Raw genomic sequence first — 72089 nt, 5'->3', positions numbered from 1 at the left:
CTACAACATTACCAGAGAGCACTGTCTGGCTGCTGGATCCCAGTGTTGTCCTTATCCTGACCGCTTTCATGAACAAATGGCAGACAGATGTAGGACACACTTGGCTACAATCTCAACACTGGTGTTTTCACATGCGAGTGGATATAACTGTCTCAAAGAGCTGCTGCTGTTAAGAGGGAAAAACATGTATTAGCATATTAAAACGTTCCTTCCGGCACAAGAATAATAATAAAAAAAAAGGCTAGTGAGTCACAGTGGGATCTGCATCACGATTATTTGAGTGTAATTTGTCATGAAATCATCTTTGGAAGTTCGCTAGTCTGAGTGTAACGCTGTTTAATTCAGATAAGTTGAAGCAGGTGGAGTAGAGGGTTTTTGTCTGACTGAGCAAGGTGATAACAGCCTGTGTTTTTGGTACTTTATAAAATTTAAAGCTACTTTACTTTAATGTCCTCAGCACTGTCAAACTCAGACAGACTTTTATGAAGAATATGTCACGATTCATTCCCTGCTTTTTAACTAACATTAACTATGACAGGTGTTATGATTTCTCTTTCTCTTTTAAGAGGCAATGAGATGCAGTGTTTTCACTTTTTACTTGTTCGGATTTGCTTTCAGGAAAATGTGCATTACAAAGCTCTTTTACAGTTTCGGAGATGGCACTGCTGTCAGGGCCTGTTTCATATTTAATATGTTTGCTTTACTCCTCATGTCTTTATGAAATATTTCAAGAGTAAGATAAAGCGATAATATGACTGCAGGTAACTTTAAAGAGGAGGTTAGAGTTGGTGGGAGTGAATGTGCTTCATACGTATGTGTTGCAACTAATTAGTAAATTAATAATTAGGGCTTCCATAAATAAAACACAAAAATAATAATATAAATAAATAAACCCTATTTAACCTTGTTTAATTAGATATCACCACAAAAGTTGCCCTGCATGTGAATCATTTCTGGGTGTCACACTTCCGCAAAAACTAAACTTCCTAAACTTTAATGTTTTTTTCAAGTTAATCTTTCCATATTATGGAAGAAGTGAAAATTCTCAGAGGAACCATTAGCTAAATTTAGCATTAGGAGAGTGATAAGCCCGCTCCCTCATGGTGCTTCACTTGCATATCGTTAATATAATTTAGCTAATATTATGGATGGGAAACCACACACATCTCTCTGCTCTCTCATTGTCTCATACACAAACAGGTCAAACTGTAAATTATACTTTGTGTTAATGTATTTAATGAGTAAAATGTAAAATGTAAATGTTTCCCAATTATCTGGTATTTGAACACTATGTTTAAAGGAGCTATTTCCTATACCTAACCAGTGTTAGCAGTTTATTTACCAGTCCATAGGAAATATTGTGAGTTCAGCCCTTTAAAAACAACACAAATTTTACTGTAACTCTTGTGGTTTCTTCTACTAAGTTAGCAAGCTGACCAGGTAGCCCATCTCATCACTTTCCAATAGCGAGACATTGTAGCTCTGATCTGAGCATGTAGAGCTGTACAGGGGGAATAATAACCATTGTCCTGTAGTGGTCGAAATTACCTGATAGTATTATAACGGTACCGTGCAAATTTACCGCACACTACTGTCATGCATGCACGCTCGTCTGTGTGTGTGTGTGTGTGTGAACGACAACAACGGAGAAAGAGCGCTATGCAGAGATGAATGAACAGAACGGTATTGTGTTGGTCGAGCCAAAAGCAGAAAAATGTATCCGTGGCGGACATAATTTGTTCATAAATGAAATAAATGAAAGTATGGGAAACACTGCTTACAATACAATATTATTGCTATACCTTTTTTTTGCAACTGCAAATTAAGTCCTGAGAGGAAAACCCTGTCAGCAGCTGTTGTATCTAATAAGATGAAGCTCTCTGGTCTGTTTATCTCACTGAAATCTTTTTTAGTCTTGCAAAGTGGGATTGTCAAGGAGACAGGCCAACTATCACAGTCATAAAAAGAACTCTAGTATTCAAGTACTAAAAACATAAATTCATATTCACAATTTTGCACACAAAAGATTAATAGTGTCTGTGAATCAAGACAATATTACACATATAATATAATGACACTGTTACAAACAGTCACAAAGTTTATCCAACAAAACTGGTTCGGTCAAGGTCGAGGGAAAGATCATGGGGGAGGAGATGGGATTTGAACCAGAGTCTCCCGTGTCAATATCAACCTCCTCTCTGAGACATTTTTGACAATATAATGATGATGTGCTTCTCCCACCCATGCTGCTTAAAAGAAGACAGTCATTACCCTCATGACTTTAAAAGGAAAGTGTGAAAACAACCGACGCTGTCATTTCTCTGTTGACAAAGAGTAGCAGTATATCTACAACCACAGGCTCAAGTGTTTCTTTTTTTTTTCTTTCTTTCTATATAGCTGGGAGGATCATTTAACAATTGTAAACTAAGGGGGAAAAAATGGCAGCAATCCACATTTCACATTAGAGACATCACCTCTCATCACGCCCTGCAACGGTAAACAAAAGCTGTCAAATCTGTGGGTTTATTCATCCATGAGCAAATAAAAAACGGTTGCACCGAGTATATCACCAACAGCAGGCGCTACAAAAAAAAACAGACCACACAAACCTTATCAAAGCTTTGCAAAGAAAACTGCAGCCTGTGTCCAAATCAAGACCAGCATCAGAGTTAAGACGAGTCTTTTTCACCACTACAGACTTTAAAGGGATAGTAGCATTTTTTTTAAAGTGGGGTTGTATGATCTAAAAATAGCCCCTAAGTACTTTAATTGCAGTAGAAGACTCTCTGCACTCCTCCCATTAGCAATGCCAGCCCATAGCCCTGCCCAGAGATTTACAACATGCATTGTTGTGAATGGACCCAAAGAAATCGCCTATTTTCACGGCCTAAAAGAGGTTTTACGTGAAAAAAAATACACAGTTCCATTGTTCACTATAATATAATTTTTTCCAGCCCTTCAAAGTGCAGGAAAAACGCAGTTTTTATTTGGAGCTAACCAACTCATGTATCCCTCTGGCCCAGGGTTAGCGCCCGCCGATCAGCAGTTGGTTAGGTCCAAATAAAAACAGTGTTTTTCCTGCACTTTGAGGGGCTGGAAAAAATTATATTATAGCGAACAATGGAACTGTGGGCAGGGCTATGGGCTGGCGTTGCTAACGGGAGGAGTGTAGAGAGTCTGCTACTGCAATTAAAGTACTTAGGGGCTATTTGTAGATCATACAACCTCACTTTAAAAAAAATGCTACTATCCCTTTAACTGATGCAGCCGAGCCCACTGAACTGTTGCATTCATAACCCAATTAACTGATTATCTGTGAAACGTTTCATTAACAGGGAAGAACAGTTTGCATTAGGCTGAAACATGATCGTGAATCAAAATCACCTAATTTCTTTAAGGGCTCAAGACTGTGAACCAGTGGCTCCATATAATAAATATTCAACAAGACATTTCTGTCTGAATTGGAATGCATGATTAGAGTCTGTACTGTATGATGCGCAGCAATGATTTAGACTGAATCAACATCCTGTTGGCTTTCATCCATGTCAACATTTGAACATGAGATTAAGATTAGGAGAGACCGCCACAGAACCTGAAGTTTGTTGTGCTGCTGATTTCCTGCCTCTTACAGGATCTATACGGTTATTTTTACAGAATGTGCTGTGACATGAGTAAGGATTGTCAGGTGGTGCGGTTATGTAACGTTGACTGTGTATGTGTTTTGGTAAAACGATCTGTTCGTGCTTTAAAGAAGAAAAAAAAAAGGAACTCTTGTTTGCCGATGTGAATCATTTCAGTTGCCTAAGAAGTGAGGCACGAAAGGAAGCGATGAAAAGATAATGCTGTCTTAGTTGTGGATGTGCACATTTGCAGTAATATGTAGTTCTATTTACAGAAAGGTTGTACATAGTAGTAACCTGTTCTCGGAGCGAGCGTCTGCACGCTACGCTTCGTCTTCATCTCCCTCTACCTTTTAATATGATATCATAATCCGTCCCATGCTTCTTAATAATCCATTATGCATATTTGTGTAACCTCCTGAGAGAGTGAAGCTAATACTCCCACTTTGCCTTTATTAGTTTGAAGCTTCAGAGACGCAGTTATTTAATTTAAAGATCTGCCTTTTTCTCTCGTCATGTCAGGGAAACATGGGGGGTTAGCTCTAACCAGTTTGTGTACCAACACTCAACGTGAACACATTCAAATGAACAGGATCGCGTTTAAGACAATGCTTCATAAAGCAATTCCAAGGAAAAACATCATTTCTTGTCACAGATTTAATCAGCTTTTTTTTTTTGCAAAAAAAAAAATTTGCTTCCATGTTTTAGATATTTATTCCTTTGCTGTGTTTTTTTTATTTCTATTTATTTATGTTTTTGCTGATCCTGCTCCTATCGATTGGCTGCACTCTGTTGCAGCTGAGAGGGATGGGTAGGTGGTGCGTGGGCGTTTTATGATCCGTCCTCATCCTCTTTCCATCCTGTAAAGTGCTTAACGACAATCAATCTTAACTCCCCTCCTTAGGAGATAACGTCGACCATGAGGTTGGTATTGATTTGTGAAGAGGCCTCCAGGTGGTCTTTAGTCATTCCACAAACCTCACCTTCCCCGCCGACGGAGTAAAACACTGATTTAGAAGGAATCGAGCATCGGTGATGAATCGAGCATGGTAGCATTGGTAGTAGCATAACATCAGCAGTAAGGAGTGTGTATCTGATAACCCAGGAGACGTAACCTCTATTAATTAAATTAGTTGGCTGGTGAATGGGGCAGTTAGATTAGTTGGTTACATAATGAATTGTGCTGCTTGTCTTATTGTCACATAGATTTATGCCCCAGTCGCCATTTGCAGGTGAGTATATCCTTCTTCTGACATCTGAATTGGGCTCCTGTGCGGCTGCTCAGTCTGGATTATGGCACAAAAAGACTGTAACATCAGATCCTGTGTATTGATTAATACAAGTACCTGATCATACCTGTCATCCATTTTATAGGATTTCGGAGGAGAGAAAATGGTCTTGTTAAGGTGACAGTTTTATCGCCAGGACAACTTAAGAGCGCTCACTTGTCCCAGTTTTTTTTTTTTTTTTCTTTTCCCCTCGGCATTGATTTTAAATATAGATGTGTCAGGCATTCATGACAGGTTTTTGCTGAAAAGATAAGATTCAAAATTCAGCACATGAGGACACAGAGAGACCAGTGTTGGCTTGGCTTGGCTTGGCTTGGAGGAGGCAATCCTACAAATGGAAGGTCTCTGCTTCGGTCCTTTATGACACCCACCGTCCATTCTGATTAAGAGGGACATTGAGCCGCCACTGCGAGAGCATCAGCAGTGTCTTAACCCGCTGCTTGATTTTCAAAGTGATGGATGCACATGCTCAGTGTGCATCCGTCTCCCTGTGATGTACTGTTGACCATGTTCTCTTCACATCTGGGCGATTCTAAACCTTTCATTAAGAGGATCTTATATAAATATCTTAAAATCTCATATATATATCGAAATGGTATCAAAGAAATTAATTTATAACTCGGCTGATATTCTTTTTCATTCCTGATAAATTTAACTCTTGAGAGAACTTCTCGGTGCAAAGATGTTTTATGCATAGGACTCGGGACCTTACAGATCACATATGACAGCGCGCATGTGATGAAGCTGATTTTGCCTGTTCTTGGTGCCGCATACATGCACATACATCACCAAGTGTCATAACTCAGCGCGTTCTGCTTGGCTTTATTATGACATGCTACAGCATTTACGACAAAATAACAGGACATGCCAAATTCCCCTTAACCGCTGTCCCTGTGCACACATCGGTGCCTAAAGCATTTGCATTAATCACCATCCTCATGCATTTAGTCTGTCTGAGCTGCACTGTAGGTTCACGGGCGGCGGTAAAACCATCGAGAAAGTTACAGATAAGAGATATTTAAAAATCCCTTCTCTGTCTGCATGTTTATGCTAATATGCCTCATTATCATGCTTTATAGAAATCCAGGAAGTCACATGACCAGGACTTGGTACAGTCTTTTGGAGGTCATTCAAATCCAATGGGGACCTTGTGTAATTAATCAAAATAATGTATTCTGGAGAAACAAGGTCTGTTGGACAGCAGTGTTCGACAAAGATAGGAACACCGCGCGTATTTGACCACGCGCCAACACATCCATATTGGCATGGCACAGACGTCTGCAGCTTTGCATAACTCTCCATTGTTTCCTCCTAAAATGATCTTGGCCTAGAACCTATGAAAAGAGCTCAAATATGTTTTAATACTCACACATTTTTTTTCTTTCTTTTATGCACTTTCTTCTGCAAATCGGTCACAAAAATCTGAGGAGTTTTTGCATAATTGGCTTCTAAAGTCCCCACCAGTCTCACTGTTGCTTTAGATATTGCTACAGTTATCAGACACATTACCAACTAAATGGTGAAGAATGTGCTCCTGAATTACACCTGACGGACAACATCAATAATGTAAAGCACATATGTGCTTTAAAAGAACTAGCAAGCCGACTGAAGCAGTTCATTCTTAATGGACATATTTCTCTCTGGTCTCTACTTCAAATCAGTTCAGACAATGAAACGGATCATCAGCTGTTTGCTTTCCCTCCACATCAGTAACAAAAGGCCTGTGAGAAATTAGGCTTTCGTGACCAAGCAAAGCAACAGCTTAACACCAGATCATGTTGGTGCCTTATTATAAGCCACATCAAAAAACATATAGTCAGTATTGTAGAGGTGGGGGTGACACCAAACATTAATCTTTGATTGCAAATTCGACTTTAAGTATTTTGTAATTTTTATGACTGTGTAGGTCAATCTGTCCGCTTGACAATCCCATTTTGCAAGAATAAAAATGATTTAAGTGAGAAGAACCAACTAAGAGCTTATTCTGATTAGATAAAACAAATGTGGACCATTTTCCTTCCAGGACATAATTTGCAGTTGCAGAGAAGATAATAAATATCAGGTGATATATGTTATTGCCAATTCTCAGGATACTGCAAAATGTTTAAAATCAAAGTGATACTGCATCATGACTTAAGTATGGTGATAATATTGTATCATGCGGCCTCTGGTGGTTACCTAATATGTTTTAAGACTTTCAAAGCACTGTAGGAGTATAGATACAGTCACTGACTGACAATGTACTAATGCCCTGGTGAGAAAACCAAAGAATTTCTAAGACTTTAAAACAAGTGATCGTGTTGCTGCAAGAAGTCAATGTGAAACTGGTTCCTTTCCATACACATCAGTGTGGAAACATGAAGCTTTGACAGCCACTTTTTTTCTTTAATCCACAAAGGGGCTTTAGTATAATATGCATACACAGAAATGCCACTTCAATTATCTGGAACTGCTATAATGAGAGGAAACATGGTCCATTAAGGTTCATCCTCCCACGCTGCTCACTGTGATCACTGAATACGAAAAAAGAAAATAATAATAATAATGAATAATATAAATGAAATAATAATGAAATAAATAAATAGAATGAAATAATATAAATTCAAATGTGTTTGGGGGGCTCTGTGTGGAGAGTTTCTATTGACTCACATGCTCAAAGTCATCACTTATGTTCACTACATTTATGTAGATAAGAGAGAAAATTAAATGAAAACCCTGAATAAAATGATTGAAGAAATACAGGCATTCCATGCAGGGCACCAGGGTCAGTGAGGCTTTTGATGGCTATGAAAATGAATATGAATCATAGTCACAGATGTGTGCCCAGATGGACACCTATGGGAGATTTTGGACTGCACCCCCCCCCACCATCCACCACCATCCAAGCACCAAAATGTATTTCAGAAGAACAGGGTCTCCCGCAGAGCTGTTGAATCTCTGCCATGGAGAACTGAAGATATTCTGGAGGCTTGTGGTGTGGGTGTGGGGGGAAAAAACACTATTAAATTGCTTAATGTTGTTTTGTTCTGTTGAAAGGAAAAAGTTGAAAGGATCTCATACTCATATTCAACTGGCGAAGCCTTTTGTCCAAAGCAACCTATTTTGCTCCAAACACGGATGAGTGTCTTCCTCAAGGCTACTCAGACGTACAGTGAGGAGGAGGCAGGGATCAAATCACTTGACCCGTCCTACTAGTTTAATATAACCAAGTACACTTCCTCTTCAGTGCAACTTAAGGGGACTACGAGGACTTTCGGAAAGCCAAGTGTTTTCACATACATTTCCCATGAGCCTCTGCATGCACGGTGAAATTCTTGGAACGGCACAAGACGGACGAAAGCGAAAACATTTGCCAAGAATGTTTTCATTCATCAAGAATGAAAGTCGGAGGTTCGAAGACGATCAGATAACATCGTAGTTCCGACCATAAACGATGCCAACTAGCGATCCGGCGGCGTTATTCCCATGACCCGACAGGCAGCGTCTGGGAAACCGAAACTAGGAAATGCTGGGTGGGTCGACCACTAACTATAAAGACAAAACGATATATTTATCGAAAATGGACCCATTAACAAGTGTGTAATGTAGATTCATCCGCATTAATATGAGACTCTTTTATAACCAAAAGCAAACTCCTCGGGGTCTCTTTAAAAATTACTTTATTTTACGTGTGTATTTTTCAAGTTTGTTTATCTATATGTTTTTACCTTCATGTTGTTGGTGACTGGCCGCTAGCATATAAAATGTTCATTCATTAGGGTGAGGGTGAGGTACATCCTGGACCAGTCACCAGTCTATCAGGCCGAGGCTGCCCAGCAGATTTAAAACCAAGCAGCAACCTGTAGTTTTGAGGTGGGCTCTGAAAATTAGTCAATCCCTTGAGATGAAACAACTTTAAATCAGAAATAAACAAGTCTACTGCCTGGTACAAACCCTTTTTGTCTCTACAGCTAATTTCCCCCTTCTTGACTTTATATTTGTTTCCTGTTTAAATATCATTAAGACTTAGACAAACAAACTCACTGCAGCACTCAATCAGTTGGGTGCTGTGGTAAATTTTTGGGATTTTTTTTTTTTTGATTAGCCATGAGTCAAGCACTGCTAAGATGGCAACGATGGAGCAGCTCCTAAAGGCGCCGTCACATTTTTAATTACAGTGTATATAACAAACCCTCTTGCTGTGAGGCCACAGTGCTAACCACTGCTCCACATGCTGCAAAATACACAGTAACACAGTAGTACTACGAAAGCAGTCACACCGTATTGTAGTGTAATAACAGAGAGTACTTTTACCTTGGTTGCTTTGTACAATAAAAGACCTGAGTGCCTGTGCCATTTCTGCCCTAAACTATCCACATCCTCATTCCACCTCCTGATAGGATTTCTTTAGTCAGTATGAGCAAAACAAAACCAAACAAAAGTTGCCTGAATCCAAGCAATTTATATAAGGCAGGTCTGTCAGTCATATCCCGATACAGCCTGTGATGAGGACTGTGAGCTCTCACAGGGTTCACCATCATGTCACAAAATCTCATCAGACTCTTGTGACCGGGCCCGAGGCCCCCAGAAGAGAGGATCAGGACCTCTGTTACCGTGTCACTGTGCACTCCGGAGAGGAAGTGGCATCTCCTGTCTGTTGGGATACAGGTAGTACATGCTCTGCTTGATGCTAATAATGCAGTCCCTCAGCCTGTCTTTCATGGAATTTAGGCCAAACATGACAGGAATACTTTCCCTCTTCAAAGTCATGCAGTCAGCCGCACAGATATGTCTCTCGTTCATCGACTGCTGCGGTGGGGATGCAGGGAGTCAAGCGCACTCAGCCTTTGCTCTCTGCGTGGGCTTCATCATCTGGATATCTGTCTCTTTGGGGGCAGCCATTTTAATATTCAAACCAAGTAGAGAGAACAAGTGCAGAGGGACAGCGGCCATTTGAATAATTGAAGAGGCTCCGTAGTGCTAGAGGATCCTCTCTCTCTCTCCTTCTCTCTTTCCCCACCATATTTTCCCCTTCCATCTTTTTTTTTTTTCCAGGCTTTTTTACCCAGCTTCTTGAAGTTTGTCCCAGAAAGCAGTCTGGGACATGTGCAACCACAGCAGCCGATTCCAACAATCCCAATAGGCCGATGGAAGAAGATAGAAAAAGATGGAAGATGGAAAAGAAAACGTCTCACAGAGAGAAAGAAATATAGAGGCCAAATCTCTTTTGACAGGAAAGTGGCAACTGACCAAAACGAGGGATGAAAAAGAATCAGCCGAAGCCATCTCTGCCTATAATTTGTTAAACACTTTTACATAGCGCCCCCCCTAGCCCACCCCCCACCCCCGCTGCCGCCCCCCATCTGTGTCCTTCAATTTGTTTGACAGACTTTAAAGCCAAAAAATGTCTAAATAAGTCAGTGGAAGGAACCATCTCCCTCCCCGAAGACTGAGTGAAGCATGAGGCTGCTTTTAAAAAATTTCACTATTCTTTTCTCATTTTTATCACATCCCAAGCCGTTATATGAAATCCCTTCGATGCTCAGTGAAGTTGTGTGAGTGTGTGTGTGTGTGTTTCTTTCCCCCCCTCTGCTCACGTGAGGGAGTCTTCATAAGGAAGTTCACCCTCCATCTGGCTGTGTTCTTGCATTTAGAAGAGCAAAAGGAAGCCTCATTTGTCTGTCTGTCTTCAAAAACTGAGATTAATCTTGACAAAAAAAAAAAAGAAAAAGAAAAAAAAAATGCTATTAATATGCACCGCGTCTCAGTTAATCACACAGCATTCGAGCTTGATGGACTACTTAAAAAAAAAAAGAGGAACAGGAACACGAGCGCCATTCAAACTATTTTGAAGTCAAAAACGTTAAGTTATGGAGGTAGTTGAGCTGTCAGACAGGTTTCAAACTCTGCTGATTTACCACGCAGAAGTCATCTGTGGACTGGAAATCCCTTGGCACTGATACTATGTTTTTCTGTTATAGGCAGGGGCGTAGCACCAAATTCTGGGCCCTGTACACTCTTAATGTCAGTGGGCCCCTATCCATGCCAGTGTATGAAGCGCAGAGTTGTTTTCAAGGTAAATTTAAAGCCACCAATGCGCTTCCCGTCAGGATATTTTTTTCGGCAAGCAGTCTCTGCATTTGCCTCAAAACAACTCTGTCTCGTAACATTCTGTTATTATTTCATAGTGTGGTGAATGTGCAGGTCACAACTTGTCCACTAGAGCGTTTTGGAGTTGTTGGATTGTGTATTTGATGAGTTTGATGAGGGAAACCAAGAAATCCCATGAGCCTCCGTAGCGTAGCTCTCAGTAGTTCGGTCTCTGCTCTGCCGTTCTAAAAATAGCTTGCACCGACAATTAACGAACCTACTCCTAAATTATAGGGATTATGGAAATCGGCCAATTTGCCAAAATGTTGAAATATTCCTTTAACAGCTGCTTCCCCTAATTCTGCCTTCTTTCTTTTTCTTTTCCTTTTCGCTCTTTCTTTTTCGGATACCCCGATTTATGTTTTTTGGACAGCATGAGGAAACAGCGGGGTCATTCCTTTGTTCCCACAGCCCTATGTTCCCACATTTCTAACTTTTGTTGTCACTGAAAATTAGGCCCTATGTTCCCACAGCCCTTTGGTCCCACCATTGGTTGGGTTTAGGCAATGAAGAAAGGAGTTGGTTAAGTTTAGTAAAAAGACCAGGTAGAGGCTAGACAGGCCAGATAGATACAGTAGAGTCCAGATAGGTAGAGAGAGTCCAGTGGGAACATAGGGCTGAGGGCATATAGGGCTGTGGGAACATAGGCACGCTCCCAGGACAGCTAGCCTTCAGGTCATTTAATCTGGGCACACTGACGTTACACTTGTCGCCGACCGCTGTCTATGGGTGGACTAAACCATTTTGCAAGACGGGGCCCCCAGATTGCCCAATATGTTGGGAGGACTGTGACACAGAATTCATTCTCTCAGTTGATGTCATCTGAAATAAATTATGGCACCAATTCATTCGAAATAAAAACATCACAAAAAAGAAATAATAATAATTTCAGTATTTTCATGGGCCCTCTCCCTACTCGGGCCGTAGGTAGTCAGGCCCCCCCCCCCCCACACTACCATGCCCATGGTTATAGGCATTGAAATAGGGCTAAATAAGACAAACAGTGTGTTTATATTGTCCTTGTATGAAGAAGGCCTTAATAAGGGAGTGCACAGCTAAAGCAGCGTGTAGTTGACATTGATTTGACTGTGCAGATGTGCTGAGGCTTTTCATTTACAGCAGCACAGTGTGTGTTTGTGTGTGTGTGTGTGTGTGTGTACACGCCTCCCCTTGTTCCATGCACTTTTATTTAACCCCCCCCCCCAGCTCAGGAGATCTGGATGAATTAAAATTCATATTTTATCAAAGCGTGAATAAAATGCTGATGACAGAAAATATATCAAGTGTATCTAGTGTTTGTAGTGGAGACGGTGAAAGTCTCTGACAGTTGTGTAACTCTCACCACATTAATATTAGCGCCAACATATAAAAGATGACATTGAAACAAAAGTCCAATTACGTATGGGTATGACTAATGAGACAACCACAAAGGTCCAGCTGTGTGCACCTGGATGTGACTTTATCTGAGGCAATGAAAATCCTCTCAGATGAGATGATGCCACTGATTCAGCTTCCTAGATCAGGGCAGACTATATTTAATCTATGTGAAATTGGCTTGTGTTTTGACAAGCTCCTCTTTTTAATTATGCATAAAATGGAGGAAAGTTCTGACTTTCACAGATGTAGGAAAAAGAACTGAAAGGAGAGTTTGGGAACTGTTTTCAGTGTGAGATACTCAAGTTAGATGAATATATAACTCTCAAAAGGAAGTGAAGAATTTACATCTTGAACCACTGTCACATTTTGTATTCTCCACCAGATGAAAACCTTTGTTACTCATTTTGCCATGTCATGGTAAGTGCTGCCTTTTACTGTGCCCTGACCTCTGCTGTGATAGAAAGAATATAGAGCTTTAACAATGACATGTAGAAACACAAGGACAGCGTTTTGCTTTAGTCCTTATACTGAGTCTCTTTGACTCTCTCTCTCTTTTTTTATGATGCTCACACTTTTTTTCATCTTGGCTTTCTATAAAATGCTGTCAATCTCAAAGATCTTCATTATACAGTGAATAAATACGACTGCTGCCAGCGTTAAAAAATATTCTTATTCAGCGAGATAACAATTAGCTTTCATAATAGATAACTGTCGCGGCCTATCTACCACAACTGTCAAAGATATATAGATCCACAGATGACAAATTAGAGGAAAATCCAACATAAAGTGCTATAGTAATGTGTTGAGCCACAGCAGCTTAGATATGCTTTCAAAAGACAAGAAGAGTTCAATTACTTAGTTGATTGATAAGGAAGTTGATCGATAGACAATTCATCTTCGACTAAGTCTTTTTTTTTTTTTCACACCGCTTTGAAGCTCATGAGACGTCGACGTCTGGTGATGTCGGTCGGCCGTTCCACCACATTAAAAGATCTTAACTGCTGCAGGATGGATGGTGGTGAAATTCAGTGCAGACAGTTATGATGACTCCTACTGACTTTGGTGTTCCCCCCGACTTCTCATCTAGCACCATCATCAGGTCAAAATTTCAATTTATCCAACACCTCGCTTCAACTACCAGAGTGATTCTCTTTTACAGCTTCACAGAGACATTACAGTGAAGCAGGAGTGCAAAAAAAAAAATCACCTGTTGATGTTTGAAAAATGAAATTCAGTCATTATTGACTCACCCTCATGCCGGAGTAGTTTTTTATTCCTCAAAGTGCATCTGGAGACCCTGGAGGCTGGTTCGTAGTCCAACGAAAACTTTATATGAGAGTCAATCGCGTCCGACACAAAAAGTCCATAAAACTACATAAAAACCTTGTAATATTCCTCCATACTGCTTGTCCGCGGCAATGTAAATGACGTTCACGCGCGTGAATGTGAGAGCGATTCAATACAGGACTGTAAATGGACTTACTTTTCTAGTCACTCGGACCACTCAAAGCACTTTACAGTGTAGTGGTCGCATTCACACATTCATACAGCTCTGTTCACAGACAGGCTTTTTTTGGGAGCTAATTATTCCCACACATTCACACAGGGCAGGTGTGGGTTCAGTGTCTTCGACTTCAACATGCATCGACATGCATCCTTCCGGTTAGTGAACGACCCGCTCTACCACCTGAGCCACAGCCGCCCGTACTGTACTCCGGAGTATTCATCAGGTGAGTCAATAATGACATTTTTTTGTGAACTATTCCTTTAAGTCTTTGGATTGTGTCACACAAAACATAAAAACACTTTCAAGTGAACAATTTTGATTCTGTTCTTCTTACCATCTCCTGACAGTTTACAGATGAAATGGCCAATCAAGGAAACAATGGCCTTATTATATTATTGGATCATGAGTCTAATTGTTATTGTTGGATCTGCACTCTTCTTATCTGTTGCTTTGATGATGGTGGTGGTTTCTATGTTTAAAATCCAACACGGGTGTTGATCTGGTGACTCATACCCAAATAATTGAGTCACCCCCTTCCATTCACTATCTTCTTGCATTTCTCTTACAATTAACCCCCCCACCACCACCACTGGTGTGTAGATAAAGTAATTACTTACTTTCAGTACTTCTTCCCATCCTTTTGTGATCAAAACAACATGTGACACATTTCCATTATGACTGATTCATATTCATTATTGTTCGCCCTCTCTTTATCTCCCTCGGTGTCATTCAGCAGCAGCTCGGCCCCGGCGGTGGCCAGGAGCCACTCTGTCACGTAGCTGACTTGAGGCTCATTATGTCATCTAATGAGACAGGCTGTTCATCTCAGATCCAATGAATGCACCCTCACATGTCCCAACTGCAGGTTCCACAAGTCACCAAGCCTCCTCACCCCCACAGCACCAAGCTGCCTGCCACGCTGGGCTTTGCAGAGGATGAAGTTTTGCCCTTTAAATGACCATGCAGACGTTGCCTAGGTTACTTTAGTCTGCCTCAACAGTGTTAGTTAAAGGAATAACTTGGCTTTAGGCAAATAGGTTCTCTGGAAAATAAGAAGTGGAAAAATAATGAAATATTCCAGTAAGTCCAAATTGCATCAGTATTTCTCTAGTAGCTGTTTTTAAACATGGTGGACTCATCTACTGTGGAGGAGAGCTGATAAGACCTCTACGTGTTGAATGTGTTGGATGTGGATTTATTTGTGGATGCAGACTGTGGAAACGGTCCGTTTTGGATGACTGGACAGAGACTAACGCCTGTAGGTGGCAACCATACCTCATCAACAACTGAATCACACGTGGACGCGCACCCACGCACACACTGAACACACTGAAAAGACATCAGATCTGGGAGCTTTATGCATTAATGCCATTGATCCCTGATAATTAACGACCGCTGAGTGATTTAAATGGGCAGATGGACAGGCGGGCAAAGTGGTCAAAGTTAAAGTGGTCCCATGGGCGATACAGCAACACACTCACGCCTACACAAGCGAGCACCTACACTTGGACGCACACACACACACACACACACACACACACACACACATACACACACAAGCACACACACACGTGACTCGCACACGCGCGCGTGGCAGATCTGTGCCTTGAGACCGTGATTTCAACGTGCTCGCTATTCAAGTCATGGACTGCAGCGAGCGGGGGAACCATTAGGAGCCGGTGGCAGAAACCCGCTTTATTTGCAACACACGGATGCTGCTGCTGCTGCTGCTGCCTCTATACCACACCACCCGGATCGGACGCAGTCTCCTTGATAGGGAATTATTCCTAATAACTGCGCTTATGTAATCAATACACCGGATTGGGGGGAGGAATATAGCATCTGGTGGATTCTTCCCATTCTTCTTGGTAGAAGAAGGCTCTACCTAAACCTTACGCTCTGCGATTTTTTTTTCTCCTCTTTTTTTTTTTTTAGAGCAGTCTATGGCAACCCGTTTGTCCTGATGCGACGCGTGTGATGGTTGCAGTGGGACGGATATCCTTAATTTTATCCAATAGGCGTTCTCAGGTTTTTTCTTTTTTTAGGACGCTCCTGCACCCCCTTTCTGATCTGACCTTACCAACAATGCTGTAAATAGGTAATTGTTAATTGTCACGCCTGTCTACTGATCTTTGTGCATTTGTTTCAAAGGAAATGATCCGAAAAACCAGCCAGACTGTCAAATCCTCAAGAAGGAGCCCACTTTGATTTTCTTTTCTTTTTTGGAGGGAGGGGGGTCGATTTTGATTTGGTGATTTTTTTTTTTTTCTTTTTTTCTTTTTTGGAGAGAGAGGAACCCACCGGTGGAAGTCAGCCTGTGGACTGTGACTGGTTTGGGGGGGAAAGAGCTTATACACTGACTTGATCCCCCCCATCATAAACTCTGCAGGATTTCCTCCTTGTCAGTCCAGAGGAATATCTTCAGGTCCAGGAGGCTGCTGCTGCTGCTGCTGCTGCTGCTCTGAGGGCTCCCTACAAATCCCGGGGAACGGTGGCCGCACCGCAGATCCACGCAACTCTTTCTGAATGTTTGGCATTTTTCGCCAGCGAGCATCTTGACTTGTGATCGAAAGAGAGAGAGAGAAGAGAAGAGAGAAGAGAGAGGGAGGGAGAGAGGGAAAGAGAGAGAGGGAGAGAGGGGAACGCGGACTGCAGCAGCCTCCGATCTCTTTCACATGGAGATTTGTGCCTCGGTCGCACTGCAAATCTTGAAAACGGGGACCGGGGCCCTGCTGATTTTTCCTGCACCGCTCTCATCCTCGATTTCATTTATTCGAGAAAATGCGTAAGTATTTTTTCCCCCCCCACATTGAATTCAGTCCTGATGAGGCTGTTCGGCGTGGTGTGCTGTTGTATATTCCCATTACTCATCGCCATTTAACCCGTAATCTGTGGCAGCCTCACACACTTCCATCTGACCAAAGATAGTTTTTTTTTTTTTAATGATTATAATTATTATTACTACTATTTTTTTTTTTTTTTTATCAGGCTTTGTCCTTCTTTCATCTCCATAGGTGGGTTATTTTAGCAGTCTCTTTCGTGTGTGAGCGGTTGTGTGTGTTGGTGAATGTGTCTGTGAGAGAGAGAGAGATAGAGAGATGTAGATAGAGATAAAGATAGATAGGAGCAGAAGGAAGGGGGGCTGAGGTGGTGTGTGTGTGTGTGTATGGAGAGAGAGAGAGAGAGGGGGGGGGGGGGGGTAGCTGGTGCAACAAATTGTGTGTTTGAGCGCTTGGTAGAGACTGTATGAGTCTGGCTGTGGCAGTCCCTGTTGCCAGTAGGACATTACTGCTAGAAAAAGGCCTACGTCATATGGTAATTCAAATTCAGTTCAGGTATTCTCAGCATACACGTTTGCAGCAAAAAGAGCGCCGGATTGGCCAGGTGGGCAGGCTGGCCCCCACAGGAAGGGCGCTTTGAGTTGGAATGTGGCAAAGCAAAAAGCTTCAGGTCAGGCTTTATATGACAGAATCTGCTCATGCTCAACCTCATGCATCTCCCCCCTCCCTCCACCCCCCCATTCTCTCTCTCTTTCTCTCACTCTCTCTCTCTCGCTCTCTATCTTTATGTCTCTCAATGCTTCTGCGTGTTGACCCAGTACGTCTGCAAAAAAAGAAAAGAGAGAGAGAGAGAGAGAAAGAAAGAAACAGCAAAGCCACCCATGGGTGATACACCTCCAGGAGAGATGAGGTTGTCATTTCTCCTTACCACAGCCTGAGCAGATTAAGCACCACAGGGTATATATTTTTTAAAATTTTAACTGTCAAGTCCTGCAGTTGTTGCTTTGGCAGTACAGCCCTTCTTTTCAAAAAAAAAAAAAAACGTGAATAGGAGCTGTCCATCAGTGGGAGGTGCTGAAAATGCCCTGATGCTGAAAATACTTGTGTGTTGGTTGGAACGGGTAAAAGAGGAGGGAGCTGCATTTGGAAGCAGCCTTCACATCTGAAATTGTTGCTGCAGTCAAAAGCGCTCGACTTCAACCTGAGCCGCTTCGTCCTCAAGTGCAAATAACGCTGGCATATCCACACCTGGACATTTTTTTGTTGTTGTTGTTGTTGTTACCTGCCTTTAGAGCGAAGGACACAACCCTGAGTGTGTTTGAGAAATGGGCTCTGTCATTTAGAGAGTTAGTTGCATGCATCCATAAAGCACAACCTGCCCCATTATGTTTCACCTACACCCTGTTTGCTTGGGTTGATGTTGCTGCTGCTGCTGCTGCTGCTGCTGCTGCTGCTGCTGGTGGTGTTGATGGTGATGGTGGTGGTGATGTGATTAAATGGTGGACTGGATCATTTGTGAAGTGTTCTGTCAGTGAAGATGAGCCTGTTCCACTTCAGTATCAGTGTGTCCTTTAAATGTCTGACAATTGAGAGAAAATGGTCATTTGAGGAGAAAAAAAAAAGTCTTGAATCAACTCTACAGTATAGGCGTTGACAATGTCTTTGAATAACACATTTTCAGCTTTTCTTTTACCATTTAACACTGGCACTGTATTATGTGTCTCAATAGGGCAATGGGTCAGCACCTGAGCTACACTCAACTTTGGGATTAGAAAAAAGAAAAAGGAAAAAAAAAGGATTTTAAATCCTCAACGCTGACCTCAAAAGAGAAATTTGACATTTTTTTTAACAACTAGTTCCACCATTTGAACTTTAAAGGTGGATGGACACAGAGAGTGTTTGTAGAGTAACTGTAGGGCTCAGCTTGGTTGAGACTGATGACCGTTACTGCCAGGGTGGTAAACATGATTTTCATGCTCCGCAAACAACTCAGGGACCGGTCATGGCCTGCGGATTTGTTTGTTTTTTTTCTTTTTCTTTTTCTTTTTTGACCTTGTAATACTCCTCCGGTCATCATGACAAGAGACACCAAAGCAGAAGAAATGTGATCACTCTGACAGGCGTAGGTTTTGGCATTTACCTGCCCCGCTAAGGGACCCAATGGATGTAAACTCTGCCAGCACCGCTCACCAGAACAGCCCTGACAGAAGCCTTCACTGTGGGAAATCAGCACTTGCGCGAATAGATTTCTCTTCATGCGTGACACACATGTAGTCAACCACTGGTTCAGAACGGGGTGAATGGTGACTCATCTAACCATCCAAGAGTTTTTTTTTCTTCTCCCCTCCCCTCCTCCTCCTCAACAGACCACAGCTTTTGTTCCTGCACAACCTGCTGTGTAAAAGAGGTAATTTACGTATAATAGGGGCTTTACAAATGCAGCTCCATCATAATATCGCTCCTTAAATTTCTCGTGACAAGCTGCCTTCTTATACCTCAGAAACGCTCATTGCATCTGGGGATAATGCATCACAACTGGAGGACTCTATGCATCTGTTCCTCCCAGGTGGTTATGTCTTCTCCATATATTTTCATGACATCATCACCTCAGCCACATTTTTTCTAATCATCAAACAACATTAAGTCAAACAATATACATAATATACCTCCACAATCAGCCCTCTATAAAAGTCAGAGATTTTCCTTTTGCTTTGAGCCCCAGGAGCCGGAATAATGAGCAACTGGGTCTGCACAAGCTTTTTACACACAACACTAAGCATGGTGGGATGTTAATCACTGAGTAATTTCAAGGACCAGTTACACACCTGGGTGGGAAATAACAACAACAAAAAAAGAAAAGGGAAAGGTATTTTATTTTCTCTCTCTTGCTTTCTCTCTTCTTTTAGATTTCAAAAGAGCTGTCAGTCAAACCAGGCTTCATAATTAATTCCCCGCTCCTACAGTTGCGGGTCAGCCACAGAAAACAAAGTTCAACGACGCGGCAACAAAGTCTTTATCAGATTTTTTTGGGACATTTTCAAGACATACTTCTAATGACAGCATGCTCGGTGTCAGGCTGAAATTAGCTGAGGATTCATTTACTGCTGGAACAATGAAGTTGATAAATGATTAATTGACAAAAAAAAAACAAAAAAAAACAGTAACACGCAGGTCGTTTATCAAGCAAACCGCCATGGATTATCTGAGATGTGAGGATTCGCTGCTTTTCTCTGTTTCATATCATTGCATATCGACTATCTCTGGCTTCTGGGATTATAATTTAAAGGCATCACCTTGGGCTCTGGGAAAACGTGATGAGCATTTCTACTAAATCTCCCAGCATGCCATAGATGAAACCAATAATCGATCATTCAAATTCATAATCAGGAGACTAATCCCTTATGAAAATAACGTCGAAATGCAAAGCTAGATATGAGATATTTTCGCTCAGTGCATCCATGCAGCTTGTCTCTTTGCTTCAGTAAATGACTGTGTAACCTTCTGTGGAGCCTGAACACCTCTTTGTATAATGATGGCTTTTTGTTCAGCTACACTTACATACTATGAACTGGGCTGGATTAATGTCCATTTTTGAAAGCCCTGGGTTTCAACCTGTCAACGGCAAAAATGCTGATTCATTTTCAAATTACTATCTTCGCCATTGCACTTATGCTTTTGGCGACTGATGGGGGCAGTTGGCATTTTTGAGGGATATGCTTCACTGTAACGTGGCGCTGTTTGGTTGTTTCATCAGTTATATTACTTTCTGCATACGTCTGTGTGATATGAGGATTGCTTTTGGGAGTGGTGATAATTTATGGCTGAGGCTCTGTCTGTCCCGAGGCCTGTGCCTTTTTTTTTATTTTTTATCTTAACTAATGCAGGAGGATCGTGTGCATTCCAGTATGGATTTGTACTGTATGTGTCTGCGTGACATAAATAAACGAGTGGGATGCAGCTTGAGATTACGCTGACTTCCATCCGGCTCCATTTTGATAGATAGCACTCTGTATCTTTCCAGTAGTACCTCCACAAAACATGTGTTTGTGTCGAGTCAAGACACAGGCCGATCTGAACGAGTTGGACTGCTCGGGTGTGAAAGAGTCCGACGCATGCCAGGCTGGGGGAGACTTAGTATTCACTGTAGCAGCTTAAGTTTTGCCTTTGTGCACCAGAAAGGGGGATTATTCAGCGAATCCTGCTCTGTGTCATTCACCAGTCTGCATTTCTAAATCAACAAATATTAACGCGGTGGTGTATGAGGAGGCTGTATCTGTGTGTGTGCCGGTTTGTAGATCCATTGCTGTTCATTATCGCTAAGTACGCCTTATGTGGAGTGACAGTGTTGATGCCTGCAAAAAATCATAACTTATGGCACAAATGTCATCGTGACACATTCACTGTTTTGACTGCAGCCGTTGGTGCCTTATTTCACCATCTGTGTTGTGTAGCATGTGTCTGCAGTGGCCTGCAGCAGGAACCAGCCATCAACTCCAGTGAGAGCCTCTGATAGAAAGAGTATGTTCAGGCTACGGGTACCATGTTTCTGCCTCCTCAGCAACCAGCCACTTTCTGAAAATGCCATAGTGCTCTACGGATTCCTCCCCAGATTCCCTACAGCCTACACATATACAGTTTAGCAATAATGCACGAGTCAACACTATTTTCTGTGATTATAAATACAGTGGGGCTGTGATATGAGGCACAACTGAGTAACGCCCACTGCTCTAAAGAATGAATAATAATTACAGTAAACAATATCCTAAAGGCAATTATGGCTTTCATACAAGAGTTTTACAGTGGAGTGTTTTTCAAGTTTTCAAGTTTTTTTTCCTTCCCAGATTGCAGGAATAGGAATAGCATCAAGACATAAAGCATAAAAGAAAAGTACAGAAAGCTGTGCACCCTGGGAATTATTTCTCAGAACATACAGGACTGTTTTTTGATAGCCGATTTCATTTCAGATCTGATGCCAACTTTCTCTATTTTACTTGCAAATACAATGAAAGCTTTCACCAAAGTTAACCATCAATTCAGTTTATCTTGAAGCTAAGTAGAAAGTATTCCGGTCAGCCTGCTGATATTTAAGCGTGAGTTATGGAATGTCTAAAAATCTCAGCGAAAGCTCAGATAAATGCGTCTTTTAGCGGGATAAGAACTATTAATGCAAATTGTGGTGACTGACCGAGTGATCGAGGTACGCAGGTTGACAGCCAAATTTTCTCTTTCAAAATGCACAGGCATGAAAAGCTGTTGCGTTTTCTAGCCCACACTTTTGCAGACATAGCACATTTGTCACTAAATTTACTGACTTTTCAGCAAGTGTTTTTCGAAGAAAGCACCCCGCAACAAATCTTGAGACTTTCTGGATAAACCTCAGCTGCTTTCCACAGAAAACAGTCAGCAGTACTGACCTGTTATAGTGAGAGCTACACCTCTCTCTGCATCTACTCTCCTCAGTGAGTGGCAGAGAGGCGGAGCAGCAGTTTGTAACCCGGACAGAGGTTGTGCTCTGTGTGAGAGACTCAATAAGAGCGATATTCTGTCTCTCTGTCTCTAACCTTAGCTCTGAGTGATAATTTTACAAGAATATAAATCTGAACACTCAATGGGATGTAATATATCTGGGGAAAAAACGTAAGCTTAGGTTGCTTGACCGTGTTTCTTGGTTTTGTGTTTCCAAATTCAAGTGGAGGCTTGAAAGGCGGCTCGTGTTCCCTCACAGGGGACGGCAGCTTGGTTTCTCAGCTGCTACAATGAATTTGAAAAAGCCCAACAAGTATCAGTGTGTCCATAGAGACTCATATAAACTCCTACAGTGCAATGAGTTGCTCCTCTGTCCATCTGCACAGTTAGTATGTTCCAAATGGGCAACTTCATTTTTTTTGCCAAAACATGGCAAATATAGACGGTGACAGACAGCGGAGAAGTAGTGCAGCTTTCATATTTTGTGTCAAACATCTACTGAGCTAGGCTTTGCAATCTAAGTTACAAACTCCACAATCAATCTGTAATCTTCCATTAGGTAGTGACCTTTAGTGAGTCAGTATTTGGTGATAAAAATGTGAATTTTTGAGTCTTAGCGAAGTATTCCCTCATTTTCTGTGGAGTGTGGTCTGAAATAAACAGAAGCAGCGACTATATTGTTTTTTTATGTGAAGATAAAGTACACAGATGTGTTCAGAAATGTCTTGTGAAGAGATAAAGCTTTGAGAAGGAGCGATATTAAAGGGGACATATTATGGAAATATCACATTTAGAAGGCTCTTTAACACATATTTGGGTTTGTCTTGCCTTGCGGCCCCCAAAATATGAGAATTGACAAAAAATATGTAATGTGCAGGCTCTCTAGGTTGAAATCCACGTAGTTTATCCATGTAGCTGTTCCCTCAGTTGTCTTCCAGTGATGTAACTATAGGATTCAAATTTGCATAATACCACCCCTACCTGGGGCTGACATTTAAAGGGACAGACACTGAATCCAGCTGTTCTGAACAGGGCTGTTTTGAGAGGATGAAAAGAGCTGTGTTGATGTTTGATCCTTGAGGTATTTTGACCAAAGCTTGTCACAGACATGTCTTTAAGATACCTGGGAACTATTTTAATTTGTGGAAAGGGGGCATAATATGTCTCCTTTAACAAAAGTGGGGAGCAACGATTCACACAGTCTCCACAGATACAGTGGAGCTAAGGTGTAAAGCCATGCTATAGCTGCTCTGTGAGGCAGAACTTGGTACAGACATAGGATTCATCTTCTGGGAACCATGAAGGTCTGAACAAGTTGGTGCCAGTTCATGTAGGTGTAGAAATACAGACCAAAAGAATGAAAGCACTGACCTGGCATGATGCTACTAGAACAGCGAGGGACTCACAGGTGTCAGGGTTGATCCTCACAGCACAGGAGATATCTGCAAAATTCATGGCAATTCAGTAGTTGTCAAGACATTTCTGTGAAAAGCCCAAAATATCAAAGCCATGGAGGCACTAGAAGAAAATGTATGTGCTTATAAAAGTCAGTATGATTCCTCCTCTGGAGATAATGACTGTCTGCACAAACTCTCACAGCACTCAGACCAGTAGTTGTAGAGGTATTTCAGTGGTGGACCGGCTCACTGACCAAGAGCCATTAACATCCCCACGGCTATGCTGCTAACGTGTCTAAAAATGCTACACCTACACCTTCCACTGCATTTCATCTGTGAAACAAAACTCCTCAGTGCTCCGCCTGCACACACAGCCCACAGCTCGACACCAGGAGGAATTTCCTGGAGGATCTCCTGATGCGAGAGGCTACAGTTCTCCCGTTAACCTTTTGTGGTTTGCTAATTAAAGATTCACAGAGGGCAGAGAGACACAGAATCGAATCTTTGCTCTGTAAAGATCACAGGCAAGCACATATATGTGCAGCACAATGAATCCATGTTGTAAGCCACCCACCGACAAATTTATACAGCGCCTGCTTATGTCACCTGCATACGCAACTATGCAGCAGAATCCAACGTCGTGCTGCAAGATTAATCTGACCACTGTTTGCAGCCTGCAAACTGCAGTGTGCACCATGCAGGTGTGAATGTGCAGCCTCCCTCTCTGTTTGCTCCTAATGATAGCAGATGACCTATCAGTTTCTGTTAAGGTGTTAAGAGCCTCATCTGTACTCGGTCACATGACTAACCAGTGTAGAGACCAGCTGGAAAATGGATTTCACATGCAGGCTGACACCTAATTGGTGCAAAAAGTAACATAACACCTGGTAGAGAAAGAGGCGCCGCACCTACGCAGAACTGTTTGTCTCAAGGTCTGATCCCTGATCTGTGCTACGAACACAGCAGAGAGGTTCAATGAGACCGCATGTTTATTATACTGCCGTATCTCCCCGTATCTCTTTTTCTACAGTAACTGCAATATCGCTTTTCAACCAGAGCATGCAGCCCCCTAATCCAACATCTGCACTTTGTATTCTGCCATTTGATGTGTCAAGTTCAAACCCAGTGTAGGTGAAAACAAGACCTTGGAAGGGCTTTGCCTCAAAGCCCAGGCAAATCTCATTGTCTGCTTATCAGCCTCAAATTTACTCCGCCTTACTGAGATATTCCCTTAGAGAATTAGGGATAATAGCTAAAGTGATGACTGTCATGATGAGTCTCTATCTCTCTCATGTTCAATGCCCCACCCCCCCACCTCCATCTCCCTCTCTCTAACTTTGCCCCTATTTATCTAATTCCCCCACATATTATTATACATATTTTATCTCCTGCTAGTTCATTTAGCTCAGATGTCTTTGATGAAAACATCGTAACATTACTAAGAGCCACGCACGCACGGACTTTTATGTTGCAACTCACGAGGAACTGACAGTGATTCGTGATGCAAGGAAGGGAGTCACCAAAGCGATGAAAGAATGAAAATAATATCTAGTTCATTAATACTCTGGCATACAGTGCAGATTCTAGTTGCTGGAATACACTAGATTGGCTTAATTGGCAAAGATGAAACCATAGTAACTGGCGCCAAGTCAAACACTACTAAACTGAGAAAGGAATCTTGTGAGGCTGACAAGATTGCCTCTTTAGTGTGTGACTCGCAGTCGCCTCTGATACATGTCTACCCTTTTATGACAACACTTTCCTCCAACCATAGTGTTTTCTGGATTCAAACGTAGCTGTTAGAACATCATGTTCCCTTGTTGCCATGTGCTAATACATTATTGGTGAACCTCATTGTTTGCCACAAGAGCATTTTGTCCTTCAAATTCAAAGGGAAAGAAAGAGAAAAGCTCTTAAGATGCTTTTCTTTGTGTCTTGTATCCCCAATAAAAACAAAGTCCCTTTCATTTGTTGTGAAACGTATTAAGCCTTGACTGAGCATCCAGTGCAGCTGGAGTTTTTTTTTAAAGAGTTACAGTACAATTTGATCTTTCTGCTTGTTTCTTGCATCCGGAAGCCGTTTCACGTCACTGGAGATAATAATGTCCAGCTAATTACAAACAGAGTTTCCTCCCCTGCTGTGTCGTTTAAACTCACATTCAATCCAATATTTTTTTAATCATCACTACATAATGCAGGTGCACAGTGCATATAGCCTACAGTGCCATAGGCCCGCATTAAAGTTATTAAAGCCATTTACTGTAAACATGTCACGGTATAACAGTTCTCCTTCAGGAGAATACACTCTGCACCGCAAGTTCTCCGTGTTATCTGAGGAAAGAGGACTGTCAGTCTGAATTGACTGTTGAAGGAGGACGTGGACAGAATAAAGCCACTGTGCACAAGATTCTACTGAAATGAAATTTTTCCCAACAACAGCAGCATGTCAGAGGTACAGCTCGTCTACAACAGGCTGAGAGGAATGTTAAACAACAGCTGTGCGCCTGCTGTGTTTTTTTTGTTGTTGTGGTTGTGATTGTTGTGTTTTTTTTTTCATTACCCAAAGCAGCTATGTCGACTTGACACTGACTTACACTGTCAATTAACTCAATTAACTCATGGGCCTCTTTAAGTGTGTGATAATTAAATGAAGTGTATTGGGGTTTTGCACATACATGTAAAACTCAAAGCAGGAAATAAAGGGTAAAAAAAGCCCAGATTTGAAAAAAAAAAGACCCTCCAGATATAATTTTGTTTTTTTGGGATATATCTTTTTAAAACGAATGCTGTCCCTGTAAAAAAAGATTAAAAAAAAGGGGAGAAAAATCATAAAAATATCATAAATTAGATAATTACACAGTAGTTGAAGCCTGAAACTTTGCAGATATTAGAAGCAAGCCAAAAATGTGACACATCTGATTTCATCCAGATTTGGTGGAACATTGCCTCTGGAAAGACATACTGCTTTCTATTTTTAAATGATTAGAAAACTACAACAAACAGATTCCATCAATCTCCATTTTATCCAGACCTAAGTGCATCCTTTATATCCAAATGATTATATGGTTCAATAATGCATGGGTTAACTGGAAAAAAGAAATGATTTATGTGAGTTGACTGTTTAATCAATGATTTGATCAAAAATTAATTCACAGACGATTAACCGGCACCTGCTTCTAAAAGGTTTTTAGATGATAAATATTTAAGTATGTTTGCAGTCTTGAAGATGCACACATCCTTCACTATATTCTGTCATTAAGCAGATCAATTACTTAATCAATCAAGACAGTAATTGGAAGATTAATCAATAATGAAAATAGTAATTAGTTGCAAACCTAGTTTTTTGATCATCCACAGTGGAACAACATCTCAGGGGATTGTTTGTTAGATTTGCAGCACAGCGAGCGTTGCGCGTTTCCTTGTAATGTCTTTGAGAATACACAGCTGAAGCTACATTTTGCGAGCCTGCCTAACCAGCACCTGCTGCTTGGACTTTAATTATCCAGGCGGGGAATACCAAGACAAACTAAGGAGGAGTGTGAGGTCTTTATCACATTGACACTGTGGTAACGAAAGCATTAACTTTCAAATATGTTTATTGGGAAACCAATCAATTAAAAGAGAGATTTAAAGGTTGACAGTTATGTTTCCTTTTTTTTGTTTTTTACATAAAGTAAGAAAAACTAATAACAAGTACATCTGTAACAAAAGCATTAACAATAATGTACGAGATAGTACTGTATGACTGCTTGACTAACCCACCTACCGCTTGTGGGGCGGTGATTGTATTTACCAGGTTCTGTCACCTTATTGGATGAGGATGCTGAAAAGGAGAGAGCCTTGTTTATAGAGTCCGGCTTGGCCACAGTGTGTTGTGTTGATGCAATATTACAGGTTTTTGAGAATGTATATTCTCCAAAAGTAAAACCTGGAAATCTTCATGATATAACCACTAAGGCTGAAAAACAAAACCAACACTTTAGGTGCTAAAATCTGCAGTTCATCATGTGACCACTCGAAGCTGGTTGCAGATGTGAGTAAACCCATGTAGACTCCCGTTAAAAGATGCCTGCACCTTTACAGCAAAAATAAAACAGGTTTACAGCCTGACACATAAACACTTTTGTTCTCTACAACGAATGTCCCACTGCATGGTAACAGTGGAGGGGCTGAGTTTCTACACCACACAGGTTTAGGCCTAAAGTTATGGATAATAGAACGAGTTGCCTTGTTGTTACAACTACTTCCAGGTAGAAAACCACCATGTAATTTGAATGAGAACAATAGTAATGAACAAGAGTTTAGCTCTCTATCATGTTTTTCACGCAACTATCACCGATTAGACAAAATACTATTTCTGTGTGCAAGAGCAAAGCAGTTTTGTGTTGCTATGTGTGGTATTTATTCAGTTTTGGGGAATCACTGTGTCTAGAAAGCATGGCTGCAGCTGACAGGGACAGCTAACAGCAGTAGGAAAGCTAACTAACTCCCATTGACGGACACAATATGAAACTACTCCAGTTAGCTCAATCATGTTGTAACTAAGATGTCCGCTGGAAAAAAAAGAAAAGAAAAAAAAATTGATTCAGAGTTATTAAAGTTAATGCCCTGCCAATTTACGATAACCATGCCTAATTACAGAAACCTGCACACAGAAATAGTAATGTTAATAGTAGTAGTAGTAATAGTAATCAGATTAATCTAAACAGTGATACAGTGACGGTGATACAGTGACGTGAAAAATGATACATAGCTATAGCGAAACTCTCGTCCAGACCGTCACTATTGTTCTCATGTCAGCATGTAGGCTACTGAAGCCTCGGCTCCACACAGGTTTTTGGATTGGGAGTCAGGCGCTGCCAAGATGGCAACAGTGGAGTAGCCGTCTCTGAGCTTCCTCAGAAACATATGGATGACATCACCCAGGCTATGTCCATCTTTCTTTACAATCTTTGATCACAACTACAGCTGTAGCTAATGCTTATTCAATTTCAAGATTTATTATCAGAAATAAAATTATTAGTTTAGTTTCATTTCCTAAAGCTAGAGTTGACAACTTTAAATTTCTTGTTTGGATGAAGAGAGATGGATCAAGTGTGGGTGATAACAATTTTATGATCATGATAATTAACTGATTAATAGATAATGACAGTCATGAAGCACTAAAAATTACTGTTGCTCAACTGACTGCAATGATCTGATTTGTGCCAGACAAGCGCTGGATTGTCTACCAGTATTCCCTCCAGTTGTGTTTTCTCATTGTTGAGTGATGACATGTAGACTGTGTATGAGTCATTTAATGTAGAGTAGAGCAGCTAGGCTAAGGGGCATATGGCCATGTTGGAGCAAAGCCACGCGGCTTAAGGCAGGGTAAACGGATGGGCAGAGATTGTCGGTGCATTAGCTGTTCGGCTCTGCATCATGTTTCCATGTTGTTTCTACAGTGAGCACGCTGTTTATCCAACAGCAGTAAATAAAACACTGCAATCACATTCTTTTCGCTCCATGTTAGAAAAAGTTGGTGTTCGAGGGAATTATGGCTGTCACACTGTAAATACCATTTGTCTGTGCATGTCGACGAGAGAGACGGAGTAAAACAGAGAGGCAGACGGAGAGAGAGAGAGAGCCTGTGATCCGCTAAAATATCCAAAGACGCTCATATTCACACGTTATTCGCGGACAGTTTGTACCAACGCTGACGTTCTGTCGAGGCTATGATTGTCTGTGATTGGCTAAATGCACAAGAGAAAATGCTGCCGCAGAGTTAGAGAGCTGACGACGGACTGTGTGTGTCGACTGTTGATTATGGGGAGAGCCTGTGGTTCCATCTATTTCATATTCATGAGCCAAATGGTGCACGATGTAATATTCATGAACAAATTAGACGTTCAAAACACCAGTGTGAGTGCGGCCCTATGCAGAATGCACAGGGACTCATAAACCCAACTTTCACTTGAAACTCTTCCACCTTCCACCAATTTCTATCTTGTTTTCTTGCGTCGCTGATCCTGATGCTGCTGCTCCCTGTTGGAATGAGCTGCTGATGCTCAATATGCTGCTCTTTTCTCTTTTTCATGTACATATATCTATATAAAATAAAACTGTGTTTGTTCTTACAGCAGTTTCCACCATCGACTAGCAGCGGCAAAACGTAGAAGGTCTTTTTATATATAAATAAATATATATATATATATCATATATATCCTGTTTACTGTACGAGAGGTTGAGAGCCGACTGGCTTGTAAGAGACCGGCTTTGTTCTGCCTCTCTGATCAGCTGGCTTGCTAGCAGTTGGGATGGAGCAACAGAAGTGTGTCTAATCAAGCTGAGCCCTGTTTTAAAAGGCCCTGCAGTCCTTGGGCAGAGGCCGCGTTTATGACCCAAAATCGAGGAGACAAGCCTGGCCCTCTTCCAAGCCCTCCAGCTCCTATATTCTGTTTGAGCATATCCAGAGGAAAGTACAGCACTGCAAGGAAGCCCCATGAGACACCTGTACATGTGTATCTGATCTATGTGTGTATGTGTGTGTGTGTGTGTGTGTGTGTGTGTGTGTGTGTGTGTGTGTGTGAGAAAGAACACAGTATGTAGGATTAAAGAAGGCCTTCAAACTGGTTTTTAAATGGAGATAGTGAGATGGTGATTGATGTGCTGACGGTACACGCAGTAATAGAACAAGACATATTCTACGAGGTCAAGAAAGAATGTGAGGATCGTAGGGCTGGGCAATAATTGAGTAATGCAATATATCTATCGACAGACACGTACTGTATAGTAACGATCAATATTAAAAACAGGTCGATAAAAAGTTTGACCTGTGGACAAGCGGTTCCATTCCTGTTTCTCAAGACTGTCGTGCTGCTTGATGCTGAAGTCGTTACTTCCTTACAGCCAATCACAAAACCTGACCCAGGCAATGCAAGTTCCTGCCCCCTGCCCCGCTAGCTTAACATAACACAACCTGCACTGCATTCACTCAGTCAATACTGTCAACGAGGCCATTCGTGTGTGTGTGTGTGGTGACCGGCGCTGTTTAAAAATCATAGTGAGTGGAGATGGCGGAGGTAGAGCAGCGCTGTTTGGTCCAGGAGCAAAACTGGGTTTTCCTCAACATTGGAAGTCTTTGGTGCAATGCCAGTGTTGGGCATTAATTTTTAATAATTGGTTATCATTACAATACTAGTTACGTTCCCTAAAAAGTAACTGAGTTAGTAACTGAATTACTACTGTACATTATAAAAGTAGCTAACTACCAGGAAAAGTAACTATTACATTACTTTCTTTAATAAAATGCTCAAATATGTCAAATTACTTGGACTCACTGACTTTTTAGATAACTTGTTACTGAAAAAAGTAGTGCCGTTAGTAACGCTATCACTGCACACAGCATAAGTGTTTCTACCCACCGCCCAAGCAGAATGAAAAGTCAAGAAAAAAAAACTCTGCTGCAGCTGCAGCTCTATGTCATGCACAACAACAACAACAACAACGCATCCCTCTACAAATGAACGATTGTTCGTCATTCTACCAACAAGTGTCAGTTCATTCACAAAAGCAGTTGTAGTACAGTAAGTCATCTCTGGCTGGTGAGTTAGTTGATTAGCTCCTCTGACCTGCTGTTGCTGCTTCAGAAAAGGTGCAGGTCTTTGGCACAATAAAGAAAAATGCCCCCTCCTGCGTGATTTCAATCGTGACTAAAATAAATGTGATTTTTTTTTTTTTTTCCAAAATTGAGCAGCCCTACAGTAGTTCTAACATGACTCAGCCGGACCCATCATCATCATCCATCAGACTTTACTGACGTCATGTCACTTGGTAGATAGATTTCCCTTTGCCTATAATAATGAATAAAGAGTTGAAGTTGAATTCATTTAAAAGAAGGTCATTAAGTATAAAACACTCCCACAAATATTTAAGAAAAATTATCAAAAATCATCGATATCGATCAATAAGAATTTTCTTTTTATCGATATAATGAAAAGGTGTTTAGAAGATGTCGAATAGTGCCCAGTATCCCTCCAAAACTAAATAGATAAAAAAGAAAAAAAGATAGCAACAGAATGCTGTCACTCAGTCTATCAGTCTAAACCCTAAACAATCAAATTAAAAAGCTCCTCATTTACATTAGCCAAATGGAAAACTACAATAATTTCTGAGATTACATTGCAGTTCATCAATTACTGTAATGGTGCGGATTTGTGGCTCATTCTGGTGATCCAGGTGTTTCACCTGTTCCAGAGCTGATCTCACCTCATCTGTCTGAGGTCACAATCACAATTCATGGCTTTTGTGTGTCTGATTCGAAGAGACTTTGCGTGTAACTGACTGCATATCAAATAAATTCCCCTCTAAGTATCATAACTTAATATTTGGTAATGGCCTGCATCAATGACACAGCGAAGGCAGTAAATATAATTTAATAACTTAAGTACTGCATTTCATATATTAAAGCAGTCGTTTAGGAGCAGAAATGCTTCTATCTCACAAAATGTGTCATCCATCTTTTCAAATTCAAGAACCTGCAGAGAGCCAACGTCACACCGGTGTCACGAGCATGACAGCAACGTGAGCTGGGTGCGCACACTGACTCAGCCACCTGAACTGATATTTTTGTGTTGCTGCACTGTAATAGTTTGTTTTTCCTCCGAGTGGATCCATGCCAGCGTGGCCCACGCTCACGGTGATCAATAGGCATTAGCTTGAGACAAGTGTTTTGTCAAGTAGGTTGTTCAGTGAATGATTGACAGCTCGCAGCTTCAGTCAGACGTCAACATGAGCCCTTCCTTCCTACAGCAGACAGTACAGACGCACTCCTCAACCGGAGTGAATGAGCATGCCACTCACTGGGCTGTCACTGCTCTGTGCTTAGGATTTTTCACAAAAAAAACAACAACCAAACAAACCAACACTGCAGCCGCTCCAGAGTTCTGACATGATCCATCACCATATGTTTCTGGATCAGTCCGAGGTGGAGGAGAGGCTCCAATGTCACTGCACAGCAACAAGGTCCTGGTGATCGAACGCTGGCTCTGGTCCTGTTTTTCCCTTGGCCGTTGTCATTGTGTTTCCTTCCAGACCTAGACTCGTGTCTCATGGCTCAGGTTCTGAACTGGCCACTGCTCTTGAATATTTAAGATTCATCCAAGGAGGAACTTCTCCACTGAGATTTATAAACTTGTCTGAGAGAGCTACAGTGAAATATTGCTTCACAAAGTTGGGGACTTTCTAGACTAGATTAAGTTAGGGTTTTATCAGTTGTAAATTATGCAAATTATGTACTTGGCATGTTGCTATGACAGTCTGCTAATAACCTACACTCAGGTGTTTTTTTTGATAGTACCATAGAAAGATGGATGTAGATCATGTAGCCTCAGAGTGAGCTGCTCAGCTGCTCAGCCCTCCACATCGTAGCAGTGCCTGACTCTGGAGAACTTTAAGCCTTAATAAAAATCTAAACAGATGTGTTATACATAGCAGTATTAACGAGTAATACGAGTTTCTGGAGATTGACTCACTTTTGGAACCAGTCCTCAGAGTGGTCATTTGAATAACTGAAGTTTGAAATCACCTCTGTGCTTGGTTCACTTTTCAGTTGCAGAGGTTTCTGCTTGGATACACAGCCAAAACAGTTTACTCTGTCTTCTTAATTACTGCTGTAGGTGATGTTTGTCAGTTTAACCGCTGGGGTTTTTGTCATTAATTATTATTGGGGAAGAAAAAAAAAAGCTCAAGGACAGAAACAAAAAGGCACAATATATTCCAGGACCAACAAATCCAGGAAGTAGCTCTCAAGTGGAACTGGTATCTGACCCTGCCCTGTTGGAGAGGCGGTGAGTCACATCATTATGCGTCATTATGGCTTTCCTGATGAATTTATGAATTCAATGAGTTGACAATTATACACCTTTGATTAAATAATCATTTGCCCATTCTCTTTGTCTTTTTTGACACATTTTGACAGAAACGCATTGGTCTGTTTGCCTTATTAACATCCGCCATCCAGTCTAGTGTTTGGTCTCAGTGGGTCTTCGTCAGGCTGAGAGTGAAAGCTATAATCCAGCATTGAATGGCTACATCCACACACTGGTTCCGTTCCTCTCAAAAGTGTTCTTCATTAGGATTCATACAGCTACATTGGAAGTGCAGCCGCAGCTCTATAGAATTTCATTCCTACCTCTATTGTAGTTCCCATCCCTCTTTGCAACGGCTAATGAGCTTTGCACCAATTTGAACCTGATTTTACATGTCAACTTACACAGATGTACAGTATAATCATTGAATCATTTATGTTCCCTGTGCACTTGCTTTAGCTGGATAACACAGTGGAACAATGGCTTATACCTCACTTAACATGTCAAATTTGTTAAATTATAAAGTGGTGGCGCGTTCACGTGCATCTCTGTACATTAAAGGTGTTCGGATAGCGAGGTAGGGTACAGTGAATAGGAATTTGCACAACAAAGAGCCCGGCCTATCAGTAACCAGGGAGGCAGAGAACGTGGCACTGGACTTTTGAGATGTGCAACAGGAGGGGTAATTTAATTATTGAAAATCTTGCGGGCTCCTTCCTCTACTTTCCCCCACGGTGTTCAAGGTTAATTGTCATAAGTTCAGCCTAATCTACCACCGAGGCGCAAGGGAGGGGCCAGAGGAGAGATACCACAATTTTATTAAGATGATTGTGCATTCAAGCAATATTTTCCATTAGGCATTGATTCCTTCGTGCTGACTACCTTCAGGCAGCTTCAAAGAGAAACTCCAATTTTCTGCACACGGGACTGCTCGTTCCCTGCTCTTCACCCGCCAAATAGAAAAACCAATGCAACACATTTACTGTAGGACCGCACAAGGTAATATGAAATGTCTCGTGAACCGTGTCCTGCGCTGAGGCTCTTGGCTGTGACATTAACAAAGGTGTTTGGCATTGCGAAAGGCGCTGGAGATAGACGCGGGCCATTCCAGACAGCAGCATGTTAGCGTGTCTCAGCCGTTTAGAGGATTGCTTGTGTAATACCATCTGTGTTCAGGGGATCAACACCCACTTTTACACCAGGGCACGAGAGAGACGAGCAACACTGACTTCAGCCAACATCTTCCATTCACTCATCCGCTAGTCACTTTCATCCACTTAAAGTAGCAACACAAGACCGGATATGATGTTAATTGAAGGAACAATTCACTCTTCAGAGCGAATGAGGAGGATAAAAGCGTTTGTGAACATAGAACATGAACTGCAACAAACATGACCATTGTTGATATTAAACTGTCAGTAAATAATTTGTTCCCACTTATTTGTTGAGTTTGCTGTGTTGCATACGGCAACCAGAGTACACAAACTGAACAAGCATCGTGTCATAGGAAAAGGTTTAGCTAATAGTTATCAAATCAAGAGCTGGGATTGAGATTCCAGTTAAACCTGAGGACTAGAGTTGAAATTATTAACCGGTTGTTAGTCAACAAAAGGAAAAGTTGAAACTTATCTGCAACTTTTCATCTCGTGTGATAGTAAACTGAACATATTGGAGAAAAAAAAACTGACAGGCAAATTTCATAATTCCATTGTCTCCTAAGATTTTATAGATCAAACAATTAGCTGCTTGATGATAAAAAGAAAATAATAGCCTAATCATAGCAGATCAAATGATCATGATAACAATCATTAGTTGTAGCCCTTTGGCAGAGGGTTTTGTACTGAATTATTCATTTTGTCAAAAACATATTTCTGGGCTGGCTTAAAAAGTTAAGTTCGGAATCCTCAATAGGCCTTCCTCTATATATTACAAGAAAAAAATATAAATATTTAAATCCATGATGTGTTTGGAAATCAAACATCTTCCCAAAAAGCAAGTATCTGACAATGTGTCAGTTATTCAGCAATTTCCAGAAATGGGTTCTGTATTCAACAAACCAGGGCCAAAACAGCCTACATGGTTTGACCCAGGTCAGAGATTGAGTTCAAATGTTGCATTATTCATTATGTATCAAATCATTTTTGGCTTGAATGTATTGTTGTTTATGCAAATATTAAGAACTCGACCTAAGCGTTTGGCTAGGATATCTGCAGCACAGACAACTTCCTATTGGGACAGCTATTACAACTACTTAAATTGTAATAACTCCAAAAGATGAAACAGACATATCGGTATATTGAGCTGTTATGGACAACAAAGGCTGTATCATGTAGCTACAATCATTAGGTTTGCCCCAAGTTCACTAGCTGAGATCCTTCCCTCTTGTAAGATTAAAAAGGAGGATTAGGTTACATTAGAGGATGAAGCCGCTTCATCTGACAGTCACATTCCCCCACTACAATGTTTTTTTGTTTTTTTTTTAACGAGAGGAAGTCAGACATCTAGAAGAGCACATTTAACCTCTACTTTGTCAGGCAGAGCGATGACACGTGTGAAGGTTGGTAGGTTAATTAAAAGATGTTGAGAAAGCCATGGCACCTGCCATAACTGCAATAGCAAACATCCGGTGATGCAGATCGTGCTCACATTGCAAGGGATAAAGTGCTGTTATGAATTGCCAGGTAATGGAATTGTTAGTACAGTGTCTGTAAGCGATGCTAAATGGGCAAAAGTGGCAGAAGATGTGATGCTGTAAAGTACGGCTGTTCTGTTGACACAGCAGTCGCTAGCTGCCGTTTAGGAGACACTTTGTGAATCTAAATGTGATGAGGTTTTTCTTTCCCCCGCCATTTTATTTTGACAGCAGCTTTGATAATTTATCATTGCTCTGACAAAAGAAAAACAGGAACCAAGCCATTTGGTTCCTCATTGTCCCACTTCACCCTTAAGTGCTTTTCACCTTTGGAAGGTTATTTCTATGTTTCTCAATTTATGTCTTTCCCTCCCCCTTCCCTTACATTTTGTGCTTGTGTGATTTGATTCTCTGTAGGTGGTATCTTTTCTTTTTTTTTTGCTTGGTCAGTCACATGGCTGGAGATGCTCACACTAACTGCCCCGTTCATCCCAGAGAAAGGCAGAAGCATCATTTTCTGTGCTGAATGGGAGTTGTTTTTTTTTTCCCACCAGACTGAGTCCTTACAGGATCGCAAACACAAAAGTTCTCATCACATGGATGTATGTTGAATCAGTACTGTATTGTATAAGTCGTCAATAGAAAGCAGTGGACACTGTGTCGATGTGTTCTGAGTGGGTAATGATGCCACAGACTGAACCAGCCGTAGAGTGGATTGGTATTAAAAGGCGCTGAAGTTATAGATAAGCGAAAAGATGATGTTTCTATACCGTGTTTATGGGACTTACTGCACGCCTCCATTCTGATTCTGGATTAATCCTCACGTACACTCAGTCTCCTTTTCTAAAGAAGACTGAATAATATCTGCCACACACACACAAACACAAACACACGCACACTCAACCCAGAGGAACATTTTTAATTGTAGTCAACTGATAATAATAATAAAAATCGAAGCTGGAGGTTATAGTCATTGATCTCAACCACCTTCCAGACAGACAATTAGTCTATTGGTTCAAATAAACAAAGACAGACCGACACACACACACACACACACACACACACACACCACATAGTTTAGGCTTATTTTGACTCCAACCTTTACCGCTGCTGTCAGAACGAGGCCTAGAACAAGCAACTTTGTTGTTCAAATATAGCACAAACAAGCAACTCTTTTTTCTCCCACCGACTGAACGGGGGGCGTGGGGGTGGGCCGGGGGTTGTGATCAGAACACCCTATTCTAGCGTGCTATTAATTGACATGACATTATCGTTGCTCTCGTAGTGTTTCCAGGATCAAATAAATGAACGTTGTTGTTGTTTTTTAACTGGGGCGTGACATACATACCATTTTTTATGCACATACTGTCTGGGTTCATACATCAAACGCAGCGATACAACAGTGTGAGAGTATGCAAAATGAGCTACACGTGCTTTAATTATTAAGCGCGTGTGTTTGACAGTGACAATGCCGATATTTTGTTCCTAATAAGCGATTTCCTCACGTATACTGTATAATGAACAGGCGCTTGGTTTGTTTGTTATTTATAGGTCATGCTGCACATTTGCATATTTCTATTTTGGATTCATTCTGGTGTCAGAAGGAAGTCACCCTGTGTACTTATACTGCACTGGAGGAGCACCGACAGTGAGTTGCACACTTTAAAGACGTAAACATGATTTATAAAAGCCCAAGTGTGAGTACTGAAAAACAGCCCTCTTAAATATTGCACATAGAAAACCAGTCTATCATAGGTTTTTTTTTTTTCCCCCATTTTGGAGCAGGCCCTGATTTTAATTACTATACATGGTGAATTAGCTAATGAATAATGAATGGATTCCTCACACTAAGTGCTCTGACTGCAAATTCACTTGCAGTTCTCTCACTCTACAACCCCCTCACACACTGCCAATGTTGCTCTCTGATTCTGTCTCTTTTCACCCCCCACCCACCCACTCACACTCCCCTCCATCCACCCACCCATCTCCAAGAGTTGGATTCACACACACAATTTCTTTCCATCTCTGCTTTTTTTTTTCTCACTCACTCAGATTTGATTAGATTTTCCTCTGTAAGGAATTATTTAGTGATGATAGTAAGAGAATGAGAGGGAGACAGAGAAAGGCTCCAGGATAGAGAGAGAGACGGATAGTGGCTCTCAGGGGAGCGAGGGAAGAAGGGAGAGGAAGGTGCTTCGAGGAAAGAGAGTGAAAAAGCTGGAGGATTAAGGTGTCGAGGAGCTGCAGACATGGAGAAAGACGCAGGGAGAAAAAAAAAAAAGACAATGTACTCTGTGTGCTCAGTCTGCAGAACTTCAACATCTGTGAAGCTGAGATCAAAAAAAAGAAGAAAAACAAACTACAAATATACATCTATGAATATAGGAAAATGTAATTCTGAGCTATATAAGCCGAGGGTTGTGTGTTTTATTCTGGTAGCCAGCCGAGGAGAACATATAAACTCCAGACACAAAGGTTGTGTGTGGATTATTGACAATATTATCACTGTGCCTATGTGTTTTCTCCACATGCTCCAGCCTCCTCCCATGCAGTCTACAGTACACACATGCATGTTAGGTCAACTGGACACTCCAAGCTGCCTGTAGGTGTGAAGGTGTTTCTCTGTCTATATGTGTTAGCGCTCCGATAGACTGGCAACCTGTCGGGAGAGATTTTCACCCAGAGCATGGGAGCAACAAGTGCCAGAGAACATGGATGAACGGATTTGCTGATGGCATAACTGTAACTGACACATTTCTTAAGTGAAAGTATTTTTTAAATTATTTAAAGCTTTGAAAGGTCAGAAAGACAGTTGGCGAATGGCTAATGAATAGAGTGGAGCGTTTAGAGTGAGACTAAGAGTGGATATTGAATGCGCATTAATCAGACGTCCAAAAGCGCAAAACAAGTGGATGTAAATCAACAGCTGTTGTTAATTAATTCACCATATCATATCATCAGAGGCGCACTATCAATATACGCGATGTAAATAAATGCTGGCAGATTCCACAAGAACAAGTATGACTGCCTGTAAACCTTAAAGACACTATACTGTGCACTGCTGTTGCTCCAAAACTCCCTTTAGTGAGGTTTCTGGGCTTCTTTACCTGCGGATCTTCCAGAGGCAAAGAGGTGATGCACCTTTCAGTTGTCCCAGAGTTACTATCAAGTATCCTTAACAGTTCAAATCAAAGGGGAAATTTAAAGGAGATGTGCTGAGTTGAGATAAATCTACTAGAATTATTTGAAGTTCCCTGTGGATTATCTTAAAATAAACTGCCACTAAACCTAATACAAGGTGTTACATAGCAGTTAATAAAAATGAGACAGTTTGGAGACGGTTGTTACGGGACAGCAACACATTACGGTTCTATATCTCTGTTATTCAGGTCAGGATTAGATTAACAAATCCACTTATCAAGTTGGTACATATTTAGTTAGTATAAGTATTGTGCTGAATGTTCAACATAAGCCTGAAAGCCAGAGCTTTTAGCTTTGTTCATGCTGTTGAAGAAGTCTTTGAGTTCAGTAACTAGTGGGATAAAGGATTATTTATTATTGTGCTTTTGATTTTATCCCATTCAAAAGGGCATGGGAAACATTTTTATATTAACAAATGAAAGAAGCAACCTTTTGAGGAATAATTCCAGTGTGAAAACCCACAGGACATGAAAATAATATACCATACATCATGATATACTGTATATGACCAACTTTAGCTACCAGCAGCTAAGGACAAAAACATAGATTAATACTTTTCTAACACCATAAATAATTGCCAGTACAAACTGCACCTTCCTGAATAAATACAAATAGATGGCTTGGGGTCGCACAATCATGGAAGTGGAGGAAAAACAAGCAACCTCAGATGAAGAATAATCAGCACCGCTGCCGCTGGACAGTTCTGCCTCGGGGCAGCCAGGATTAAATATAAACAGTGTTAAATGTGTAAAGATAACCCAGGGTGATGTTAACTCGGGATTAAAGCCCAAGGTTAACAGATTCAGTCTACTGTAACATGATGTTTGCACGGGAGGGCATTGGACTTATGCCGATTAGCAACTGCTGTGTGATTCACAAAGGTAAAATTAGCCCCTGATTTTCATACGCGGCATCATCACCCTCATCGTAGCAGGTCCAGAGTGTTGCATGACACTATATTGCAAAGGTTTGCTGGATTAGCAAAATTAGGGGGAATAAAAGAAATTTAACATGTAAGCATTATTTTAATTGCTACTTGTGATAATTTGATTGTGAAGTAAAGGAAAAAAAAACAAATTACACACGAAAAAAAAAACAACAAGCAGGAAGGACAAACAAGGACACACCAACGGAGAAACTCATTTTTTGGTGGTGGTGGTTAGGAGGGGGGGTACAAATTTTGGCACAACACTAATCCTAAACAGCTTATTAGCATGCCAGCTGAGACTTCACACTATGAACGAATAATGAAAGAAAAACAAGATGGACTACCTGCTGTGTGCTGTCAACGCTGGCTACACACAATCAATCAGCCATCAGCGGCGAGGTAAACTAACACAAGCCCTTACCTAGCACATACAAAGTGTATGCAGCAGCCGGATTGGTGGACAATAACAAAACGTAATGACACTTCACTTCAAAACTTTCAAAAATAACAACAGGTGATCGTCATCATTATTTGCGGGGAAATCTAAAAAAAAAGGTATTATGGTTTGTTTGTGTAACTCCCTTCCAAACGACCTTGCACAAGCAGAACAATAATATGGCTCATGGTGATGAGTTGTGATCCTCTCTGTAGATCTGAGTCTTTCTGATAGGCCGCATGCACAGTGTACATCCGTCTTTTGCAATAATAAAAAAAAAAATGTTGACTGCCACTTGAATAATTGCATTTTCCCAGCTTTGATTTCCGTCTGACTTTAAGACGGTCTCCCACCAAGCGTCATGCATTCGCTGCCGAATTATCAAAGAAGATTAGCAGAGAGAAAAGAAAAGAGGAAGGAGAAGAGGAGAGAGACAGAGAGAGAAAGAGAGAGGGAGAGAAATCACACCACTGAGAAAATGTCTGCTCTTCAGCTTTCATTTATTGAGTCCAAATATATTTGATGGTGGTTATTTTTAAACAGACCTTAATCCTCTGCTCACCCTTCATCGTGAGGTAGATAATTATAGTAATCTGGTCAAAGGGAATTTAATTTCCTAGCTGTAAATCGTTGCAGTGGGATGGACTAGTTGCTATATAAAAAGGAATTAATGGCATCCTAGAGTTTTGACAGTTAGATGACAACGCATACGCAACAAGGAACATTGCCCAGGATGCTATTTTGAGACACACATTAGAGCTATAGGTAACATTTACCCGTAAGATACAATGCAGGTCGTGGAGTGGAAGCGTGGTTGAGAAGAGAAGGACCCATTGTTCTTTTTGTTCTATATAGAGGACTAGGTGAATAAGTCGCCTTCAAAGTAGGACAACCTAATGGCGCTCTTCTAATATTCACTTCAAATACGAATCTAGCCTTTACCTCCAGAAGCTTTGTGTCTTATGTTGGGAATTTCTTTTGAAGATATTCTAAGTAGAAGAGATTTGAGACGGGCCTCCCGTCGTAGACATACAGGAAAGAGCTTGTAATGTACTCACCGCTCTTGTCCTGCCCTTGAGCAAATCAGCGATTCCCCACTGACTGTGTGGCAGCTCAAGGGGCGCTCCATGTGAAGATGACCCCACACTCTGACCTCCCTAGAGGGAGCAAAGTGAAAAGAGAATTTCACTGCAGGGATCAATAGAAGTATCACACGGTTATCACTTTATTGGAGTCAGTTAAGGAATTGGAGGAAGAAGGGTTTAGCTTCGCTTTAATCCTAGGCCAAGATATGCAGGCCTCTAAATCGTATGTGAACATGTGTGCGTCTGCGAGCGCACAGGATTAAATATGATCACGAGGTGAATGTATGCATGTTCATTACAACTGGAAGAGTTGAGTATTCAGAATATTAAAAGACGCCATCCTCTTTATCCTCGACATAGCATAATGACTTTCATTTTTCACAGAAATGTTGAACGGCTTTTGGTTTTTGTTTGTGTTTTTTTTTTTTTTTCTTCTTGTATCTGTGCATAAAGATAATTGTAAGTAAACAGCCCACTTATAGCTGCACAGGTGAACAACGTATGCTCTTTATGGAAGAATAAGTAGATGATTGGATGCCATTTCCTTTTTAGACTATACGGGCCAATTAATATGATGAAGGCCATTAACTACAGAGAAGCTACGTTCCCTTGCAGCTTTCATCTCAGGCATTTTCCAAGACTCCAAACATGATTAAGCGAGCTGCAGCCCAGCCTCCTAGTGCACACAGATCTGAACCCAACTGTTGCCTCAGAATAGTATTGCGTATCAAATACCACATATTAATGCTTACCAGTCAAGAGAACCACGTCAGCTAAGGTGAGTCAGGAGGAGGAGTATTTTATTTAGTTAACACCATTTGCTCTGACATTACAAGTCATTTCAAACTCAAGCCAAGCCAACAGATGAACATGAACAAGCTGCTGTCACTGGCATATGGCAAATATGGCTTAAGGTTGGCGGTTTAAGACCACGTCTTTTTGGACTTGCTGTTCTTGTTTTGATGGATGGATTTCATGTTTGTGGGTGTGTGGATGTGCGTGACTGTTTTTTTATTATTATTGACATTTCATTTTACCATGTTACTGCCTGTGGAATATGTACCGGTACAGATGGGAGAGAAATTAAAGGAAAACTTTAGGGGGAAATTAGAGGAGAAACAGGATGATAATGCAATTTGATGAGTGTGAAAATGATGGGAATCATATGCCATGGCCACCAGAACTCAATCCAGCTGAACACCGCTGAAAGATTTTGGTGCTTTGTGTTAGAAAGCGCTCTTCATCACCATCATACCAACACCAGATGAGGAAATATTGTGTAGAAGAATGATGTTCATGCGATCATCAAGGCTGTTCTGGCAGTAACAAATGGTGATTTCACTAAATTGGTTTATACATTTCTGTTATTAAGCCTTTCGGTTGTCGCCATCTTGGTTTTTTAAAACCAGAAGAAATGGACGAGAAGGTGGAGCTTGGAAGGAATTAGGGGTGGATCTGACCTTAGAACAGAGGACTGTGCACGCCCTCCTACACCGGATTCCTGACCGCGCTAACATAGTTAGCATCCACATTTCAGGTAAACATTATAGCTAAGTGTTTAAGTAATCTCATTGGCTAGTTGCATACATTAGCCTTCAAGTCTACAAGATTTGGAAATATAACCTTTACCAGGTATAACATTGTTATGTTATTGTATCTGAAGCTACTGTGTCATACTATTGTATTAACATATAGAACAGAATATACGAATGACAAAAAAAAACCCAGAATGAGCTGATAACATTGTGTTTTCAAATAGGTTCTGCAAATGTCTACAAGTGTTAGAATTGTTCTTACTCTCTTTCAGAACAACCAACCCTTACTGGGAGCTGGGAACCATCACCATCACTGCTACATCTCTCACTATTACAGCGTTAGACTGGATATTTGGCGACAGCTAGGACCTTGTCACAGCGATGATGGAGGCTCTGCGCCGCCTCCACCTGCAGGGAACAGACTTGAAGATCATCTTCTCTGGCATCACCCAGACAGGCAGGTGGAAGGCTGGTGACAGGGCTCACAGGTTTAGGAACAGTGTCATGGCCTCATACTGTATGTTCATTGTATAAGTGGCAGCTTTGTACATCAACCTCACATCAGGTTTGACACGTCTGAGCTATTTTTTTGCCCAGTGGAGTTTTCACCACAAGGGGAAAATATATTTTAAAACAGTTTTGCAGAGTCCATTAAAGCCCAATTTCAGCAGTAGTGAAATGTTCATGCGACAGTTTGTTCGCCTGCTGAATTTGAGTCTTAATGGATTTTTTTTTAAGCCCAAACATAGCCTACAGTATGAGTGTTATTTTTATTAATACAATATCTTTTAATGTAACACTTCAGGCCGTGACATTGTTCAGCCTTATCAGTGTCGCTCTTCCTTGTTCCCTACATCTACACCCTCACCTGTTCCCGCCGTCTTGTTCCTCAGCCGCCCCCTCGGTCTCTGACCCTGTCTGACTCCAGGTCAGACAAGCAGTCCATCTTCTTTTGGAGCTCGATGTTCTAAATAGTTTAAAACATTAGGCAGTTCCTGTGGTTCACAGTTCTCCATCATTAAAGTTAATCTCAGTGTGCTGTTCCGAGAGCATCACTTATTTAGAGGGAGGTTGTTACTGGGGCACATTTACATTCAAATACAGTGTCAGGTTGCCTTTTAGTCCCTTTCACAGTGACATCAGAACAGCTTCTTCCTTCAAGCTGTGAACCTGCTACGTATAAACTGTTTCACACCCTGGGTGCTGGTGATAAAGGCTTTTAAGTTGTTGCTAAAAAAGATTCAACTTCATTTCATCATCTGCAACTTGCGTGGGAACTATTTATTTATATCTTGTTTTGTAAATAGTTACAATTGATTGAAATTTGCACAAACAGTATTTAATTAATTCGTTTATTGCATTCTTTTATATTCCGATGTTGTAAAATGTTGAAATTAATGCAGTTTTTTTAGTGCGCAATAAAGGTGTTTATGAAGCTCTCGAAGTTTGTTCATGGTTTTATGGAGCATATCCGGTATGAATTTTAACAACAGCAAATGCACATTGTTATAATCCCACAAGGACACACTGATGAAGGGTTTTAGGATTATTAGAGCTCGTGTTTTCCTCATGTGTCAGTTTTAATGATAACACTGTTTAAAAGAAAACGTCCTGTCAGATTGACTGTGAGATATGATGTATTTGGAGAAAGAAAAAGAAAACTAGTACAATGAAAGTTGGTTTATTTATCAATCAGTTGCTGTAGCTATGTAGGACAGGTGTGATCTTGAGCTGTTCTACACTGACAACTGCTTCAAATCTAACTGTCAAACCTTCAGTACACACTGATGACTGTGCAACTTCTATTGAGGGAACAGTAGCACATGTTGTGATTCATTAGCTGTGATACTTACTGGGATGATAATTCTGATGTATGAAAAACAGGCTTAGAATAAGACTAAGAATAAACTGAACAGCCGACTCCTCAATGTGTCATTTGGTACAATGGAACGCTCCAGCTCCAGCACACTCTCTATCCTGATTGACTATACGATCTGTCAGTCACGCTGTAACCAATCCCCTAAAGCGTAACCTGCTTTATTGTTTAATTTTCCTTAACTGGAACTATAATTTATTAAATTAACATCTTGTTGTTTTGAGGAGGTCTTGAAATTAGTAGCAGTAAACTCATTAGGAAAACATTTACTGAGATAATAAAGAACAACAAAAAAACTGACAAAATAGTACAAGTTCAGCGTCACATGACCTTAAAAGTTAGAGGTCTGTATTGCACTTTTTATTGATTTTAACTATTTATTATGTAATTGGTGTTGTTTTATTAGATGTTTACTGCGTGTGAGTGGAATGTGTTGTATAATCCAGCTGACCCCTCAGTCCAAGACAAATTTCTCCCAAGGGAGACCAATAAAGATAGTTTGACTTGACTTTGACTTTGAAAATACATCAAGTGAGAAATTGGGTCATTTTCTTATAGGCTTCTATAAACTGTGACTACTTTTTGCAACCAGTGTGTTTTTTTTCTTCAGATTTTTATGTTATAGTCTATAGGCAGTATGTGGTGGCCTATTAACTTACTTAGACATTTCCTTTTTTTTCTCTTTAATTCTGTATAATAATAGCTCTATAGTCCGTTAATGCTGCGCCAACTGAAAGCTGCTTTTACAAAAAAAAAGTACCTCCCCTTACTGTTTCACAATAACTTTTGTCACTAAACTGATTCGTCATAATACAACCTAAAACAGAATTTAAGCTCACACATGTCATCTGTGTTCCAGAGACTACACTCATACAGTACAATCTGAGTCAACACCAACCTACAAACCAACTGTGGGCCAGCCTGTGGCTTCACGGTCTGAGCATTGCACCTTTTGGAGACATGAAGGATGACTCCTCGCATACTGACAGACATAGGGCACAATCCAGAGGAAGCATTTCCAATAAGAACCGGTGGCACATTGGTGAAACAGCAATCTTAAACAAAAGCACAAAAGGACTGCACCACGTATGGTGCCATCTGTTGTTAGTATCCTGTCACCCCAATGTGAACACAAAGGCTCCAGAGAGAACTGCCTCCAACTCCTCCTATGCAGTCAATTTGCAAACTAGAATGGCTGGAATTCATTGGCAAATAGCTGTGACTGAACAGAGGACACTTCAGTGAACTAATCCCTTTGAGCACTCTGCATTTTGCAGGGAGCGGCAACCTGCCAAGACTGGCCATTGAAGCTACATTGCTATTGTGCCATTTTTTAATACAACACTGTTGTATTTCTCAACACCAACAATGAATAACAGTATTTTTCCCTTTTGGAAGTATTACCGTAGAATATCACTACGCCAGTGATACGGCACGGTGTGGTAAAAATCTCATTGGTTCATGCAAATTGCAAACTAAAATTTGCAATTTGCATGTTATATTACTAAAACACAACTCCCTGGCTCGCTTTCTACAGCTTCTGAACCTGAAAGAAATCACATTCAATGTTATTACCACATTTGCAAAGAGCCAATTTCCTCTGATGAAGCATAAAATGTAACAAGAGCATCACTGTAATGTGGAACCTTTTTAATTTGATATTTAATAATTGATCTTTCAAACAAAATGAGTCACAAGTCCATTCACAAATCAGCATCAGCCGCATGTGCACCTCCTGCACCAATCAGAAGAAACCCTCGGCTGAAACTCGGATCTGTTTAACTACTATAAGCAGGCAGCTTATGGGGTGTGTGCAGCTCATTATTACTCACCCACCTAAACCCCGGGCTGCCACCTGCTTTTATGCACCGCATGTGGAGGGAATGTGTTTCCACAGTTCCCTTCAGATCAACAAAACCCAAATGTTTTGCAGCGAGAGCATTAGTCCATATCTCTGTAACCAATTACCAAGACTGTCCCCATGCACTGCCTGAGTCTCGCTAGCACGCTTAACTGTGCCATGTTTTCATTTTATTCCAGTCATCCTCGACTCGGCTGCGATGCCCTTGCACCTACAATTGGCCGATCCTACAGATCTCTTTTTAGGAACGCAGTCATGGAAGCAGATTGGCGGGCTGCACAAGTGACACGAATACTAAGAGCGCCCTCGCATTCAGTCTGCCTGCCACCCAGGGCATCCTGTCTTAATCCCTTTGCAGAGACCAGACAGAGCCTTGGCAGAGTGCATTTGAACACGGAGGTCCCTGCAGATTATTTAGCCCATGCAATTATCATAATGGAGGCAGCATAAGGCGATATGTGAATAGGAATTGAATTATCACTTGAAAGGTGTCTCTTTACCTTCTGACAGGATAGCAACCTTTGGTTACTTCCCTGAAATAAGGGCAGAGGAAATTACATACAGGAAGTTAAAGTTCTATAATGTGATGCTCTTTAACACCACAATAGGTAAGTGCATCCCTGTGGAAAGGTTGCACTCGGGTGTATTGTTTAACATGCCTGACATTTTACAGAGTAGTTTGAGGCTTTTGTCCACTTTTTTCATTCTCCACTAAAGTTTAAAATGTATGTAATGGAGGCATTTTAGAGCCACTGACTGAACAAAAGCGAGTAAAATGGGACTATCACCAGCCAAGACTGCAGTCATCGGTCTGCAGGACGGAGTGTCTGGATGTCTGGTAATAATATGACATTTCTCATCAGAAACAATAGATTGATTAAAAATGTCGCCTGCACTGTTTTCACGGAGATAACAAATTAAAATGTGTCTATAGGTTTTTGTCCTCGCACTGATTGTCTGCCTGACCATTATTCCAGATGGCAGTCTGATTGCTCTCAATTTTGCCTTTATTTTAATTTAATCTCATTCCATCACACGGCCGGAGAAAATGAGCCTGGTGATCAAAAATCATGATGATTTTCGATAATATGGTCGTGCCATCTGGGAGGGCTCCGGCCCCGAGGGGACGGCAGACGTTAAGCTGGGGTCAGGGGGTCAGCTGTAGCACCTCTTTGCTCATCATATCATGATGATGAAGAGACCTAAATCACTGCCTGTTATCTTTTGTTGGTCATGAACCTTTACTTGTGTCAGGCAGAACAACAGCCACAATTATACTGATGCCCTGGAGGGTTTTTTTTAATACAGTGAGGTTGTATAGACTTTAGTGTTACACTGCACTGGATAATGAGTGAAAGAGATGAACTGGTTTTCTAATTCTACCACATTTTTGAGCTTTGAACATCATGAGCGTAAACCCCAATGTTATTTCTGATGCTAACATTGAATCACTTTATTTACATTTCTATTGTGTGAAATGACAGGGGTCGCTAGTTTTAGCTCATTGTTCCAAATTTTACGGCTTTCGCGTTCTCCGAAAGGTTGAGTCGATGCATCATTCAGCCTGTTTTGATGTTTTTGTGCCCCCTAGTGTGCAAAAATCAATTAATGGAGCTTTAAAATTAAAGGAACCAATGAAGCTTTTACATAAAAGCGATTGGAAAATCCAATTACACTGTTCTATTGAACTCTCCCAAAATGACTAAGAATTGCTTATTATGTAGTCTATAGAATCTAAACACATTTTGGCTCTCGCCGTTAAGTGCGAGTAACTGTGTTAAACACTTTTGGCGAGCTTTGCTGAATGTGCAGTAGTTGTAGGGTCCTGCACCTACAGCTGAAACTCACTTCACCTATTCACTCACACGCTTGAAGAATATCATCTCCAAACAGATGAGGAAACACTTGAGTGTACAGTATGACCTTGGTTTCACATTTTCAATTTTTCTCTGGCATTCAGTGGCTGCATCCATATCATTTACTAAATCTTCTATTAGTAAAACGTTGCAGCATGTTTCACAGGTTGGATCTCCTATGCAATCAGAATGATGTTAGCTTGACTCCGCATGGAGTAGTTCAGCAATTTTCCAGGGATGCTCTTCTTACATATTGTCGCTGCTGTCAGTTGTACTTCATCAATCATCAGATTCAAGGCGCAGGAATTATTTGGTGTCCAAGCTGAAATCATGACCCCTTTTTCTTCGGGTGCCCTATTTCACATAAAGAAATAAATAACACCTCAATGTGGTTTCCATCATATTTTGAATATGTGTGATCTAAATGTCAGTGTGTTGCAGCTGCAATTTCTATCACCCAGACCAAAGAGAGGCTGCACTGCCAACACACCACATTCAAAACATTCACCAAATGTGACTTCTACAACAGCTGGCCCAAACAAACCAGCCGCATAAGGAAAATTAAAATATATATCTACTGTTAACAAAAAGAGGAACTGACAGATGTTATTATACCTCAAGCTCTGCAAACATGACAATATAACAAGCACTAGAATGCATACGACTGCTGCAGGTCTGTACTCGAAGCAATCTGAGGAGTTTAAAATGGGCAGCAGCGAGCAAGCCGGTGATACTAGTAAAAAAAAAAAAAAAAAAATTGTTAGATAACACCGTCTCAAGAGAATGAGAAATGTTCAAGAAAATACACTTCATTTTTGCTGCTGTGAGACTCATCGGGTCAACGAAAGGGCCATCATTCCTGTTCCTGTTAAAAGAATAGAGTTTGGCTGATAAGTCAGCAGCGCCCAACAGCCTGCTAGATTTATTTCCCTAACACCAGCACTCTGAGTATTGAAGCCAGGGTGGGGGAGGGGGATCGCCTTTTATTTTCTCAGGTGGAGCAGAGCTGGAGAGCGAAGCACTCTCCGTCTGCATGTCAGACTGAGACAGCAGCAGTGGTGGCCGCCAGTTATGAAGGCCCCCAGTGCAAGGCTCATGCACAGGCAGCATGCAAACACGTGCTCGCACTGCAGCAAAGAGGAAGATTCCAGTGTTGGATTTTAAACGAGACAACATGAGGCGACACAAACAAAGGGATTTTCATGACAAAGTCGTGAAATCAAATCAGCAACTTAACAAACTGAATAATTAGTAGTAATTAGTGTTATTTACATAAATGGAGACTAATAGTGTGTGTTAATAACTAGGCACCACACTGAAACAAGGCTGCACACGGGTGCAGGATTTTGCACCACAAGGTTACAGCAATGCTGCTGTTCCACTTCACTTGAATCAATAGTCATCATTAGTGTATGTGACGTTTAAGAGGCTAAAAACAGAGTCCTTGGCATATTTTACCTTTTAAAAAATGACCAACATGATAAATCAATTGGCAAAATAATTTGACTGGTGATTAACTGAATGTCCCTTAGACAGAAAATCATTTGACTAATTGTTTCAGACCCATGTTATTTGTCTCCAAGTAAAGAATGGGGCTAGAAATAATCAAATATTTAATATACATAGCTGTACATTTATGTATCCTCAGGAAATTCCAAAAGAGATAAAATAATAATAACAATTTTGGTTCTATAAATAGCATTGTCTGGCACCAACAATTCCACTGTTGTTTGAGTAATGTTTGTTCCAACTTCGTAGTGTTTTCCCCAGAAAACACAGTCACCAGGGGTCATATATATTTACATCTAGAGAAGGAATAAATAGGCTTTGAACAGAGTGCCATAAATACAGTGGTACTGGGAGATGGACTCGCTTGCACATGCTCTTCCCCCCCCCCCCAAACTCATCATTTACTGTCCTGCACTGTGCTGTTTGTTAGGTCGCCTGACTTCTTTCACACAGTATATATGCTAATATATTTATCACTACTCGAGATTTGACACTGACACAAAAAAACCTGTTATCCATCTGTATCTCCCAGCCACACTGTACGCGGGGCTTGTAAGACGCAGATGGCCTGTGAGGTTACAACATCAGCACAAACGAGGTTAAAACGAGACATGCAACAAACGTATGCAAATGCAGTGAATCAGCAATGCGTTGAATGAATTAGCGAGATGACATTCAGCTCATCAGACAGCCTTCAGCCACGGGCTGCTTTCTCTATCATGATGTGAGACTTGCCAGATTTCACATCACTTCATATTTAACCCACTCGCGCTCACTAAATCAGCTGCAAGTGGCTGTGGTAATTGCATACAGGATGTGACTCGGCCTTTGATTTGAATCTCTCTTTTTTTTGCCATAAATTTCACATGTTTTTGTTTTTTTCTTTCCAGGGACTTGATTCTCATTAATATTATATTAATAGATTTCATGGAGGGATACGAAAAAAAGTGTGTTTTGTAGATGTAGGAGGTGAAAAGGATTTGTGATTCCCGAGGGCATATTAAGCAGCAGAGTGTTAATGACAGCAGGTGTTAACTGGAATGATATCAATATTAGAACCTTGTTCTACACATGAGATTACAACGCTTCCTGGTGACTTTTTCTCTCTCTCTCTTTCTAATTTCCATTTGGCAATTCAAGTGTAAACTGGGATGTTTACTTTTTTTGGACATTTGGTTAGAATAACCCCTTTAGTACTATGACCAAAAAAAGCTGACAACATTTCATGCATTATATCCTCACGTTGACTTGTGTCGAGCTGTTTTTAACGTGTGTTGTCATAATTACACCACAACAACATGATCAGAGGCTTTTTTTGGACATGAGGTGTGATTTTATTTTTTGATTGGTAAACACTCGGTTATTTAGGTCTTTGCATCGTAAACAGCCAAGCCTGCCTCCCTGGAGGGTGGGAATGTCCAGGCTAACACATTCTGCTTGTTAGAGTAGGATGTGGCTCGCAGTGCACGACAGCGACAGACTCTAATCGCCTGACATTGTCACTTAAGCACCCTGATGCTCTCAAATACTCTGTTTTATATGATAGTCTCCTTTGCTATGTGCAACCTGATTGAGACATATGTTACCCTACCGCTTTTCCAACAAACTCATTATAACAAATGAATTTGGCAAATCACAGTGGTGTCAGACATAATGCCAGTAGCTGCTGGTGCAGAAGCAGAAAAAGTAAGGGTGGGTGTGTTTTTATGTTGCTGGCAGGATTTTAGATGTAAGCAGCTACTGCTTTCAGTGGCTCTAAATACATGTTGAGCGTGCCTAGATGAAATTAATCCACGCAGTGTTGCAACGACAAAGGGAAGAAGGATGTTTGAAGATTTTTTTTTTTCTTTTCTGGTGCAATGTACATGGCATCGCTTTATGTAATGAGGCATTCTGTGCTGATAAAATGTTTTATGAAGAAGGCATGTAGCCAAGGATACAATTATCCTGAGTGGTAGATCAACATGAGTCCACTATTCTTCCTTAACTATTGAAGTGGGGGCACAAATATGAGGGTTTTGTTGACAGCTCATGAGTTTGTCTTGTCTGACATTTTCTTCTCTAAAGTGGCAGCACATGGTTGTTGTAATTCCAGCCAGATTAAATGAGCTCGTGCCAGCGGGAGGCCTCATTCGATCTGATTCCCCCGGCGGAGGCTCGTCGCGCCGCGGCCTCTCTCTGCACCGTGTCTGGTGTGGCAGCCCGGCTGGTGCAAAAACCAAGCCACATTAGAACTCATTTGTGCTGATTAAGTCAGCCATTCATCCTCACCGGAGAACATTTCCACCACAGTTAACAATTTTTACATCTTAGAAAACACCTGTCACAATAAACTCATGCCTCCTCGCTTGTGGGCTGACTGGAAAGAGATGATTAACAGATAACTTGACTTGGAAGAGCTGAGAAGAGTCAGGGAGAATACATAAACCAAAGGAGCCAGTAGGGAAGGTTAATGTTTTTTTTTTGCACCAGGCAAGAGTGCTTTGCTTTTGGCAACGGCATTAACTGCACTGAAGAATGGTGTCTGCATCACTTAATAGTACAGCTTGACACAATGCAGCCACATTTTATACCTTTACACCATAAGTAACGTTTGGTACCTATTGATTTATGTGTAGGTTAGCATCTTTGTAGGCAGATGTTAATAGGGGGTGGTAGCACATCACCACTGCTTTGTGGCAGTGGGATGTTCAGGCTGTTCAGGCTGTACTGGCTGTCTATGAATGTCTTGGTCTATTTTGGTCTCAAGCACACTCGGGCATATTCCCAGGCACTCTGGCTGAATGGTCTAATGTAATCTAATTTAATCTAATCTAATCTAAGAGTAACAAGTTTCTTGTTAGTCATTTGAGTTGGGAGATAATACATTCTGCTATCATTATACAAGGACATTATCAGACCTCTTCACAATTTTGATTCACAGCGTTTGTCAGGGATTTTGATGTGACAATAAAGTGGATTGTAATGAAAAGTAAACAGCACTGCATATGCTTTGAATAAAAAAGTAAAATTAATCAAGTATCATTGAGAAACACTGTCTCATAAACTAGAGGAAATGAAGGCAATACACAGGCAAAGTAAGGGTAAAGTACAGTTTAGGTTTATAAAAAGCCATAAACGTGTTTTATCACTGAATATGTGTTAATATATTGCTGTGTTTTTCATTAGCACATTGTCAAGAAAGTAGAGATGGAATTCCTCTATTTACTAATATGGTGGCAAATACACTATTTGTAACAATGCAAAAATTCAGTCACTGGGTGTGATGCTTTGGTGTCAGTGACTTGTCTTGTCCTAAAAACATCTTGTCACAGTGATAGAAACAGATTGTACTATTTCTTTTAAAAATGTCATAACTAAGGCTTCGGCATTAAATAATTGCAGGCTTAGGACTTCAATGAGTAAATGGGCTTACAGGAAATTCACAGGTCCTGCTCAGCTGGGAGATGCAATGCTAAGTTCTCATTTTTCATTTTTGGTCTCCTGTGTAGATATATCAGCGTCTGTGAAGTCTGCAAATCTGGGGCAATCCAGGGTTAGGGAGCTAACAAAAAGCTTGTTATATCCACAGATGGGCAATGTTGACAATTAATTGAAGCTTTTAATTCATCTTGCTCTTGTTCATTTGTCATTCTATGCACATTGTGCTGTATAAATAGATTAGGGCTACAAGTAATGATTATTTTCGCTATCAATTAATCTGTTGATTGAGATCCAAGTTACATCTTCAAATACTGCGTTTCATCTGACCAACAGTCCAAATCCCAAAGATATTAATTTTGCAATCATATAAAACATGCAAAAGCAACAACTGTTCACATTTGTGAAACTGAAAAAAGCAAATGTTTTTGTTGTCAGTCCATTCTCTGCCAACTAATCAATGCAGCACTAGAGAAGATCTTGTATTGAGCCAATGATAATTACAACAACATCGACAATGTACTCCCTTCTACTTTATGTGGTTACTAAATATTATTCTTTTGTTTTCTTCTTGTTGCAGAGAACACACACAGCAGATGAACTATGAATGCTGAACAAAATGATCTCCTCCCTCCAGCGCCAGACAATGAGAGGTCGTAGGCTGAAGGGGGCGCTGTCCAACCCCCTCTTTGTGCTTCTTTTGGCCCTTCAGATCCTGGTGGTGGCTGGGCTGGTCCGTGCTCAAACCTGTCCTTCCGTCTGTTCGTGCAGCAACCAGTTCAGCAAAGTCATATGCACGCGCCGCAGCCTACGGGATGTCCCAGATGGCATTTCCACCAACACTCGTTACCTGAATCTCCAGGACAACCTCATCCAGGTCATCAAGGTGGACAGTTTTAAACATCTGCGCCATCTGGAGATCCTGCAGCTGAGCAAGAACCACATCCGCAGCATTGAAATCGGCGCCTTCAATGGGCTGGCCAGTCTCAACACTTTGGAGCTCTTTGATAATCGGCTCACGACAATCCCAAATGGAGCATTTGAGTACTTGTCCAAGCTAAAGGAACTGTGGCTACGCAACAACCCTATCGAAAGTATACCATCTTATGCCTTCAACCGGGTTCCGTCGCTTCGAAGGCTGGATCTAGGTGAGCTCAAACGTCTGTCCTACATTTCTGACGGAGCCTTCAAGGACTTGAGCAACTTGCGCTACCTGAACCTGGGAATGTGCAACCTTAAGGAGATACCCAACATCTTACCTTTGGTCAGACTTGAAGAGCTAGAAATGTCAGGAAACCAACTCACTGTTGTCAAGCCCAGCTCTTTTACAGGATTAGCTAACCTCCAGAAGCTGTGGATGATGCATGCCCAGATCCAAACTATCGAGAGGAATTCCTTTGATGACCTTCAGTCCCTAGTGGAGCTCAACTTGGCTCACAACAACCTTACCTTTCTACCACATGACCTCTTCACACCACTGCATCGCTTGGAGCGGGTCCACCTTCATCACAACCCTTGGAACTGCAACTGTGATATCTTGTGGCTCAGCTGGTGGCTAAAGGAAACGGTACCTGCCAATACCAGCTGCTGCGCCCGTTGCCATACTCCTTCAGTTTTTAAAGGTCGCTACATTGGCGAACTGGACCACAGCTACTTCCAGTGTGATGTCCCTGTTATTGTGGAGCCACCCAGTGACTTGAATGTGACAGAAGGCATGGGTGCGGAGCTTAAATGTCGCACAAGCTCATTGACATCAATCAGCTGGCTTACACCAAATGGCTCGTTGGTAACACATGGAGCTTATAAGGTGCGTTTGTCTGTGCTCAATGATGGGACACTGAATTTTACCAGTGTCACAATGCAGGACACTGGGACTTACACCTGTATGGTTAGCAACACAGCAGGCAACATTTCGGCCTCTGCTGTGCTTAATGTCACTTCTGTGGAGAACAGCGGGGTGACCTATTTTACCACAGTCACCGTGGAGACCATTGAGACCCCGGGGGAAGATAGCCAAACACCCCTTCCCCCATTTGGCTGGGTGTCATCTTCAACAACAAAAGGTACTCCTGTTTCAACGAGGACCACAGAGCGGACTTACACCATTCCAGTTCTTGATCTAGATGGAGAGGGAGCGCTCAATGGCCTGGAAGAAGTGATGAAAACTACCAAGATTATCATTGGCTGCTTTGTGGCCATCACGCTTATGGCTGCTGTTCTGCTGGTTATTTTCTACAAGATGAGGAAACAGCAAAACCAGCAGGATCCCGATGGCCCTGCCTCTTCTATGGAGGTCATTACTGTTGAAGAAGACCTTGCGGGTGTCGCTGCCATGGAGAGACACCTATCGCTGCCCCCTCTGGAGCACTACAACCACTACAACACCTACAAGAGCACTTACCACCACCCTCCTATGCTCAGTACCATACACAGCTCAGCCACACAGGAACCTTTACTGATTCAAGCCTGCTCAAAAGACAATGTACAAGAGACCCAAATCTGATCTTGAATTTGACTTAATATTCAGTATCAGAAGTTTCATACTTGGAGTACAATGGACCAAAACATAAAAATAAAAGAAAACAAAATGACATTTACTTGACAGAGTTGATGTCGACAACAGCGATCAATCAACATTTGGCAAAGGGACGACATATGATACTTTAACAAGTGTCTTTACAAAAACAAAGATTATTTATTAAAAGTATGTCTAGTGGCTAAATGAAGAAAAACAATTTGTGATAGCTTTTTAGCTCATTTTATTTCTCTCTCTCTCTCTCTCTCTCTGTAATAATGCACAAGGGAAAGAATGGTTTACTAAAAAGTGAATATGGAATCAAATGCATCTCATGTGAAACCCACGTTAGAAATTGGCCATTACTACAGAAATTTAATGCAGTGCCATTAATTATTAAATTAGCACTTTGATTTTACCTAATAATAATATATTTTTTAGAAGGACATTGATGCACTATTTAGAAGCAGTTATTTGCTACTTGTTAAGTAACCCTTGTCCATTTTCCCAGAGGTTTATGAGACACAACATTAAATAGGTTTATATTTTCATTGCCATCATATTCTAGATGTCACTCAACGCAAAATGAGGTCTTTAAATGGCACAGCCCTGGATGATATCACAGTGAAACCAGCATGCCTGAGGAGCAAAGCAATGAAATTAGTTAAATGTGCATTTCCCCTGTGGCTCCAAAACAACAGATATACATCATTCACTTTAATTAAGATTGAGTTCTTACTTCCACTACCTTCTTTACACTTCTTCTTCCCTTCTTTCTTGTCCTCCTCTCTTGTTCCACCTCTGAATTCTCCATCTTCCCTGTCTACCCTCATTTTGCTTTCTCCCCCACTCTCCCTCTCTCCATGTCCTCTTGCTTCTTTGATTGTCTCTCTGTCACTTAGCTCAGGCACGTTCCTCACCCCTCGCCATGTCTCATTTGTCTCGCTTTATCCGCCGGCATGTGCCGTACGACGGCAGAATATTGCTTGGGAAAATGAAGGGGAGCATAAGGCTGCGGTCTGTAGCCTTCCTGTTAACCCAGTAATGATCTACGTCCACTCAGTGTCGCGTTACCTTGCCATCACCCCAGGGTCACACGAGCTTGGGCGCTGATAGTCCATCTGTTAGTACAGATAAAGAGGCAAATGAGGCTGTTTTGTAATGTAGTGTGACCCTGTCAGACTAACACAGAAGGGGCTAACATAGTCAGTGAAGCAGCTAGAAACCTGCAACAAAATAAGGGGAGATGGGTTATAGCTCATTAATCTGTATCAGCAGTTCATTTGCAGACTAACAGAGGAAAGCTGATAACAAAACAGCATGAGACTTTTCCACTCTCCCTGTGCCCAACATCTGACAGGGGGTAGAGGCCTTTGATATTGAAGCGACCCCTGCTCAGTCTCATTTTTGTCAGAGAAAAAACACACACACTTTGATGTTGCATCATTTATAAACCATCAAAACATTGTCTCTCCTGTAGTCTGTTTACGCTTTGCTTTTTCATTTAGTCTTTCAAAGACCGAGACTTAAGGAAAGGGGAGGTAGGGATAAAAAAGTGAAGAACAGTGGGTGTGGAGGAGGGGGGGGCCAGCCGCACCACAGTCATGAGGGGTCTTCAAACAGAGATATTGCAGATATGAAGGGAGAGGAGTGAAAAATAGATAAGGAATAAGGAGGCAAAACTAGCCATCAGACTGTTGCCAGGGAAACAGTGACCTTGTGCAGAAAGTAAGAAGTAGGTATGTCTTTCGCTTGGGTGTCTGTGCAACAAGCATATTTTAAGCAGATTTATTTTACGCACACCCCCCCCAGTGATTCCACAAATGCGACTAATTACTGACAAAAGTGGCATAATGAAATGTATATTTACAGATGGCTTAGATGGGATATGACCCGCACATGATGGCCCCTTTTGCAGAGCATTGCCTAGTTTTAATGATAGAAATGAAATGAATCATTGTATGATGTGAAAAATTTCACTGTCCGACAGTTCTTCTGGCCTTATTGAATTGTGTGCAGATAACGACCACAGATTACACTTACACAATGTAACACTCACTCTCAAAATCAGACACCTCATTCTCTGAAATTACTTATTATCTCTCGACAATAGAGGTGGTGGTGAACAAAGATGGCAGAATTTACATTTAACAACTGGGCACCTCTGTCGAAGCAGAGATGGATGAAGCTGTGAGTGGAGCAGGAAGAGCTAAAACAGTAGCTCATTCTGCATCAGCCTTTCATTCAGTGTTATGAACAACAACAATACTACAGTCAATGAGTGAACCATTCTTTCCCTTTCCACTGTTTTCTTTTTCAATGCTCAATTCCTTTTCAATGCTTTTGGTGGCTTAATGATTCATTGTTGATGCTGGCTACAGTGAAAAAAAAAAAAAGGATGGAGATTTTTCATATATATTAATATATATATTTGGAAATGCGGCTTGTGAGTTCTTTGGGGTGAATGGAATATCTCTGTATTGGTATTTACTTAGGCAGGATGGCTTTACGTGGAGATATATGTGAATGCCAGAGTGAAATTACGACTGACGTGCAGAATGTTGGACTTGAAATACCAGCAGAGTGAGCTTGATTTTTGTGCAAAACCCTAAGCCAAGGTGATCAAAATCTTGTGTGTTATTCTGCCAACTGTCTATGTATGGGGAGGGTTACTGTATGTGGGAATATTCTCTCTCATTTTTGGAGAGAATACTCATCAAATGGTTACATTTCTACAAAAAAAAAGAAAAAAAAATATTTTCAAAAACATAATGCAAAAAAAAAAATCTTCAGATCATAATTTTACATGTGCTTCAATTGTTAAAAAAATACAAAAATGCAAAACAAAAACAAGAAAAAAAAACAAAAAAAACAAGAGACTGTGCTTGTAAGGAGTCCAACTAATTTCTCTGAGGATGATGTTCAATTATTGATACCTGAGATTGTAGTTCATACTGTACATGAATACAAATAAAAATTGCAATTCTTTTTTTCCAATAGATTTCATGGAATGTATTATTCACTAGACTATTTCACTGTTTTTTTGTCCCATTTGCACATGAGCACATGTATAGAACTGTTCAAACAAAAAGGATTACTAAGCAGCTCCCAGAATGCTGAACAAAGACGAATGTGCTGTGAAGAAATGTACTGTAGCTTATTTTATGAGGTCAGAGGAGGGAAGTGGATCTCGCCGAGATGAAGAAAGAAAGCGATCTCTTCTGTATAACACATTGGAAGTCTGAGTCTTTTATCCAATTTCAATCACTCCATCTGTATGACAGAATCGTTTGATTCATGTGGGCAAAACTGAGAAGTTCAGAACCAATAGCACAATAGGCTATTCCTGCTCTCAGTGCTGACTCAATGTGAAGAACAAAAGACCTTGCAGACCCTGGGAGAACATTGCCACACTAATAAAAAAACACAAGTCTACCCCAATCCCACTGGCTCAACTCAACTGAAACAATTAAAAACAGGAAATATCACAATATTTGTAAAAAACATTATAACTATTCAGCAAAGACGCTGCCTTTCATTATAGTGCCTCCAAAATGGCTCAGCCGCAATTGCCGCTGGGATTATTCAATTTCATTCACAAAGTGCTCAGCTAAAGAGTGTGTAGCAACCATTGCAGGCTCCATTCAGACACTTATCTGGCGTCGTATGGTCAGTCTTGAATGCTATTCTGACAAAGAGATCATTAATTCATCCCCTAACTGATCCAAATTTATTCAGGAGGTGACACACTTAGCCACAATGAAATGATGCCAGATCCAATTCAAAAACTGAACAGTAATCTCATTAATTTCCAGGCGATAGTATGTACTGTATACTATACCAGGGAGATGGGAGTTTTTTTCTTTTTCAATTCCTAGTAGTGAAACAGATTTATTTTCAGTGCAGTCCATACGGGTTTGGAACCGGATGTAAACATTATTCCATGTGTCTTCATTAGGAAAGAAAGGAACATATAGAGCACCAAGGCTGCTCCTCTCTGTCTGTGGTGCATTCGTGTGCCGCTGTAAAGCGCTGGTTATCTGTAACTTGAGAATCAGCCGATGAATTGGACTGCTTTCACAAACTGTACTGAGAAAAATACTGTACACACAAAAAAAGCTAGTGGAAAACAAACAGTATGGTCATTTGCTTCAAGGGTGTTCTCTTTCAGTCAAGCCTGGGATGCTGGATGATCATACTGCACATAAATGCACAACGGCACACAGGGTAATAATGCACAAAGCAGCCTGCGGTGGACTTTTTCAACCAGATAAAAGGGAAAAACTGGCGCTTTCAGACAAAGAAGAGAGGCTGCATTAGTATGACCATGATACTACAGAGGAACAGGTAAACAACAAAATCTGAAACATGACAGCAACCATCAGAGAGATAATGATTTTTAACGTGGAACTGCCTCACTCACAGTTTTTACCAGAATACCAGGCTTGTTTGTCCTGGAGAGGAGAAAGCTTCCGCAGACAATTTGGCTTCTTGGAAAGGAAAGGAACTCCAGTGATCCCCCATAGTTGTTGTTCTGATTGAGAGACCCATAACAGCAGCACATTACATATTGTGCCTTCAACCCATCTTTCAGGGATTAACTCATATTCTTAAAAAGTAATGCATTTGTTAGAATTAGAATCTCAAGCCTTTTGACATCTCAAGGTGATGTCAAAACAAGCGATAAAAGAAAAAAAAGGTATTAACTAGGGATGTCACGATTACTTGTTTTCACAATTAATCGTGGTATTAAACGCCACAATTAATTGATCGTAAAGATTCCTAAATACCATCACTTTCCAAAAAAGATTATGTTGGAACCGTATCTGCAGATGTGCGGCAAAGTAAAGGTACTGTAAACGACAGATACTGGTCCATTTATCTAAACTAACACTAAATTGGTTATATGATAGCGTGTCATTTTTATTTTGTATTAAAATAAACTTAAACTTTTGGTATAGATGACAATTAATGACTCAAATATTATATATACTATATTATTATATTTCAAATATTAATATTTCAATCCCGGGGGATTAATAACTGGTCCTATATTAAGAGATTAATAATGTAATTATATTTTGACTCTATTTGATTTTACATATTCATAGTGTTGTGAAATTTATTGATGCATAATAATCGTGATGATCATAATACCATGATTATTTCTCTGACAATAATCGTACCAAGAAAATCTGTAATCGTGACATCCCTAGTATTAACTCATCAATATATTTATGGAGTGAAGCTTGCGATGAGCTATTGAATAAGTTTGTATTAACAAAGTTAGAGTGGGATTTTCTCACATAGAGGTTCTGCTTTCACTATGGCTGTGTGTTCTTTTAGGCATGATTGTACATCTCTAAATAATTAGTCAGTAATTTTCCATGCTACCTGCAGGGACAGTTTCACACATGTATATGAGCCATCGGCAACAGGAAGCATCGGTCTCATTGAAAGGGAGCCTGCTTTCTCTTCTGTGGAGTCAGTGTGTGAAGGCTGCCTTATGTTGTGTGTGCACTGTAACAAATTACCGACTAAGACTGAAGGTCATTAATATGTGTGAAGACGGAGGGAGCGGCAGTCAAACTAAAAATTTTCTCATTTCTTTAAATGAAAGAAAGCAATTACACCTTTTTTTCTGCAGCAGGAGCCTTACTTCTGTTTAACACTGATGGAGGTTTTTCATCGCAACAAAAGTCCGTTTAAACTTTCAAATTATTCGCAGCGCTGTTGAAGCTTCTTCACAGTGAAAAGAGCTTTGCCGTCTTTTCCCAGAGCTTGGTGTGCAAGCCAATGTGTCACAAGGCCACTGTCAAATAGGCGCGACAAATCAAGAGCTCCGTTATTGCAGCGTGTTGCTGGGAAATCTTAAGTAGAGAATATTAAACGCACAATCTGAAGACTTATCTGACTTTCAAATATCGCACAGCACTTTGCTCCTTTGAGGCTGAACTGTACGGCACATGGAAGTGAATCACGGTGCATGCTATTCTACCTGGTGCTCTGTGTACTTGCACATAGAGTACCTTGTCAGGCTGTCAGTGTGAAAGCCCTTAAAGGAGCAAACACAGTTATGTTGCTTGAACACTGCTCTAAAGGTGCCATGTAGAGAAGCATAATCCATTATTCTTGTAAAGAGTAGCCCACATGAGCCAAAGGATAAATATATTCATTCTTAAGTAAAAAATCTACCATGTCATGACATGGTAAACCTGCCTGAGTTTCAGACATGTTCAGTGCAAACGTCCCCTTTAAGCAAAGCTCTGTTCGGGGAGTCAAGCTCTAAGAGAAGACAGCCGGGTTAAACGGACCACCAGCAAGCTGTGAAACAGATGGTTTCCGACTTGACTGCTGTTGTCTATAATCAAGCACCTAATAACACCTGTTCACATATGAAAGGTAGACAGGAGAAGGCGAGGCTGCAGACCAGTAGCACGCAGAGGTGAGGGAGCAAAATCATGGAAAGGAAACATATTACTGTAATGAATCGTCATGGTTGTAATCGGGCTTGCAAGGCCGATGTTTGTTGCAGCCCAATGACAATGAAGCAGAAATATACTATGGAAGAAGAGGGCATGAGGCTCGCACACTAAGATGTTTTTTTTATTATTAATATGCCATCAAATGCTAAGTTTTTGATGAAGGCATATGCATTCCATTTTATGAGAGAAAATGCAATAGACTGACCTTTTACTGGGATTAATATATAATCAAATAATAAAAAAAAGATAAGAAAATGCAATAAGTTGATCAACTTTGCTGCGAAAGTGGACTCTAGTTCCTCTCAGCATGAGAAATGCAGTGTGTTTTAATAAGATAGGAACCAGCTTCATTTCCATCAGTTTGAATAACTGCATTATTCACAAAATATCTCTTGTCTGTATTCAGTAGTTGAAGATGCCACCGTTTTCATTAGTGTGCGAGTCAATGTGAAACAGATGTAGGCCAATGCCTAAAATTGTGTTCTTGAGGCGCTGATAGTTGCCTCTCAGTTTAATTTGCCAACTCCTTCAATTTTGGCAGCTTTTACGCCCAAAGTAGCGACAGACATTTGTCTGCACAAACGGGATGGGAAGAGCCAAGTGTTTCATGATTTTATGGAGAAAAGAAAAACATTCATGTGGCTTTACTGCTCACTCTGTAACATCATGTGTGTGTGTGTGAGAGTGTGTAAAATACCAGATGCCTCTTTATTTGGTTTGATTAAGACACGAGTTAATGGATAATTCATTACAATATCAGACAGAAGCAAACAGCTGAAAATGTTGCTTAAAAAATGCTGATTAAAAGGTAAAAGCCATCCAACTGACAAAGGCTTCTGTCACCACAGAGAGTTTGACTTTGCATTTAAATGGATACTTCACCCAAAATCAATAATTCACCAATTTTCTACTCACTGTCATGCCAAAGAAGGGTTTGGAGAACGTTCAGCTTTATCAAAAACGCATTGGAGTTCCAGGGGGGGTCCGGCTGGCAATGGATTTTCATATAATGGCGGCGGATTGAGCTCACTTTTGAATTGTCCAAAACACACACCATGAAACATCCAGATACCTCCATACTGCTCGTCTGTACTGACCCAAGTGTCCTGAAGCCGCCACATGAAAACATTGTTCGGAAAAAAATAATCTGATCTCTGTTTTTAGCCTTGTTGTAGCAGTAGCTCCCAGTGGCTCTGTTGATGTTTGTACGCATGCTCTAGATTTGCTGTGAGATGTTTGTTCATCATTTTGATCACTCCGAAAGTTCTCCAAACCCTTTGGTGAGTAGAAAATTGGTGAATTATCGATTTTGGGTGAAGTATCCCTCTAATACTTTTGTCGAGTTGCAGCTCAGTAGGAGCCGGATGTTCTGTTATCACACACGCTGCTGAGTGACGCAGAGGAAACTACTTTTAGACTTTAATCAGAGTCAGACTGGTCTCTGCGTAGGTTTTCACCTACAAAGGATTTTCTTTGGTGGGTGCTGCATTACAATGAACATACTGTAGTAAAGAAGAGAAAAAATAAAGCTACTCCTGGTCAGAGAGCTTCAATATTAATAGATCAATTTCACAATAACAACATAATGGGGGAAAATGCTGTAGTAATAATTTGAAAAAGAAAAATGTGTGAGAAATGTGCATGTAATCCAAGGCAGGAGTCAGGTAGCAGGGAATGGGAGAGCGTGGGCAGCGAGTGGCAACGGGGTTCTCTGGCCAAAGTGATAGGGTGCCAACTGCAGTCAGGAAACATATGCGTCTATAACAGCAGATAAGCAGCGATACGACAGTTGCCACAGTGGACCCGTGAGGTTAAAGAAACGGCTGCACGTTGTCCCCGACAGCACGGGAGCAGATGCTTAAGTCCCACCTACCGCAAAACCACCAGCACGGCAACAAATGATCCAATAGTGGTTTTTTTTTTGTGTAAACTGGCAGCGGCAGCAGCAGCAGCAGAGGCACGTCGCTGCGGCCTGGAAGTGATACTCACTCAACATGCCTGTTCAACTCATGCGGGCTGGAAATCTAAAATATGTGTCACAGCTATAAAAATGAGCTCTCCACCTTGAGGTAGAAAGGATGGAGAGAGAGAGAGAGAGAGTCGCAGAGAGAGAGAAAGAGAGAGAAAGCATGAGAGAGCACTTAAATACAACATGCTGATGTCAGGCAATGTTTCCCTTTGGGGTGGAAGAAGACATCTGCTTGTGGTTGTTACTACCAAAACCACTAGCAGGCAAAATCTGACAAGCTGAATATCATCTGATAAAATAAATAATAACTTTATTTATTCAGGACTTTCGAAGTGATATAGGCACAAAGTGAATTCTGAAGGTAGGGAAGGAAAGATGGCAGGCTTTTATTTCAATCTTTCACTGAAAGAGATATTCTATTCTTGTCTTAATATCCATTTAGTTTCAGTTGGGTTTTTTTTCTAATATTACAGTGTTTTATCTTATATTTAATTTCATGATGTGCCACTAAGCTATTGCTTTCTTTTTTTTTTCTTTTTTTTTAATCAGGCAAGTTACAGTACACGAGACATGACTGACATATTCAGCAGAGGACAGACTGTGACAGGTCCTCTCACAGGAAGACAAGTCAGACCTTCAAGTGTTAGAGTACTGTAGATTAACACAGCACACAACAAGTATAGCCTTTCTATCTAATACCTCAGTAAGTGTCATTGTGCTGGTGTTGCAGCTCTGGCGAAGCTTCAAGCGGCGCCTGGCACAGTCATAAAAGTGCTACTTTGACATATAGCGACGGCTGCAGAGGAAGAGAGCGCTATGAGCAGATATAACAGTTGTCTACGTAGGTGTAATGCTGAAACGGTTGGCAGATTGACCACCAGCCAAGAAAAAAAAAAAAAACATCAAAACACCCGTTTGGCCCGAGCTTCACATCTGTGAATCTGCAGCTTTTTCTCTGCTTTGCATCACTGTTAACGCTGTATTTTGGACTGTGTGTGTATTTGAGTGAGATCATAGCTCTAGGCCCTGGTGAACAGTGATGGGAACATGCGTGACCTTTTCATCAGGCAATTAATCATTTCATTGACACATCAATAATAAAAGATGATGACCATTTGCAGAATTAGCCAGGTATCGGCGACGGGATGCTCGGGACTGTATGGTTGGTGTGTTCGGGAGTCTCACACACACAGACAGCAGAGGAGCGCGACAGCTGCTGCAGCGATAGCCGCTGTGAGCTCAGATGCACCGGGAGTGTTTTATGCTAAACAGGTGGTTACCTGTGTTGGCACAAACGGTTGACGGTGGCAGCAATGTTCTCTGCCCTTTTCCTTTGCTTTGATGAGCTGGCAGACGACCGCCCGACTGCTCAGCCGTTCAGATGACAGACTGCTGCTTCTCTCTGGCAGCGCTAATGCGAGAGCGAGCACTAATCTAACAGCGCCCGCCGCCACGTCCTCTCCCCAAGTGTTTATGTTACTATGGCAGCAAAGCCTAAATGAATTATCGACCATCTTTTCTGCCCTTACGTACGTGATAAATGCCGGACTATTGGTTCAGTTAACCGTATACCAATAGGTCATATGCAGGGTTAGCGACAGAATGATAGAACTGAACACAGGCAGAACTGTTCAATATTTTCATCCTTTGAGTGGCCCTAATATTAATTCAAATAGAAAATGAAACATTCAAATAAAAAAAGCTAACACAAAGGAAAAGGATACACATGAAATCACATGTGGGGAAATGTGAGGACTGATTTTAAAGATGTTTTTTGCTCCTCTGGCAGGACGTTCCAGTCATTTGGCCCCGATGGCAAAAGCCCAATCTCCTATACTGTAGATGGACTCAAGCCAGAGATATAAGATGTCAGAACACACTCTGTCTTTTAAAGGGATTAAAACATTTGAGAAATGTCCTGGCCTTGTTGAGAATCTATAAAATCTTTTTTTAAAAATCTGTTGAAAATCTGACAAGAAGCAGCAAGTGCTCAGATGCAAGGTGGAAATAATGGTGTGTGTGCTGTCCAATCTACAGATATGCAGGAGGGATGGAGAACATGTCAAGATGATGCAAAGCTAAAGTGGATGTCAAACAGTGATAAAAAAATGATCATATAGAGCAGTGATGCTGCCTTGTTCAGAAAAGTGGCTTTTAGCAGGTTCATCGAGCAGCATCACTTTTATCTATTTGATTTCTTCATTTTCATTTTCAGAAAAAAATAAATAAAAAATAGTGCTTTGGAGGTAACCGGTCTACATTATTTTCATAGTCAGGAGAGCTGACTGTTCAATTTCATCCTGTTGGGGCGTCGAGTGGTGCAGTAGGTTGAGCCGGCCCCCCATGTGTAGAGGCTACAATCCTGAATCCTGAATCAGGCGGCCCTTTCCTGCATGTCATTCTCCCTCTCTCTGCCCCCCCCCCCATTTCCTGTCTCTCTCAACTGCATTATCTAATAATGGAACAAAAAGCCAAAAATATACTTTACAAAAACAAAAAACAAACTTCACATTACATTTAAATACATACACAGATCCCAGTAAAAGTAGCAGTAATAGATTAAGGTTCTTCACGTTGCACTTAATGATCTGCTACAAATGCTCTTTGCCTGCACTGTGCATTGAAATTCACTTCATTTACCTTGGCAGCTCCATGATGCAACTTATATGCGCTAGCCTATACTCACTGACTATTGGATATTGTTTAGTTTTTTTGGTAAATATTAATATTCTAATGCAGCTATAAGCTGTTCCCTAGCAACAGCTGCTGTAAGTGGAAGCAGACAAGACGAGTGGTGTGAGGACAGACGTCGGGCAGAATTTTTAAAAAGTAGTAGAGGAACGCATGGAATATCAAACAAGTGTATAGGTTTTATCATAGAGATTTTGTGAGGGAAGAAAAACCTGAGGTAAAAAAAAACAATAAAGCAATTCAGGGTTGATTATGAAAAGCTTTATAAGCATGTGGAAAATGTCAAGTTGATATTAAAAAGCTGACATTTTTAACAACTGATAAGAAAAAATAAAGTACACTAAAATATTTGGAAGAAGGGAGATAAAAACCTAATAGAAAGGGCACTATATGGTGTCTGTGGAGGAACAAATACTGTGTTGATTACATTTTAAAATAAAATATGGATGCCCACATTTTCTGTACTTGAGTTATTTTGTTTGCCTTTAATGTGGAGAGACTGGGGGAATGACACGCAGTAAAGACTGGCACGGTCGGGAATCAATCCAGCGATTACTGCATTGGGCAATGTCCACATAGGACGTGCTCTTGACCGCTCAAACACCAAGCATCCCATATTTCCTGTACTTCTTAAAGGGGCTGGTTGTTGTGTTTTCTCTGCCACTGACCGCTGGTCGTTGTGGTGATTCTCTCGTGATGGTACAGTATGACCTTCAGCCATTTTTTGCATTTGGAAGACAAGAGGTTATCATCCACATGGTCTGAACGGCGCTACGTCTTCAGGGCTGAGCGTTAAGTGAGCTACTATTGGAAAGTGACAGGATTGGCCGGAGCTACAGTATAGCCAGTAAGTTGAATATGTGATAGAAAGTGTTAACACTGACAGCTTGTGGTGGCAAAAGGACTGAGGTGTGATGCTGAACTTGCAGTCGTCCCTGTTAACTGGTGCGTAAACAGATGCTACATATCCAGCTTTAGCATTTCCAACTCCTGTCTTTTAAGGAATGACTGAATTCATTCCAATTAAGAGCAAATAATAAAAGATTAAACACATGTTTAACTGGTCTGGTATCTGCCCCAGGGTCTCTCTCTGACAGCTCCATGCTTTTAAAACATTTTGACGCTACCTATGTAAATGACTTTGGGCTCTTATTAAGGAAGAAATACATGCATATTGTAACACTTTTTTTCCTACCATCCCAGTCTTCATGCATCTTTGGGAAAACATGCCTTAAAACTGTGCCGGCACTGTAAATAAAATGGAGCACGCCACTCAGGATATACTGTACACGACTACTGTAAATCCATATGTACCGATACCAAAATAATCCCTTCAAAGCCACAGAGAGAGAAGGAGAGAGAGAGGAGGAGACTAAACACAGAAGAGCGAGAGGGAGAGAAGAGGAAAGTGGAATGAAAACTCAGCGTTCACCTCCACAACTTGGAGTAAGCACTTTTCTTATGTGAGAGTCTGGAATGGTGCCAGGCTCTAACCAAAGACCTCATCACCTCTTGAAAGGATTACATGCCTTGACACTTTGACATTTGTATACATAGAAATTACATCTCCCTTTCTCTCTTAGTAGTTTTGTTTTCTGCTAAGTGCACATGCAAATCAGCATGATGGCCTTAAAAAAAATACATACTGCTACCTGTTCAAAACCAATTTTTTTCACAATTTGTCCTGCAAATGTTGTCTGATTCGCTCAATATAACACGAAGCATATTTGAATACGACTGGACAGAGTGTATTTGTTTGTCTGGATTTTTGTTGGGGTCTGTCTGTTTTTCTCACAGGTTTCTATTTTTCTTGTGAAATTGCACCCAAACACACTTGTAACACTACAAATTTGAAAACCGAATGCAGTAGAGCTGTTTTATTATTGTGTATTGTCCCCAGATTCCATGGCTGTTTCGACTGTTCAGGTAGAAGATGCAAGATATGCATGAAATAAACCGATGCATTGTGAAGCACACACACACACAGCCAGCTCTGAGCAACTAATTTCCGTAATATTCTATTACTTAACCAGTAGGTCACTGGGGAAAAATACATGTTGTACATGCCGTTGGCAGACATATCATCTTAGTGCAAATATAATGAAAGATGGAGACATTAACAGCAAGATATGATCACGATGCAGCACTGAGGGGAAGTAACCAGGTAAGTGGCCTTCAGAGATAATCTCCTATGTGAGCACAAAATAACTCAGAGACTCCCAGTTCGTCTCTGGAACTCATTGTTGAGTCATGAGAAGTGAGTGAGTCTGTGCTAGATGGAGGAGGAGGTATAACTGAAAGACATGCCTTGTTCATCTCCACCGGTCCACACACACGCTGCTGCATTGTAATTAATGGGAACCTGAGCCCTCTGTGTGTGTGTGTGTGTGTTCGCATGTGTGTGTTCCTTGTTACCTTTTCTGACAGATGGAGCCGCGGCCATGATGGATGTTTGGTAGCTCAGCCATTAAACAGCAGAGACGTCCTCCATGTGGTCCATGTTCCTGAGTGTTCCTGTGAATGCAGATGGGGATGACACACACACACACACACACATCAGGTCAAAAAGCAGCGTTTGAGTCAGTCAGTCTTTTGAGGGGATCTTTTGGTTAAACTCGTTTAATACAGTATGGATACATACCAGAAAAAGCAGTGGGTAATATTAAGACAGAGCCAGGATGGAGAAAACATTCCTCTAGCATGTGGTGAAGAATAAAGAAAAAGAGAAAAAAATACAGAATAATTTTTCGGAAACTGCTGGCATGATTTGAGTTCATCCGAGCTGCAGCTGATCTTTGTGAAAACTAATTTCAAACATCAGTGGGATCATGGGGGGCTGTGATTTGGCAATTGGAAATATTCAGGTTTTTTTGCATACAGTAAGAATCTAATTAGAAATTCCTCTGTGGAAAGGTAAGTTGTTGCTGCTCTTGACCAAACTGGTATCCCCGTCTGCACAGAACCAGAGTTCACTGTCCAGCTGCTCCTACTGTACCAAAATGTTTTGTATATTTTCCTCATTTTCATAAAAAAAGGTCAGATTTGTGGGGTTTGAAGACATTGCTGATTATCTAGTTAATCAACTGCTGGTTGTTAACATTGGCCCTTATTTACAGTATCAAACCTGCGTAAGATTTGGTGTAAATGTCAGCATATGCCAGGTGTCACATGTGATTTACGAATGGTGTGAAATATTCTGATTTTGGTGTAAAACTGGCGTGGCGCAGTGATGACGAATCTGGCGGTTGAAATCGATCGTCATTTAAATGTCACACCCCGACATAGTCCTGCTGTAGAGGCCTCTTCCTGCCCCCTTTACAACATGGATACACAGAAGACGGACAAGACAAACAAACCAGTTTCATCTACATTCATTTAGGAGTGGCGGGCCGGGCCGCTTCTCCTTCAAATTTCTTTCTTTTTTTTTGTTAATTGTCGCAAATACACCACCACTGTCTCCACCTTCACAGCAGAGCCCTGCACTGGGTCAGGTAGGCCTACTACTACTTTACTAAGGTAAACTACATGTGACCGATGTTGTTCTGTGAAATTTGAATTTTGGGTGAACCATCCCTTTAACGCTGCCGCTGCTTCAGAGTCGGGCCGATGCACAGTCACCTGTTACGGTTACCATACCGACGAGCTGATGTGACCGAACTATGCAGCTATTAGATGATTTGGAGAGGGGGGAGTTGGAACCCTGCAAACAATATGAAACAAACCCATCAGCGCTACAGAGCCTACTGTATAACCCCTGTCCTTGTCTCATGAGTCATGGAAACATGACATACCATGCATCTTTTCAGGTCAGTCGTCATAACATGACTCTCTGCCAGTGGCCTGGCGACAGTGAAAACAGAGCTAAAGAATGAAACAATGTATAACTGTATACAACACCAGTATGTTTGAAAAGATCTATTATATAGCACAGGTATGGGAATCAGTGCCTGAAGGGAAAAATGGTAGGCTATTGGAACATGATCTCTGTATCAGACACCCTCAGTGTGTGGTACAGATGCTGCATGAGTCTCTTGTGACCAGTGCTATTTCATACTCTGGGAATAGGTTGAGTAGTGTGAAGGTGGCAGACAACAACAGACTCAAACAGATTCAGAAGGTTGGCTCAGTTCTGTGGTGGAGCTGGACCCCTCTGCATGCCGTCGCACTGAGGAGGATGTTGTCAAAACTCCTCTCCATCATGGACGTCTCCCAGCTTCAACAGAGAGTGGTGGTTTGCCAGGAGAACACGTTCAGTCAGATACTCAGAATGACTAAGTGCTCCGCAGAGCGCCACAGGAGGTCCCTCCTTCCTGTGGCAATCCAGTTACACAGTTTCTCCCCTTTCTGCTCTATATGCTCCTGATAATTTACTGGTGACCCACATTACACTTTTCATTTCGTATACCTTTCCACATTACGGATAATTCACTGTAAAGTTACTGTTAATATCCTCTGCATATTCCCAGTTTTGCACATTTTTTGCACATTTTTTTCTTTTTTTACTTTTTGAACATTGCATTTGCAGATTTTTCCATTCCCTTAGCTGTATGTATTATAATTACTATTTTAGTTCAGTTTTTATAAGTGGTAACTTTTTAACTTATTTACTTCTTTCCTAACGGAGTGTTGAGCAATTCTAACAAAGCAATTTCCCTGTGGAGATCATTAAAATCTTTC

General features: G+C 41.1%; 1 protein-coding gene across 1 annotated transcript; it reads left to right on the top strand.

Moving 5' to 3' along the window:
• Positions 1–16218: 16218 nt before the first annotated feature.
• Positions 16219–59264, top strand: LOC146990349 (leucine-rich repeat-containing protein 4C-like). Its single transcript, XM_085772305.1, has 2 exons — positions 16219–16707; positions 54333–59264. The coding sequence occupies exon 2, from the start codon at positions 54360–54362 to the stop codon at positions 56253–56255; it is 1896 nt and encodes a 631-aa protein (XP_085628431.1). The 5' UTR covers positions 16219–16707; positions 54333–54359; the 3' UTR covers positions 56256–59264.
• Positions 59265–72089: the final 12825 nt, after the last annotated feature.

This window comes from Trachurus japonicus, chromosome 3, assembly GCF_045865225.1.
Source record: "Trachurus japonicus isolate A0001 chromosome 3, Traja_1.0".
Lineage (NCBI taxonomy): Eukaryota > Metazoa > Chordata > Actinopteri > Carangiformes > Carangidae > Trachurus > Trachurus japonicus.
Note: the sequence above shows the minus strand (reverse complement) of the source record. Positions and strands in the feature narration are given on the sequence as shown.

Coding starts and splice junctions, on each gene's coding strand:
- LOC146990349 (XM_085772305.1), top strand. CDS start 54,360: ATGCTGAACAAAATGATCTCCTCCCTCCAGCGCCAGACAATGAGAGGT.